Source organism: Psammomys obesus, unplaced genomic scaffold, assembly GCF_907164565.1.
Source record: "Psammomys obesus unplaced genomic scaffold, mPsaObe1.curated_primary_1811, whole genome shotgun sequence".
NCBI classification, from domain to species: Eukaryota; Metazoa; Chordata; class Mammalia; order Rodentia; family Muridae; genus Psammomys; species Psammomys obesus.
The window spans coordinates 10,175,811-10,247,899 of record NW_026587759.1 but is presented as its reverse complement, the minus strand read 5'-3'; the positions used below and the strand labels follow the sequence as shown (position 1 = coordinate 10,247,899).

The 72,089-nt window shown below is 37.5% G+C and overlaps 1 non-coding gene and 1 pseudogene across 1 annotated transcript; both read left to right on the top strand.

Moving 5' to 3' along the window:
• The first annotated feature begins 37,725 nt into the window (after positions 1-37,725).
• LOC129674167 (40S ribosomal protein S9-like) lies at positions 37,726-38,192 on the top strand (annotated as a pseudogene).
• A 26,686-nt stretch (positions 38,193-64,878) lies between these two features.
• Positions 64,879-64,986, top strand: LOC129674188 (U6 spliceosomal RNA). The gene has a single exon (XR_008719783.1). It is a non-coding gene; the product is annotated as a U6 spliceosomal RNA (small nuclear RNA).
• Positions 64,987-72,089: the final 7,103 nt, after the last annotated feature.

Sequence of the window (72,089 nt, the reverse complement as noted above, 5' to 3'; positions counted from 1 at the left end):
CAGTGCTAAAAGGTAAGTTCATAGCACTAAGTGCCTTCAAGAAGAAATTCGAGACAGCTCATTCAAGCAACTTAATGGCTCACTTAAAAACCCTAGAAAAAGAAGAAGCACACAAACCAAAGATGAGTAGACGGCTGGAAATAATCAAACTCAGGGCTGAAATCAATCAATTAGAAACAAATAAAACAATTCAAAGAATCAATGAAACCAAGAGCTGGTTCTTTGAGAAATCAACAAGGTCGACAAACACTTAGCCAGGCTAACTAAAAGGCAGAGAGACACCACCCAAATCAACAAAATCAGAAATGAAAAGGGGGACATAACTACAGACACTGAGTACATCCAAACAATCATCAGGACTTACTTCAAAAGTCTATATGCCACAAAATTTGAATATCTAAATGAAATTGACAATTTTCTTGATCGATTCCACTTACCAAAGCGGAATCAGGACCAGATAAATCAATTAAATAGTCATATATCCCCCAAGGAAATAGAAGCAGTCATCAAAAGTCTCCCATCCAAAAAAAGTCCAGCACCAGATGGCTTTAGCGCAGAATTCTACCAGACCTTCAAAGAGGAGCTATCTCCAATTCTCTTCAATCTATTCCACAAAATAGAAACAGAAGGAATATTACCAAACTCATTCTATAAAGCCACAGTCACCTTGGTACCTAAACCTCACAAAGACTCAACAAAGAAAGAGAATTTCAGGCCAATCTCCCTTATGAATATTGATGCAAAAATACTTAACAAAATTCTTGCAAACCAAATACAAGAACACATCAAAGATATTATTCACTATAACCAAGTAGGCTTCATCCCAGGTATGCAGGCATGGTTCAATATATGGAAATCCATCAATGTGATCCACCATATTAACAAACTGAAACAAAAAAACCACATGATAATCTCCCTAGATGCTGAAAAAGCATTTGACAAAATCCAACATCCATTCATCTTTAAAGTATTGGAGAGATCAGGGATACAAGGCACATATTAAACATTGTAAAGGTGATATACAACAAACCTATAGCCAACATCAAACTGAACAGAGAGAAACTTAAAGCAATCCCACTGAAATCAGGGACAAGGCAATGGTGCCCACTCTTTTCATATCTCTTCAACATAGTTCTGGAAGTCCTTGCTAGAGCAATAAGACAGTCGAAGGAGATCAAGGGGATACAGATGGGAAAGGAAGAAGTCAAATTATTACTATTTGCAGATGATATGATAGTATACATGAGTGACCCAAGACCTGGAGAGGACAGGAGAGCCACAAGTACCAAATATAGCTAGGCAAAATTCTATTTTTATTTTGACAAATCTCTTAAGCTAAAACCAGGCATAATGGCTCATGCCTGTACTCATGCATTCAGAAAGCTGAGACAGGAGAATTGTCAGGCTTTCTTGAGCTTCACTTTGAGTTCTAGGACAGCAGGCTATAAAATGAGACCATATCTCAAACAAACAAACAAACAAAAGCCTTTTATTATAGAAAGAAATGGGAGCTGGGAATAAGTCAAAATTCTACTTGTATAGAATTTTTCCTGTAATTTCTTATTATTAATGACACCCTAAATCTGATTTGGGCTGCAGATGTGTCCATGGGTATGCGGCCAATCCCTGGGGCATGAACAAGTTCCCAAAGAAGAAAGAAAAATAAGAAGACAGCATGAAGTTAGGAGAGAGGTAGAATGGAGTCATTAGAGGGATCTGGGGGTAAGGTAGTGTTGGATGGATATCAAAGTAAAACATTTAAAGAATAAAAAATATTACAAAAGGACTCCATAACAGTAAAAAGGAAAATTCTAATTAATGACACCATATAATGACTTCAAATACCCACTAATAAACATAAAGAAATAAAAACTCTATTTAATGAAAGCTCTAAGAAATTATCATGAAAAGTTATTCATTAATGGGATCTGGAGAGATGGTTCTGCCATTATGCGTGTTTACCTGTCTTACAAAGAAGCAAGTTTCAGTCACTTCTGGCTGCAAATAAATACCTGTAAGTTGAGCTCTAAGCAATCTCATTTCCTCCTTTGACCTCCATGGATGCTGATATGCCCAGGTACATTCTAACATTCACACAAATGTTCATTAATAAAAATGAAAAATAAATCTTGAAAATATTTTTAAAAAAATTAATCCTAAGCAAATGGATTATTCCAAGTTTTAGAAAAATTTACAATAAAGATGTCGGTTTTTCTACAAATTGTCCAGTAGGTACATTGTAGACCTAACACCATTTTGAGAAGTTTTTGTAGGAGCTATTTTAAAATTGCCTGGGCAGTCTGAATTAAGGTTTAAAGTGATGTGGGTGTGATGGCGCATGCCTTTGATCTCAGCGCTAAGAGGGGCAAGTGGATCTCAGTGAGTTCAAGGCCAGCCTGGTGTAGAAACTGAGTGCAGGACAGCCAAGGCTACACAAGGAAAGGGAGAAAACAGGGAACAGGACAGGAGCGTACCACAGAGGGCCTCTGAAAGACTGTCAAAGGATGTCAAAGCAAAGGCTGAGACTCATAGCCAAACTTTGGGCTGAGTGCAGAGAATCTTATGAATGAAGGGGAAGATAAAAACACCTGGAGGGGACAGGAGCACCACAAGGAAAGAAAAAAAAATCTTGGCACAGGGGTCTTTTCTGAGACTGATACTCCAACCAAGGACCATGCATGGAGATAACCTAGAACCCCTGCACAGATGTAGCCCATGGCAGCTCAGTGTCCAAGTGGGTTCCCTAGTAATGGGAATAGGGACTGTCTCTAACATGAACTCAGTGGCCTGCTCTCTGATCACCTCTGAGGTGGTGCAGCATTACCAGGCCACAGAGGAAGACAATACAACCACTCCTGATGAGACCTGACAGACTAGGATCAGATGTAAGGGGACAAGGACTTCCCATGTCAGTAGACTGAGGAAGGGGCATGGTGTAGAAGAGGCAGGGAGGGTGGGAATGGGAGGGGAAGAGGAAGGGAGCTACAGGTGGAATACAAAGTGAATAAACTGTAATTAATAAAAATAATAATGATAAATAAAAACAAAGAAAGAAAAAGTATAAAATGTGATTATTTAGTATATATACATATATAATATATATGTGCATAAAATATGTGTGTTATTTAGTATATATACATATATACCTATTGTGAAATTAAAATAAGTACAGCAACAGTTGAAGCAAACCAGTGAAAATTTGGAGACTTAGACTTAAAAGGACAGCTCTGCAAGCAGTATGCAAAACGTGGCTTTGTTAGCAGATGCACTTAATGGTGGTGTGACTGGAGGACCATGGAGGAAACAACTGAATAGTGGGCCATTACAGAGCACCAACATGAAGGAATTTTATCTATTTTAGAGTCAGTGAATCTCACGAGCATAATGTTGGGTTTAGGACAACAGACACAAAATAGTATATATCTTTAGATAACCATAACAATTTTAAACACCTGTAGTACCAAAATGTGGCAGTTGGAGCCCACATTAGTTTTCTAATGTGAATACAACAAAGAATCCCATATTTAGTGGCAACTAAATTTATTTTCAACAACTCAAAATTATTTTCTTATAATACAATATGTAGGAAGTATAATAGAGATCTCAGACTGAGGTCAAGGTTTCCACAAGAACACAGTCCATTCTGGGGCTCTTTGGGGGATTCATCAGTTTGTCTGTTTTCTGGTTCATAGTTGCTCTCCTTTCCTCCTGGCCCTTGATCTTTCCTCTGTGAATTCTAAGTATAACAGTCTCTGTGCATTTTGTATAGTTCCCCATCCCCATGTTTATCTTCTTCTCTTACTTTAATGTTCTTTGATTACTTTGGCCCACTCAGATGATACAAGACAATATTTCTATTTCTATTTCAGTATCAGTTTACTAGCAATCTCAGTTCCCCTAGAATATGGTCAATATCCTTGGGTGACTATATTTTGCCCTCCTTCACTTTGCACCTTTGAGGGCATTGTAAGAGAATTGTTACAATGCTAATTTTAAATTGTTAGTTTAATTAATTGCTATTACTTAATTACTGATTGTTAAATTTGCTATTTTTAGTTTTCTTCCTGGCTAGTACTTACATATATAGAAATGTGATTGATTTTTTCATGCTGACTTTGGATCCTCTGATCTTGCAAAGCTTAGTACCAAGGCTGCTTTATTTCTTTCTAGGTTGTTTAAAACAGTAAATAACCATATTATGAGTGAGAAGGAACAATTTCATTTCTTTATGGTTTATGTGCATTTTATTTGTTATTTTCTTGGTTGTATTGGATGATACCTGAAATGTAATATCAATTAAAAGTAACAAGAGCAAACGTCTTTGCTTTGTTTCAGTATTAAAGGAAAACTTGTCAGTCTCTCACACCTAAATTTGCTAATAACTATGACTTTATGTGGAAATGCCTTTTGCCACTTTAATGAAACTACCTTCTATTCACAATTGGTTCTGTACTGCCAAGAATACATGTCAATATTTTGTCAAATTCATTTTCTGTACCAATTTCATATTAACATGCATTTTTTGTTCTTAATTTGCTAATATAATGGACACAACTGTATGAATCTAAAATATATAACTATCCTTGCATTCTTAGGTAGTTGCATTTAGTTATTGTATATCTTATTTTTCATATATTACTACATTGTGTTATTTTGAGAATTATAGTACCTATGCTTGAGAGGATTATCAATACATTAATATCACTTCTATAATTATAGCTTTTATTTGGTTTGTACACTGTACTGGTCTCTTTTAACGAATTAGGAGTTTCTCTCTAGTTTCTGCAGCAAATATGTACCATTCGTATTATTTTACTGTATTTATTTGGCTCCAGGTGTGCTATTTTTACTCGTATTTCTCCAGTGACTATGGATAAAATAATCTGGTGTTTTATGTGTGAATGTTTATATTTTGTGACATTTAATGAATTTGTTTAAGACATTTAAGTTGTCAAATTTGTTTGTATAAAACAGCTTATATGATTCCTTTATAGTATGTCTGGGGTCTGAAGTGATAGTGTATTGATAATTCATCCTTCTCTCTCTTCCTTCACTGTTGCTCCTTCTTTCCTTCCTATCCTACCTCTTTAATTCCATGCTCTCCCCTGTTTTCTCTTTGTGTTAATATCTCTCTCCCTCTTTCTGCTTTTGTTAGTTTGGCATAACTAATAAATTTATAAGTTTTATAGATTTTTTCAGTAAGTTTTTAATTATTTTCCTTCTTTATTATTAATTTTTGTCTTTCAATCTATTGATCCTTGTTCGGACTGACATTTACTTTTGTACTTTCAGTCTTCAGTATGTTTTTCAGTTTGTTTTACTCTTCTTTGCACTTCTTCAGTTGAAAACTTAGAGGGGCGCAAGATCACTTCTTTCTTTTTTGAGTACTTACTGTTTGCACACATCCTTTTGATCATTGCTTTGGCTGTTTCTCACAAATTTTGATGCTTTGTGTTTTTACATTTATGTATTGCAGAATATTTACTTAAATTTTCTCTTTGTGCTTAATAATTTTTTAAGTGTATTTTAATTATGTTTCCATTGAATGTCATATTTTAACCATCTCTCCATACAGGTCCACTTTTCTTATGAGTGATATGGAAGCCTCAAGATAAATAATATTATCATGTGGAAATTACATATAAAATATGTGCCATATATGAAAGTGTTATTTCTTTTTTATTTTACTTACTGTTTAATTATCTAAGTATATAAATAAGGTATGGAAATAGCACTCTTTTTAATTTAAAATTCCACCAGCAATTGTCTGAGCTTACTAAAAGGCCAATGTGACTAAGTCTGGCTTGGTGGATGATTTTGAAAAGAAGTATAATGGCCTTACTATTCCTGTGCCAGAGGATAAATACACAGCCCTGGTGAACAATGAAGAAAAGGAGGACATGAAGAGCTGTGCTGGGTTCCTGTCTGGATCCCAGGTCAGGATCTAGGAATATGAGAAGCAGCTGGAGAAAGTGAAGAACATGATTCCCTTTGACCAGATGACGAGTGATGACTTAAATGGTCTTCCCAGAAGCCAAGCTAGACAAGAAGGACCAGTAGTGGCCCCACCATCCCATCAGAACCTGTGCAGCAGGCCAGGAGGGAGCCTTAGCCCACATTGAAATAAAACATTAACACAGTGAAAAAGAATTCCTGGTAGATTTTCAAATCCAAACACCGCCAAGCACCATGACTGACAGTCAACTTTGAGCCTATCTTTGTGATCTTGGAAACATAATTTGCATCCTATAGAAATGAAGATGACTTTCTCCTATGACAAGGCTGAGTCTGACACTGGTTAGTTAGTGTGCAGATCAAATCATAGGAAAGGTGCCCATTTTTCCTCCTGGTATACAAATCTCACATTCATATTCAGTACATATTGCAAAGTACAATTGTGCACAAGCCATCTGACAGTAATCAGGTCTTCACTTTTGAAAGTTATAATAAAGAGCCAGAAAACAATTATGAACTTCAAAGTACAGTGTGCTCAAACAATTGGACAAGCTTCACTGAGAAAAGATGAGGCAGAATTTATTACACTATATTTGCGATTTAATTCTTAATTCTTTTTTTTTTATTTATTTTATTTTATTTTTCTTTATTAATTACACTTTACTCACTTTGTATTCCCCCCGTGGTTCCCTCCCTACTCCTGTCCCAATCCCTCCCTTCCTCCACCTTCTGCATGCATGTCCCTCCCCAAGTCCACTGATAGGGGAGGATTTCTTTTCCTTCCTTCTGATCCTAGTCAATTAGGTCTCATCAGGAGTGGCTGCCTTGTCCTCTTCTGTGGCCTGGTAATGCTGCTTCCCCCTCAGGGGGAGGTAATTAAAGAGCTGGCCAGTCAGTTCATGTCAGAGACAGTCCCTGTTCCTATTACAATGGAACCCACTTGGATACTGTACTGCCATGGGCTACATCTGTGCAGGGGTCTTCTGGAGAGGACAGAAACTCCATAAGGAGAGCAACAGAACCAAAAATTCTGAGCACAGGGGTCTTTCCTGAGACTGCTATTCCAACCAAGGACTATGCATGGAGATATCCTAAGACCCCTGCACAGGTGTTTAATAATGTAAATAAAGAATTACGTTTATGTATTTCCATTAACAACTATTTTCTATTATTACATTTTATAATTTTATCTTTTTTTAATTTTCCTCCATATGATGTTATTATTTCACCCTTTTCCTACATGAAAGTTTCACTGATATACAGTTTATCATTTATATTTATCTTTCAATACTTTAATCGTTGCTGTCACTTTCTGGTTTTCATGGACTATCATGAGAAACTGGTTAAATTTATTAATATATCAGTTTTGCATTGTTCCTTTCCAGACTCTTCCTGTTTCATTTATAGAAATTTTCTTTACTATGTCTTGTAATATGAACATTTTGTTTGTTATTGTGTTTTTAGAAAGGATCTCTTTATGTAGTCAAGGGTCACCTTGAAATTACAGTGAAACTCTGGCCACACACTGGAACTATACTTGTGAGCCACTACTCATGGTTATTAGTTGTATCATTTAAAATTATCATCAAGAATTTTGAAACTCTAAGTTCACACTTTTTTTTTCAAAAATTTGAAGCTTTACTCCTGATATATTAAAAATTCATTTTTATATGTATTTCTTCTGATTGCTTCAAGATATGTTTAACATAAAACTAAACATTGTGCAGCTGTCCCACAAGTCCCTGGGTCTCTGATTTATGAAAATATTCTTTCGTTCTGTTTGGATAATTTCTACCAATCTCTATTCAGGTATATAGGACTTTCCCTGTCACCTGTCATTTGAATTCTCGGCTTCTCTCCTGTGTATTCCACATGTCTGTTATTTGTGGTCTGTAGCCTTCTCTCTCTCTTTCTCTCTGTATGTGTGTGTGGTCTCTTCCTGTTGCTTGTTTGTGTTGCCTATCCCTAACAAAGAGCTTTGTTCTGTATTTATTAAACAGCACAGAAAACATGGTATGGGAACAGAATGAGAAATACCTTTTTATGGACATCTTTTTTTCATGAAATCATTATTTTTTATATTAATTACAATTTATTCACTTTGTATCCCAGGTGTAGCCTCCTCTTTCATTCCCTCCCAATCCCAACTTCCTCCCTCAACTCCTCCCATTCCCCTCTCCAAGTCCACTGATAGAGGAAGTCCTCATCCCTTCCAGCTGACCCTAGCCTACTAGGTCTCATCAGGACTAGCTGCATTGTTCTCCTTTGTGGCATCTTTAACAGAGTTTTACAAAGGGGGACGTTATTTCTGGAACTCAGAAGAGCCCTCAAAACCACAATATAATGTTACTGATTGTAGACCAATATTCATGAGTCTTCCAACATTTATAAGATATTTGTTGTTTAAGGATTCTTTCAACCTATTGGCTACCTTCAGCAAATAATTACCATAACACACACACACACACACACACACACACACACACACACACACACACATGTTATTCTTGGTTGAGGCATGAAAGAACACATAATTTAGGATTAGGGTGAAACATTTAGCTTAGTTTGTGTTTTTACATGGGCAATCAAAAGTGTAGTAAGATGTTTACAGTTTCTTCTTAAAGGCAGGTTAAACTTAAGCTGATTTCACAGTAGGATAGCAGATGGGCTACATGGTCATAAATGATCCCATGGCATATTATTAATTGGTTTCAAGACTGAAAGGGTTCAGTGTCTTCAAAAGTAAGGAGGTATTTTAAGAAAAATATATCTGGGCACAGGGGTCTTTTCTGAGACTGATTCTCCAAAAAAAGACCATTCATAGGTATAACCTAGATCCCCTGCTCAGATGTACCCCATGGCAGCTCAGTATCCAAGTGGGTACCCTAGTAAAGGGAACAGGGACTGTCTCTGACATGAACTCAGTGGCTGGCTCTTTGACCTCCCCCCACCTAAAGGGAGGAGCAGCCTTGCTAGGCCACAGAGGAGGACATTGCAGCCAGACCTGATGAGGCCTGATAAGCTAGGGTTAGAAGGAAGGGGAGGAGGACCTCCCCCTAGCAGTGGATTTAGAGAGGTGCAGGGAAGAGATGATGGAGAGAGGGTGAGATTGGGAGGAAATGAGGGAGGGGCTACAGTTGGGATACAAAGTAAATAAACTGTAATTAATATAAAAATTTAAATTTAATTAAAAAAGAATTCAGCTTGAACAATTAAAAATAAACATTTAACCACCATTCTAATCTTTATAATTACTCAAATAGTTACTGTTTCATTATTTAGATTTTATCTTCTTATATTCAAGAGTTCTTCGTTGCTTCTTAGAACTTGATTATTATGGTTCGTAAAGAATGTTTATAATTCCAATATCAGAATTTTCTTGGTGAAGTTACTTATCCTGGATCATTTCCTTATGAGATGATTCTGGTTCTTTTCTTGCTGAGTAATTTAACCTCTGAACTGTCCTATGAAACTAGAGTATCCTATCACCTAATTACCATGTTATTTTGATTGTGATTCTGTTTTTATGGTTGTTGTTTTGGTAGGAATTTAACTCTGATAGGTACTGTGTATTTGTTTCTCTCTTGAGTTTATGATTTCAATGTAAGTTCTGGCTCTAAATCATTTGCTATGGTATTTCCACATGTGAATCACATACTAGTGATTGATATGAACCTGGGCCATGGTCACAAGTTCAGTTCTGTTCTCAAAACTATTGCTATGCTATTGGGGGATGGGGGTCATATTCAACATGCGTAGCTCTGGAATGAGCCCCGTGTTGGTGACAAAATTTACAAGGGTGCTTTTTTAAGATCCCTCTTGTCTTCAGTCTTTCCCATCACCACACCCCCCACACACATCATTCGGAGCAAAAGATGGAGCTTTGGTTTCATGAGTCTACCATGCATTTCTTTCGTCTAGGGAGAGAAGGGAGGAATGGAGAATAGGAGAGAGGGAGGAAGAAAGACAGAGGAAGGGGAGAGGGAGGAGGAAGAGAGGGAGGGAAGGAAAGAGAGAGAAAGAGAATTAGAAAGAGAGAGAGCCAGAATGCACACCATGGATATATTTCCTATGTTTTTAGTGTCATAGGTTCTCTTAATCAAAGAAGTGTTCTTTTTGTTAGTACCAAAGAGAACTTCCAGGATGTCACTGCTGTCTCCACTATTGCCATTGTGAGTAAGAGAGAAGATTTTTAAAAATGCACACAAAATAAAAGTATGGATTGCCCTCCCTCTTTTTGTTCTTGAGATTTTCATTTTTATTTTATTTGCTTGGTGTTTTTTTTCCTGAGTGCATGTTTGTGCACCCTGTCCATACAGCACCCAAGGAGGCAACACAAGGCTATCAGACCCTCTAGAACTGGTAACAGATGGTTGTGAGTTGCTATGTGGGTGCTGGAACCAAGCCCAGGTCTTCAGGACTGGGCTGAAGATAAAAATACAACCAGTATTTTTATCTACTTCCTCTGCAGCCCCATGTTTTTGATAAAAGTGTTCATTTTTCAACGTTTATAACAAAACGAAGGAATTTATTTAGGATGTTGCACGTTCTGTCTACCTAGAACACAGGAATGGATATCAGGCTGTGTTTGCCATCAGGCCAGTAAAGAGAGGGGTAAAAGTCTGCTAACACATCTTGTTTGGTGGTTGTTTTGTTTATTTTTCTTTGTAATTTTATATTCATTTATTTATTTATTTATTTTTGTGTGTGCATAGACATGTGAATATTCATATTGTGGTGGACTTATGGAAGTCCACCTGAAGGAATCTGACCTCTCCCTCCCAGGTATTGTAGTCAGATTCTCAGGTGTGGTACCTTATGCCCTTGCACCCTAATCATCTGTCCATCCATTTTCTGTGTCCTTTAAGTAACCCTTGCTGAATCTTTGTAGCCTGTATTCAGTAGCTTTCAGCATGTTGGTTGCTCAGAACTTACTGCACCTAGTCTGAATTTAATCTGCTTGTGAACAAAGTATATTTGCAGTGAATTTACTTATCTATTATATTTTGTCTAATATTTTTATTTTTAACAATAAAGTTTACAATACACATGTCAATATATCAATAGCTTTACATGCCAGTCATCCCTAAAAGTACATACATTTGCTTTGTAAGTATAAGGGTCTGAGTTCAATCTTCAGTGCTGAAAATAAAAACGAAAGCACTGATGTTACGTCAATATGCACAAGTTATACATGTGAATATATCAATTAAGTGATGAAGTAAAACAAATTCCTGATTTCGTTTGCTACCAAGAACAGAGCTTATCAGCACCTTCATAAAAAGAGCTGTGCTGTTAAAGTAACCAAAGGCAATTCTTTACAACTGTCATCTTTCAGAACCTTTGTGGTTTTAGAAAGAAGTCCCTGTAACCATCACAGCTTCATGTGGAAGAAAACGCATATTGCAAACAGCAGTGCACTGAAATCCACAGCACGACCTGTTTGCTTGATCAAGGAGTGAAATGGGGGTGTATTTATCAAACTGCCCTAACTTTGAACAAACTTAAAAAGCCTGGCAGCATCCTACTACCACCCCCATGACCCACCCCCTCACCCAACAGTGTGCTGGTGGATTCAGAAAACAATTCCACTACTTGAACCATGGTTTGTTTACCTCTCTGTTAGCCATAGCAAGTGCTCATCATTATTTTAGAAGCTAGAGAGTGGGAGGGGGGAGGAAAATATCTGCTTCAAGCATTTTTTTTCCAAAAATAAAAAAGAGAAAAGAAGGAAAGACACAAAAAATAATGTTGTACTGGATTCTGCACTCTGAAGTTCAACGCTTCACAATTGCCTAATTGTTCATCAGCCTCACAAAGAAATGCCTTTTATTTTCTCCAGGCACCTAGAGATGACTAAGTGTCACTTAGTCAATTGTCAGAACAAAGAAGTCAATTTATGGATCACATTCTCTCTGTTTCGTTATTCTTAAAAATAATTCACTTTCTTGATTTACTGTTCTGGAAAGGTAAGGGACTGACAGACCCAGAGTACAGAAATATCATCCCAAAGATTCAGGTGGCACACATACATTTCTGATTAAAACAAGAGGTGAAAAGGTAACTCCTACCATTCTCTCTGGGTTGAGCACGACTGTAAAACTGGAGCAATACTATGAAATCCTGACATTTTCCAGGCAAATTGCTCTCACTTAAGGTCACATGTCCATATTTTCTTTCCACATTAGTCATGTGGACCAATTAAGATGTGGTCCAATCATAACTCTGTAAGCAGGAATTTAGCATTACAACATAAAAAAATCTTAAAGAAAGAAACATGTTTATAGTTTTTTTAATAAAAATGACATTACCAATAAAGTTAAAAATATATGCAAATAAGGTAAAACTTAAGTTACCTATAATTTCATAGAAAAATATAATGCCTTTCCTTTGATCTTATCATGCTTTTCGTGTACATGTCTATATTTATATTATATATATTATGTATTATAATATATATTATATACATTAACAAATTCTATCCCTATTAACATTGTATAGCATTATTTGCATATGAGCAGTTACACAGCTCAACAAAGAGTTTTCTAAAATGATTTGTCCATTTTAAAATTATTCTCCACACATGGGTACACCCTTGTTTATAAAACATTCAATCCTATTAGTCAATTAAATTATTTACAATGGTATGGTTATTGCAATCGCCCTGGAATGAGTCATCCTGGGTATATGCTTTCATATGCATCTCTGGTTATTTTCTAGGAAAAACTTCTTGTGAAGAGTTTATTTTACTTAAAGTATGAAGGCAAATCACTGTATCCAACTTTCTTAATCCACTATCTTAATAGGAAGGCTTATCTGTTTTGTATTAATTATTGAATTTGTTTTTTTTTATCTTTTATTTTCTGATTTTTTTAGACACCATCTTGTATAGCCTTTGGAGGCTTGAAATTTATTATATAGAATTTTGATGAATATTATATGTTAATTTTTATAATTTCACCTGTTCCTTATATATCCTTTATATGATAGCAAATTTATTAAGTAGCATTGTTACGCCAAACACCCTAACGTACGCACATTATTTAAAAGAGTGAATTCACATAGCCACACATTTCCTTCTCTGCAAAAGCCAACTCAAAGAGTATGCAGTGATGCTCATTTTCAAAGCAAACATGAAGCATACCTTTGAACACTGAAAACCCTGAGGGATCTGTTAGAATGTGGAGAACTTTGGAGAGAACAGGCACTGCCCTTCTGTTCTCTTTTAAAAGCTTATCTAGAGTGATGCAAAACTAAAACTGCTGCTGAGTACAATCTCTGGTCACAAGCAGAATTATCTCATTGCATTCAATCTATTCTTTATTTTTAATGTGGAAGGTTTTTCTGTATGCAGAGTGAGCACAGCCACAAACTGTGATTAGAAAAGCTGCTTGTTTAGCAGTTTCAAAGAGAACTAACATGGCAATCAAACATGGAAAGAACAGATGGAAAACTTATTTTAGGACACACAGCCATAATAGAGAGATGTGGGAGCAATTAAAACAGGAAAAATTCAGTTTGGCTAAAATTGAATCCAAAGTTATTTCAGTTCAGTACTTAATTACATTTCTTCATAAACCAGTGTTTGAAATTGGAACAATAAAAAGTGAATGTTCTCTCAGCAAGAAAGACATACCCAGAATGCTCAAAAACATTCTAAACAATTATTCAATATCAGCACTTAATTTTAGATGATCAAATTGCTGACAGCTATACTTAGATTATCAGTAGAGATCAGCAGCAACTGAATTAAGCTTGTGTTTATCCTTGAATTTTAAAAATTAGCTACTTTTAAAAGTCAAGTATGCTTACTTTTTCAGTTTAAGTATCCATGTGTATGAGTGTCTCAGACATCTTTTACTTTCTATTTTAGGACAAACTTAGGTGGTCTTGGGAAGCAAGGTCTCTGTGAATCATTACTTTAGGGTTTGACTGGAAGATGAGAAGACAGAGGGGTCAATAAGGCAAGCAAAATATCTGCACAGGAATATATAAATGTATTTACATATTTATAAATACATGTTTGTATATATATATATATATATATATATATATATATATATATGGTTATTAAACTCATTTACAAGCTGTGGGCCAACTAATCTAACAATGGCAATCAATGAATGAAAAATCCAAGAACACAAAATTTACTTGTTCTACAAGCTGGATTTCTCAACTGGTCTTGAGTAGATATTGTAATCTGGAAGAAGTAGGCTCTAATGCAGGGAAGGATTGGACTTGCTAGCAGAGTGAGAGCAAGCAGGGAAGGAATAAAAGCTTCCTTTTTCCATGTCCTTATATAGGCTTCCAGCAGAAGATGTGGCCCAGATTAAAAGTGTGTCTTAGCACTTGAAGATCTGAATTAGAAATATGAGTCTTCCTACCTCAAGATCTGGAACAATGGTGTGTGCCTTCGTATCTTAAAGGTCTAGACTAGATGAGGACTCACCCACTTCAGTTCAAGCAAAAAAAAAAAAATATCTCACAGGTGTGCCATCCATTTCTAGATTATAGCTCATTCTAGATATACTGAAATTAGCAAGCAAAGGTAGCCATCACAAGAGAGAGCATTCAGAAATTTTATGAATGATTAATCTAAATTAATGTAGTGTAAAATATTACCAAAAAGAAAACTAAGTGCAGGATGTGTGATAAGTCTCAACACATATTTTTTGTATAGCTAAGCATTATTTATGACTTTTTAAACTTTATTTAATTATAATTTTTATTTTTTATATTAATTACAGGTTATTCACTTTGTATTCCAGTTGTAGGCCCCTCATTCATTCCCTCCCAATCCCACCCTCTCTCTCATCTATTCCCATGCCCCTCTCCAAATCCACTGATGAGAGAAGTTCTCCTCCACTTCCTTCTGATCTTAGACTATCAGATCTCATCAGGACTGGCTGCATTGAGCTCATCTGTGGCCTGTTAAGGCTGCTCCCCATTAGGGGGAGGTGATCAAAGAGCCAGCCACTGAGTTCATGTCAGAGACAGTCCCTGTTCCCCTTACTAGGGTACCCACTTGGAGACTGAGCTGCCATGGGCTACATCTGAGCAGGGGTTTCTAAGTTATCACCACGCATGGTCCTTGGTTGGAATATCAGGCTCAGAAAAGATCCCTGTGCCAAGATTTCTTGATTTTGTTGCTCTCCTTGTGGAGTTCCTGTCCCCAACAGGACCTTTTATCACCCCCTTCTTTCAGAATATTCCCTGCACTGTGCCCAAAATTTGGCTATGAGTTTCAGCATCTGCTTTGCTACACTTCGGGGTAAAGTCTTTCAGAGGCCCTCTGTGGTAGATTGCTGTCCTGTTCCCTGTTTTCTCCCTCTTCTGATGTCCTTCCTCTTTATCTTTCTGAGTGAGGATTGATGATCTTACTCAGGGTCCTCCTTCTTGATTACCTTCTTTAGGTGTACAGATTTTAGTATGTTTATCCTATATTGTATGTTTAATATCCACTTATATTGAAGACTTCTAGGATACCTCATTCAGGATGATCTTTTCTAGATCATTCCCACCATTTGCCTGCAAATTTCATGATTTCCTTGTTTTTCATTGCTGAGTAGTATTCTATTGTGTAAATGTTCTACAATTTCTGCATCCATTACTCTGTTGAGGAGCATCTGGGTTGTTTCCAGGTTATGACTTTTACAAATAAAGCTGCTACAAACATGGAGAGCAAATATTCTTGTTGTGAACTTGAGCATATTTTGGATATATACCCAGGAGTGGTATAGCTGGATCTTGAGATAACACTATTCCTAATTGTCTGAGAAAGCGCCAGATTGATTTCTAAATTGGTTGTACAAGTTTACATTCCTACCAGAAATGGAGGAGAGTTCCCCGTTCTCAACATCCTCTCCAGCATGAATTGTTACTTGAGGTTTTGATTTTAGCCATTCTGAGGGGTATAAGGTGAAATCTCAGGGTCATTTTGATTTGCATTTCGCTAAGGATTATGGATGTTGAGCATTTCTTTAAATGTTTCTCTGCCATTCTATATTCCTCTACAGAGAATTCTCTGTTTAGCTCTGTAGCTCATTTTTTAAATGGATTGCTTAGTTTGTTGTTTTTTAAATTCTTTAGTTCCTTTAAGATCCTTTCCCAGTCTGTAGGCTGTCATTTTGTTTTGATGACAGTGTCCTTTGCTTTACAGAAGATTTTCAGTTTCGAACATTCCATTTATTAGATTGTAGATCCTAGAGCCTCTGCTGTTGCTGTTCTGCTGAGGAAGTTGTCTCCTGTGCCAATGAGTTCAAGGCTCTTTCTTCTAACCAATTTAGTGTGTCTGGTTTTATGTTGAGGTCTTTGATCTACTTGGACTTTAGTTCTGTGCAGGGTGATAAATATGGATATATTTGTATTTTACAACATGCAGACAGCACCATTTGTTGAAGATGCTGCCTTTTTTCCATTGAATGGTTTTGGTTTCTTTGTAAAAAATCAAGTATCCATAGGTGTGTGGACTTATTTCTGGATCTTCTATTCAGTTCCATTGATCCACCATTCTGTTTCTATGCTAATACCATGCAGTTTTTATTGCTATTGCTCTGTAGTTCAGCTTGAGACCAGGAATGGAGATACCTCCAGACGATCTGTTGTTGTACAGAATCAATTTGTCCATTCTGGGTTTTTTGATATTCCATATGAAGTTGAGAATTGTTCTTTCAAGGTCTATAAAGAATTGTGTTTGTATTTTGATGGGAATTGCATTGAATCTGTAGATTACTTTTGGCAGGGTGGCCATTTTTCACTATGTTAATCCTGATCTGTGAATATTTTTCCATCTTTTAATAGCATCTTCACTTTCTTTCTTCAGAGACTTAAATATTTTTCAAACGGGTCTTTCACTTGCTTCATTAGAGTCACACCAAGGTACTTCATGTTACTTGTGGCTATTGTGAAGGGTGTAGTTTCCCTAATTTATTTCTCAGTGCTTTTGTCTTTCATATACAAGAGGACTACTAATTTTTTTTGAGTTAATTTTGTATCCAGCCCCATTCCTGAAGGTGTTTATCAGATGAAGAAGTTCTCTGGCTGAATTTTTGAGGTCACTCATGTATACTATCATATCATCTTCAAATGATGTTACTTTGACATCTTCCTTTCTGATTTGTATCCCCTTGATCTTCTTTAATTGTCTTATTGCTCTAGCTAGGACTTCAAGTACTATGTTGAAGAGATACAAAGAGAGTGGGTAGCCTTACCTTATCCCTGATTTCAGTAGGATTTATTTAAGTTTCTCTCTATTTTGTTTGATGTTGGCTGTAGGCTTGCTGTATATTGTCTTTACTATGTTTAAGTATGTGCCATGTATCCCTGATCTCTCTAAGACTTTAAACTTGAATGGGTTTTGCATTTTGTCAAATACTTTTTGGCATCTAATCAGATGATCCTGTGGTTTTTCTTCTTCAGTTTGTTTATATGGTGTATTACATTGATGGATTTCTGTATATGGAACCACCTCTGCATGCTTGGGTTAAAGCCTACTTGGTCATAATGGATGATATCTTTGTTTTGTCTTGGATTCAGTTTGCAAGTATTTTATTGAGTATTTTTGCATCAACGTTCATAAGAGAGATAGGTCTGAAGTTCTCTTTTTGGGGGGTCTTTGTGTGATTCAGGTATCAAGGGGACTGTGGTTTCGTAGAATGAGTTTGGTAATGTTCCTTCTGTTTCTATTTTGTGGAATAATTTGGAGAGAATTGGAGTTAGTTCTTCTTTGAAGGTCTGGTAGAATTCTGCACTTAAAGCCCATCTGGCACTGGGCTTTTTTTTTTTCTTTTGGAAGGGAGACTTTTGATGACTGCTTCTATTTCCTTGGGGGATATGGGACTATTCAATTTATTTACCTGACCTTGATTTTATTTTGTTAAAAGGAATATGTCAATAAAATTGTCTATTTTATTTGGATTTTCAAATTTGTGGCATATGGGCATTTGTAGTAAGACCTAATGATTGTTTGGATTTCCTCTGTGTCTGTTGTTATGTCTCCCTTTTCATTTTTGATTTTGCTGATTCCGATAGTTTCTGTCTGCCTTTTAGTTAGTTTGACTAAGGGTTTCTCTATCTTGTTGATTTTCTCAACGAACCAGCTCTTGGTCCCATTAATTGTTTGTATTGTTTTCTTTCTTTCTAAATCATTGATGTCAGCTCTGAGTTTGATTATTTTGAATGGTCTACTCCTCTTGGCTGTGTCTGCCTCTTTTTTTTCTAGAGCTTTTAGGTGTGCTATTAAGTTGCTTGTATGGGATGTTTCCAACTACTTTCTGGAGGCACTTAGTGCTATGAACTCTCTTCTTAGCACTACTTTTATTGTGTTCCATGAGTTTGGGTAAGGAATGCCTTCATTTTCATTGAATTTTAGAAAGTCTCTAATTTCTTTTTCTTTTTTCATTTCTTCCTTGACCAAGCTATCATTGAAGAGGGAGTTGTTTAGTTTTTATGTGTATGTAGGCTTTTTGTAATTTCTGTTGTTGTTGAGGTCTAGTTTTAGGCCACTGTGGTTGGATAGGATACAAGCTATTATTTTGATCTTCTTGTATCTCTTGGGGCTTGCTTTGTGACTGACTATATGGACATTTTTTGAGAAGGTTCCATAAGGAGCTGAAAAGAAGGTACACTCTTTTGAGTTTGGGTGAAAACTTCTATAAATATCTATTAGGTCCTTTTGACTTAGGACCTCTGTAAGTGCCATTATTTCCCTATTTAGCTTCTTTCTAGGTGATATTTGCCTTTGTGAGAGCGGAGTGTTGACGTCTCCCACTATTATGATGTTGGGATTGATGTGTGATTTAAGCTTTAATAATGTTACATTTACAAATGTCAGTGCTCTTGTGATGTCCTCCTGACAGACTTTTCCTTTGATGAGAATGAAGTGTTCCTCCTCATCTTTTTTGATTAATTTTGGTTGAAATTCTATTTTATTATATATTAGGATAGCTACCCCAGCTTGTTTTCTGGGTCCATTTTTTTTTTTCCAAAAAGCATTTTTCCAATCCTTTACTCTGAGATAGTGTTTATCATTGTTGCAGATGTGTGATTCTTCGATGAAGCAGAAGGTTGGTTGTTCCTGTTTCTGCAATCATTGATGTAGTCAGTTGAGTCCATTGATGTAGATAGATGACAGTGACAAATGAATGTTAGTTCTTTTTATTGTGGAGTTGGTGGTGTTACTGTGTTTCATTGCTTATTTTCTTTTAATTTTTTGGCGTGAAGTTATCTACTTGCTGCTTTTAATATTTTTTCTTTGTTCTGTGGATTAAGTGCTTTGACTATTATGTGATGTGAGGAGTTTTTTTTTTTCTGGTCTAGTCTATTTGGTGTTCTGTAGGCCTCTTGTATGTTTATGGATGTCTCTTTCTTTAAGTTGGGAAAATTTTCTTCTATAATATTTTTGAAAACATTTTCTGGATCTTGGAGTCTGGAATCTTCTTTTTTGTCTATTCCTATTATTCATAGATTTCGTTTTTTCATAGAGTCCTTGGTTTCTTGGATGCTTTGTGTTTGAAACTCTTCTGATTTTACTTTTTCCTTGAGAGACGTATCAATTTCTGCAATTGTATCTTCATTACCTGCAATTCTCTCTTTCATGTCTAGTATTCTATTGCCATCCTTAACTTTATGGTTCCTGATCTTTTCTCCAGCTTCAGGGTTTTCTCTGTTTGTGTTTTATTTATTGTTTCTACTTCTATTTCCATGTCTTATACCATTTCCTTCATCTGTTTGAATGTGGTTTCCTGTCTTTCTATGACGGCCTCTAATTTTTGTTGTTGTTGTTGTTCGTTTCCTCTCTGTATGCCACTAATTATACCTCTATTTCGTTTGGCTGTATTTCTTTGAGAGCTTTTTTTGTTTCATCTTTATGTGCCTCTAATATCTGGATAAGCCTAGAACTGAGATAATTTTTCTGTTTCTGATGAATTAACGTGTCCATTGATTTTGGGGGTTGCTGGTGAAGCTATCATATCCTGACTTTTTTGGATGTGTTGTTATGCTGACTTCTAGCCATCTTGCTATCTGTAACCTTCACTGTTTGTTCCTGGTTTCTGTACTTCTGACTTGTTCTGTCTTTCTCTGGTGTCTGGAGTGTTCTGCAAAAAGATGAGAGAGGTCCACTGGTTTGAGAGTGGATGTTGGTGTTTCAGCTGTAGCTAAGGGAGGAAGATCGCAGGAGCAGATCCGAGCAAGTGTGTGTGTGGTTGTGGAAGTATGCCTTAAAGGACAGGGTGCTAGAGCATGTACATGTTTAGAATTTGGGGCTTAAGCACAGGAGAGGGTGCAGGTGCTGGTGCTGTTCACAGGCGCAATGAATACACTCTGGTGCCCTGAATACCTCAGTGGCCTACAAGCCTGTTTTACTGTCCTCCTGGTATTCAGATCTGTCTGGGCTCCAGAAATTTTTTTATTGGACTCCACTGTTAGACCAACAGAACAGGGTCTTCAATGTTGAGAATGCTGTCCCAAGAATTCCTATGTTGCCCACAGTATATGGTTGTAGGGGAGGGATCCGAAGTCTGGCTGCTAGTGTAGAGGGACCCTGGATCTGGGGTTCTGCAAGCAATCACCTGAAGAAGCACTTACTCGCTAGCAGGCCTAATCAGAAAGCACAGGAGTTTCCCCTGTTCTCTACTCTCAGGTATGGGCCTGCAAGGGCAAATAAGAGTGTGGGAGATCTGTCAGCTCAGTGGTGTCCACTGTTTGTCCTTTGGGCAGGGAGACCCTTATTTGGAGTAGCCACTTCTATTGTCTCAGTCAGGGAGCCTAGAGGCTCATGTTAGAACTAGCTGCCACACTGCCACCACCACAGACCTGGGAGGCTGGTACAGCCCCACACTGGGAGGCCCGTACCATTGCTTGCTGCTGCAGTACACCTGGGAGGCTGCTATGGTCTCCTGCTGGGAGAACCTGGGAAGCCTGTACAGTGGCCTACTAACCTGGGAAGCCCTGGGAAACCTGCACAACTGCCAGCAGGCCTGGGAGGCCTGCACAGCTGCCTAACATAGCCGCAGAACTGGGAGACCAGTACAGACACCCACAGACCTTGGAGGCTAGTACAGCCACCTGCTGGGCGGCCCTGGAAAACCTGTACAGCTGCCCACAAACTTGGGAGGCCCCAATAGCTGCCTACAGCAGCAGAACTGAGAGGCCTGCCTTTGCTGTTTCTGTTACGGAGCAAGGACGTTGGTGCTTGGAGCAGCAAACATTGTGGGCTACCTCTGCCAAGGAAGGAGGTCCATCAAGAGGAAGTGCAGGGGGTTGAATATTCACTAGTCTGAGTTCTCTGAGAAATCCGTGATGACCTGGTTTCAAATGGTCTCAGCTCAGGAGTTGTCCCCTATCGCCCAGGATGCCTCAGTGTCAATATTCTGGCTTCAGCTGCCCCTCCACTCACCAACTTCTGAGTTTCGGATATGTTATGCTTGTTGTCACCATCTTGGATCCTCCCCCTTTTTAACTTTTATTCATGTTACTGTGTGTGTCTGAATGTGAGCATGGGCACATGTAAGTACAGTGCCCAGAGTCCAAAAAGAGGCGATTGGACTAGGGTTGGTTGTGAGCCACCTGACATGAGTGTTCAAAATGAAACTCCAAGAGTAATATATACTCTTAATTGCTAAGTCAACTCTCCATCCATAAATGCAAATGTTTAAAATAGAATAAATTTTATTTTAAAACAGAGCTAACTGCCACCTAAAATATCCAAAGGACAAATGCAAAAACCCATATTGGTGTTGTTTGCCTCAGCCTCTCAGGAAAAAAAATAATAACATTGCAGCACAACAGAGTTTTATTAACCCCCTCATATACCTCAATCCATGGTGGACTGCTTTCATCACCTTGATTTACAAAAGATATCAATATACTAGAATTTCTCAATGTGTATACCTTCAATTCAAAAAAAAAAGTTCTCTGAACTTCAGAAGTAATTAGTAGGTCATTATCCTTTAAGAGGCCAATGAGGCATTTGTAGACAGTCTGGTTTAATCACACCACAGCTTCCTTGAAGGTGCAGCCCCACACTGGGTTGAAAGAATAAAAGTGAGGGACATCTGGGTTGTTTCCAGTTTCTGGCTCTTACGAATAAAGCTCCTACAAACATGGTTGAAAAAATGTCCTTGTTGTGTACTTGAACATATTTTGAATATATGCCTAGGAGTGGTATAGCCGGATCTTGAGGAATCACTATTCTTAGTTGGCTGAGAAAGAGCCAGATTGATTTCCAAAGTGGTTGTACAAGTTTGCATTCCCACCAGCAGTGGAGAAGGGTTCCCCTTTCTCCACAACCTCTCTAGCATGTGTTGTCACTTGAGTTTTTTATCTTAGCCATTCTGAAGGGTGTCAGGTGAAATTTCAGGGTCATGTTGATTTGCATCTCTCTGATGGCTAAGGACTTTGAGCATTTCTTTAAGTGTTTCTCTGCCATTCTTTATTCCTCTATAGAGAATTCTCTGTTTAGCTTTGTACCCCATTTTTTAATCAGATTTTTTGATTTGCTACTTTTTAACTTATACTACTCAGCAATAAAAATGAGGAAATCATGAAATTTGCAGGCAAATGGTGCGACCTAGAAATGATCATCCTGAGTGAGGTATCCCAAAAGCAGAAAGACACACATGGTATATACTCACTTATATAGACCTATAAGGTAGAATAAATATACAGAAATCTGTACACCTAAAGAAGATAAGCAAGAAAGAGGACCCAGGGTAAGATGATCAATCCTCACTTAGAAAGAAAAATGGAATGGGCATTGGATGTAGGAAAAAACAAGTAACAGGACATGAGCCTACCACAGAGGGTCTCTGTAAGACTCTACCTAGCAGTGTATCAAAACAGATACTGAGATTCATAACCAAACCTTTGGCTGAGTGCAGGGAATCATAAGAAAGAAGGGAGAGTTAATAAGACCTGGAGAGGACAGGAGCTTCACAAGGACCAAATATATCTGGGCACAGGGGTCTTTTATGAGACTCTTTCTCCAACCAAGGACAATGTATGGATATAACCTAGAACCTCTGCTTGGATGTAGCCTATGGTAGCTCAGTATCCAAGTGGGTACCCTAATAAGGGGAACAGGGACTGTTTTCTGACATGAATTCAATGGCTGGCTCTTTGACAGCCCCCCTCCTGAGGGAGGAGCAGCCCTGCTAGGCCACAGTAGACTTTGCAGCCAGTCCTGAAAATAATACCTGATAAGCTAGGGTCAGATGAAAGGGGAGGAGGTCCTCCCCTATCAGTGGACATGGAAAGGGGTAGGGAGGAGATGAGGGAGGGAGGGTGAGATTGGGAGAGAAAGATTTAATGGGATACAGCAGGGGTACAAAGTTAACAAACTGTAACTAATATTAAAAAAATAAATTAAAAAGTGATGAAAAAATAGAGTAAAAGTGATTCTCCAGAATTCCCTTCTGATGTAAATGAAGCCACTCTTCCAGGGGTTTATGATTAAACTTTTGCCTGTTTAGCTTTCATGTCTATTCTATCTTCTTTTTAGTTTTGGTTTTGCCTGGGACAACTTCTTGATGAATTCCTTGCCTATGAGTCTTGGGCTAAGCATTTGATTCTGGGAACTCCAACTGAGACCCTAGTATTAGCCCTGGCAAATCATCATCTTCCACTGGCCCTCTCTCCTCAGGGCACATTGGCAGCCTTTTGCGCTAAACTTTAGCAGTGCCAGTGGTGCAAGGATTCTAGATACCTCTACCTGTTCCAATGCCTTATTCACAGTTACAATAGTTAGAACTATTAGAGCACTATATATATATTCATTCCATAAGTTCTGCTATTCTCATATTTGGATGCTAGCTTCAAGTCTTTAATTCCATATGTTTAACTTAGAATACTCGTAGAAACCAGAAGAAAATAAAAAATCATTGAAGGGTAAGGAATGTCTAGTAGAACACTGGTAGCATAAAGTAGGGAGGGAAAATACTGAGGGTAGAAAAGTTTAAGCAAGAATAAGATTGGGAAAGTATTACAATTGTCTTAATTACTTGTCTAATTGCTGTGATGAAATTGCTTTTTTTTTTCCAGAGCTGAGGACCAAACCCAGGGCCTTGCACTTGCTAGGCAAGTGCTCTACCAATTGGATGTCTACATTTAGAAAACTGCAAATAGATCCATATTTATCACTCTGCATGAAACTAAAGTCTAAGTGGATCAAAGACCTCAACATAAAACCATATACACTAAATCAGTTAGAAGAAAAAGTGGGGAAGAGCCTAGAACTCATTGGCACAGAAGACTACTTCCTGAACAGAACACCAACAGCACAGGCTCTAAGAGCAACAATCAATAAATGGGACCTCATGAAACTGAAAAGCTTCTGTAAAGCAAAAGACACTGTCGTCACAACAAAACGACAGCCTACAGATTGGGAAAGAATCTTCACCAAACCTTTATCTGACAGAGGGCTAATATCCAGTATTTATAAAGAACTAAAGAAGCTGAAAAGCAACAAAGCAAGTAATCCACTTAAAAAATGGGTAACAGAGCTAAAGAGAGAATTCTCTGTAGAGGAATATCGAATGGTAGAGAAGCACTTAAAGACATGCTCAACCTCATTAGCCATTAGGGAAATGCAAATCAAAACGACCCTGAGATTTCACCTTACACCCATCAGAATGGCAAAGATCAAAAACTCAAGTGACAATACGTGCTGGAAAGGATGTTGAGAAAGGGGAACCTTCCTCCATTGCTAGTTGGAATGTAAACTTGTACAACCACTTTGGAAATCAATCTGGTGCTTTCTCAGACAATTAGGAATAGTGCTTCATTGAGATCCAACAATACATAGATCCAAAATATGCTCAACTACAAAACCTTTGCTCAATCATGTTTGTAGCAGCTTTATTCGTGATAGCCAAAACCTGGAAACAACCTAGATGCTCCTCAACAGAGGAATGGATACAGAAATTGTGGTACATCTACACAATGGAATACTAATCAGCAATGAAAAACAAGGAAGTCATGAAATTTGCAGGCAGATGGTGCGATCTAGAAAAGATCACCCTGAGTGAATTATCCCAGAAAGCAGAAATACGCACATGGTATATACTCACTTGTAAGTGGATACAAGACCTATAATATAGAATAAACCTACAAAAATCTGTATATCAAAGAAGCTGAGCTAGAAGGAGGACCTGGGTAAGATGATCAATCCTCACTCAGAAAGGCAAACAGAATGGACATTGGAAGTAGGAGAAAACATGAAACAGGACAAAAGCTTACCACAGAGGGCCTCTGCAAGACTCTACCCAGAAGTGTATCAAAGCACATGCTAAGACTCAAACAAACTTTGGGCAGAATGCAGGGAATCTTAGGAAGGAAGGAAGAGATAGTAAGACCTGGAGAGGACAGGAGCTCTGCAAGAAGAGCAACAAAACCAAGAAATCTGGGTACAGGGGTCTTTTCTGAGACTGATCATCAACCAAGCATCATTCATAGATATAACCTAGAACCCCTGCTCAGATGTAGCCCATGGTTTCCCTAGTAAGTGGAAAAGGGATTGTCTCTGACATGAACTCAGTGGCTAGCTCTTTGACTGCCTCCCCCTGATAGGGGAGAAGCCTTGCCAGGCCACGGAGGAGTACAATGCAGCCAGTTCAGATAAGACCTGATAAGCTATGCTCAGATAGATGGAAGGGGAGGAGGACCTCCCCTATCCTTGGACTTGAAGAGGTGAGAGAGGGAGGATGGGATGGGGAGGAAATGAGGAAGGGGCCAATAGCTGGAATACAAAGTAAACAAACTGTAATTAATATAAAAATAAAAATTTAATTAAAAAAAGAAAATTAAGAATAGGAGTGGGAATACCAAGAAGAAGAGAATGGGTTAAGGAGACAGTGGGGTTGAGTATATTAATCAATGTAAAAAATCTAGGAGAAAACCATGCATAAACCAAATACTTTGTAATTACTTTATAATTAGAAATAAAAATTAAAAATTAGCTGGACTGCAAATATCATACATCACTGGATAATGCTATTCCCTGAAACAGTAGTTTCACTGAAGAGTAGTTCACCAGATGAAAATTTCAAAGGTCACCCTTAATGACATACTTCATTCAGCAAGGCCACAATACTTTAATCTTCCTAAACAGTACTACTAATTAGACTGAACAGTTAAATGAGAACATTTCTTTCAAAGCATCATAGATATCTTCTATGAGTTGTTCAGAGAAACCTCAGAAGCTTCTTATCTTTGCTCTTGATTGCCCATCAAAACTAGATGGTAAGACCCTAGTTCTAAAGATACTACATACCTTGGTCATAAGCTATAAGGAAGGGAATCTGACAAGTTTCCCTTTTTTGGCTAACTTCATGGTACCAGAAGGCAACATGAAGGCTACTATGCCATATATGGTATAAATACTGTTACTCAGCTCTGAGTACACACAAACTTCAGCCATCATACCAGTGTTGGCATGACCATTATTTGAGTAACTAACTAATCTTGAAATGGATTAAACATTCATTGCTAGAAGGAATATAGTCTTAACACTAGAAACCCAGTCAAAAAGCCCCTAGGAATTCATACCCCATAGATGGGATTCATTGCTTTTGTTTAGTTGAATTGACAGAACACCAAACTTTCCTATTAATGGCTATCTATACCTATTGAAAATAATATCTTACAATTAATTATAGAAGCTTCTTTTTGCAGTGAATGGCAGTGAATACCCATGGCTGCTCAAGTTGGTGAGAATGAGTGATGGGTTAGGGAAGAAACCTAAGTGTTCAGGGAACACACATTAGGGAGAAGAAAGCATGTGGAATCTAGGAGAAAGGGATAGAGATGGGAAGCACTATTGGCATGGTATGACACAATTGCAAACATATTTCACAACATCTTTAGTTGCCTGCAGTGAGTCTTCATAAGATGACTGGGGACCTACCTTAGACTCTTGCTAAATTATTGACAATTGATGGATTCTTAGGGAGGTACAGTCATTGCCTTCACTATGCTGGACAGTGAGTCTACCAGGCTTCACAGGATAGTTACAAACCTGAGACCACACAAATGATATCGGTTTAAGTCAGTGTTCATAGAAGAAAACAAAAGACATGATCTGGGAAAGAGACCTATACAAAAAAAAAAAAAAAATAGGGGAGGGCAGTTAATAGGAGTGGTTGTGAAGTAAAAGAAGCAGGGTGAGAGGAAAGAGAATAAATTCTAAGAATTATGAAACTGTCAAAATTAATCAATAGAAATCTGAATTAAAGAATTATAAAAGGTTAAGTTTGACATTAATGTATATGGGGAATTTTTGAGAATTTAAGCATTGCAGAAATTACCTGTAGGGTGAGTCTAAGACAAGAGGGTGTAGGACAAAACTTTAAGAAAATCTAATATACAATGAGTAGATAGAAAAGAAGGGGATAAAAACTTACTAGAGGGAAAATGGTTAGAAATGTTGAAGAAAAAGAAATAACAGTGTTAAATAAGCAAATGTAAGAGTTTTGATGTATGAAGAGAAGTCAAGGTTCTCAAACAGTATGGAGTGATCATGTAATAGATGTATACAGTGAAATTAAAACAGAAAGACCATTCTGCACAGCAATAAGCAGAAAACTCACCAATAGGTGACATATTTTGTATTTTATTTTATTTTTTTTCATATTTTGTATTTTAAAGGAAGGTACTTTTTGAATATTAATGAAGAAGTAAACTATTTTCTAAAACTTCCTTATTATAGTTTTCAATGAAGTATAAGACAAAATCACATTCATTTTATTTGTTTATTTATTTAGTGCATGTATGTATTTGTGGTGTGGTGCATGTACCACAAACAGGAATGAAGGTCAAAGGAAGTCAATTCTCGTTTTCTGCCATGTGGCTCTTGGAGTTGAACTTAGGCATGAAGATAGCTGCTGAGCCATCTAACTAGGCCCAAATTGCTTATAAAAGGATTGTAGGGGAGAGAGGCTAAGATGATAGTGCCAGGAGAACACTGCGTCTGAGGAGCAGGACAACATTTTCCGACTGAACTCTGGGCCCTAAAACAACAGCGATCTTGTTTTCCAGGTGAGAGGAAACCCCCACGGTGTGGGAATCAGTCGGGTCCACACTCAGGTGACCAAGTTAGAACACGAAAGAGATCCTGGTCCCGCAGGCACTAGATCACCAGACCAGAGCCACATGCCTGCGTGTCCCGATCAACTTCCCAGGCTGAACGGTGGGCACAAAAACACCAGAGACTGGAAGTCCCAGTCGCAAGAAAAACCCACTGGGAAGGAAAGTAGTGGGACTGGCTGTGGGTCACCCAGTCATTCCCTGGAAAAAGTCTCGCAGACCAGTGGGTACGAGTTGCCATCACTGAACTGGGCTCCTTCCACCAGCACTGAGAGGGCTTGCACATCCAGCTCACAGGCACAGAAGGAGCTGTGCGCTCTAGTGCAATAGAAACTGGGAGTCACTGTTGGGAGAGGGCCCCACAGGGAAGGAAGGAAACAGTGCTGACTTGGGCCACCCAGGCTTTGAATGGAGAAGGTGTCGCAGACCTGCAGGTTTGAGCCTCCATCACTGATCTGGACACAATCCAGGAGCACAGAGAGTTGTTGGACACCCAGCTCCTGCAAAACTCAAAGTCCTCATAGATGGAGAAAACAAGATATTCAATGACAAAAACAAATTTCAACAGTACCTTCACACAAATCCAGCATTACAGAAAACATTAGAAGGGAAAATACAACCCAAGAAAACTAGCTACTTTCAAGAAAACACCAGAAATAATTAACCTCACTGGAGTAAAATAAAAAGCAACCAGGCACACAACCTTATGACTGCAGCCAACATCAAAATTGAAGGCTCTAACAGCCACTGGTCATTAATCTCTCTCAACATCAATGGACTCAACTCTACAATGAAAAGACACAGACTAACAGAATGGATGCATAAACAAAACCCAGCAATCTGTTGCATACAAGAAACACACCTAAGTCACAAAGATAGATATTGCCTGAGGGTAAAGGGTTGGAAGATGGCTTTCCAAACAAATGGACCCAAGAAGCAAGCAGGAGTAGCCATTCTAACATCTGATGAAATAGACTTTCAACCAAAATTAATTAAAAGAGATGGGGAAGGACACTTCATACTCATCAAGGGAAAATTCCATCAGGAAGACATCATAATCTTGAACATCTATGCCCCAAATACAAGGGCACCCACATTTGTAAAAGAAACATTGATAAAATTTAAAGCACATATAGATCTCCACACATTATTAGTGGGAGACTTCAACACCTCACTCTCAACAAAAGACAAGTCAAAAAAACAGAAATTAAACAAAGAAACAATGTCTCTGACAGAGGTCATGAATCAAATGGACCTAACAGATATTTACAGAACCTTACACACAAACACAAAAGAATTTACCTTCTCAGCACCTCATGGAACCTTCTCCAAAATAGACTACATAGTTGGTCACAAAGTCAGCCTCAACAGATACAAGAAGATTGAAATAATCCCTTGTATCCTGTCTGATCACCATGGAATAAAGCTGGACCTCAACAATAACAGAAATAGCAAAACGCCTACACACACATGGAAACTGAACAACTTGCTACTAAATGAAAGCTCAGTCAGGGAGGAAATAAAAAAAGAAATGAAAGTCTTCTAGAAAACAATGAAAATGAAGACATAACATACCCAAACTTGTGGGACACAATGAAGGCAGTGCTAAGAGGAAACTTCATAGCACTAAGTGCCTTCAAGAAGAAATCCAAGACAGCACATTCAAGCAACTTAATGGCTCAGTTAAGAATCCTAGGAAAAGAAGAATCAGACACACCAAAGAGGAGTAGATGGCTGGAAATAATCAAACTCAGGGCTGAAATCAATCAATTAGAAACAAATAAAACAATTCAAAGAATCAATGAAGCTAAGAGCTGGTTCTTTGAGAAAATCAACAAGGAAGACAAACCCTTAGCCAAGCTACTTAAAGGCATAGAAAAACCATCCAAATCAACAAAATCAGAAATGAAACGGGGGACATAACTACAGACACTGAGGAAATCCAAACAATCATGAGCACTTACTTCAAAAGTCTATATGCCACAAAATTTGAAAATCTAAATGAAATGGACAATTTTCTTGATCGATTCGACTTACCAAAGCTGAATCAGGATCAGGTAAATCAATTAAATAGTCCTATATCCCCCAAAGAAATAGAATCAGTCATTGAAAGTCTCCCATCCAAAAAAAAAGCCCAGGACCAGATGGTTTCAACGCAGAATTCTACCAGCCTTTCAAAGAAGAGCTAATTCCAATTCTCTTCAAAATATTCCACAAAATAGAAACGGAAGGAACATTACCAAACTCATTCTATGAAGCCACAGTCACCTTGGTACCTAAACCTCACAAAGACTCAACAAAAAAGAGAATTTCAGACCAATCTCTCTTATGAACATTGATGCAAAAATATTCAACAAAATAATTGCAAACCGAATCCAAGAACACATCAAAGATATTATCCCCTATGACCAAGTAGGCTTCATCCCAGGTATGCAGGCGTGGTTCAATATATGGAAATCCATCAATGTGATCCACCATATTAACAAACTGAAACAAAAAAACCACATGATAATCTCCCTAGATGCTGAAAAAGCATTTGACAAAATCCAATATCCATTCATGTTTAAAGTATTGGAGAGATCAGGGATACAAGGCACATATTAAACATTGTAAAGGTGATATACAACAAACCTATAGCCAACATCAAACTGAACAGAGAGAAACTTAAAGCAATCCCACTGAAATCCGGAACAAGGCAATGGTGCCCACTCTTTTCATATCTCTTCAACATAGTTCTGGAAGTCCTTGCTAGAGCAATAAGACAGTTGAAGGAGATCAAGGGGATAAAGATGGGAAAGGAAGAAGTCAAATTATCACTATTTGCAGCTGATATGATAGTATATGTGAGTGACCCCAAAAACTCTACCAGGGAACTCCTACAGCTGATAAACACTTTCAGCAATGTGGCCAGATACAAAATTAACTCAAAAAAATCAGTAGCCCTCCTGTATACAAAAGACAAAAGGGATGAGAAAGAAATTAGGGAAACAACACCCTTCACAATAGCCACAAATGACATAAAGTACCTTGGTGTAGCCCTAACCAAGCAAGTCAAAGACTTGTACAAAAAAAATTTCAAGTCTCTGAAGAAAGAATTAGAAGAAGACATGAGAAGATGGAAAGATCTCCCATGCTCATGGCTTGGCAGGATTAACATAGTAAAAATGGCCATTTTACCAAAAGCCATCTACAGATTCAATGCAATTCCCTTCAAATAACCAACACAATTCTTTACAGACCTGGAAAGAAAAATTTTCAACTTCATCTGGAATAACAAGAAACCCAGAATTGCTAAAACCATCCTCTACAATAAAAGATCTTCTGGAGGTATCTCCATCCCTGATCTTAAGCTGTACTATAGAGCAACAGTTATAAAAACTGCATGGTACTGGCATAGAAACAAAATGGTGGATCAGTGGAACTGAACAGAGGACCCAGAAATAAACCCACACACCTGATCTTTGAGAAAAATGCCAAAACCTTAAAATGGAGAAAAGGTAGCATCTTCAACAAATGGTGCTGGTCTAACTGGATGTGTACATGTAGAAAAAGGAGAATAGATTCTTACTTACCACCCTGCACAAAACTAAAGTCCAAGTGGATCAAAGACCTCAACATAAAACCAGGCACATTAAATCAGAAAAAAAAGTGGGAAATACCCTTGAACTCATTGGCACAGGAGACAACTTCCTGAACAGAACACCAACAGCACAGGCTCTAAGAGCAACAATCAATATTGGGACCTTATGAAACTGAAAATCTGTAAATCAAAGGACACCATCATCAAAACAAAACGACTGCCTACAGACTGGTAAAGAATCTTCACCAATCCTTCATCTGACAGAGGGCTAATATCTAATATATATAAAGAACTAAAGAAGCTGAAAAGCAGCAAACCAAGTAGTCCAATTTAAAATGGGGAACAGAGCTAAACAGAGAACTCTCTGTAGAGGAATATTGAATGGCAGAGAAACACTTAAAGAAATGCTCAACCTCATTAGCCATTGGGAAATGCAAATCAAAAGGACCTTGAGATTTCACCTTATACCCATCACAATGGTCAAGATGAAAAACTCAAGTGACAACACATGCTGGAGGGTTGTTGAGAAAGGGGAACCCTCTTCCACTGCTGGTGGGAATGTAAACTGGTACAACCACTCTGGAAATCAATCTGGTGCTTTTTCAGACAACTAGGAATAGTGCTTCCTCCAGATCCAGCCATACCACTCCTAGGCATATATCCAAAAGAGGCTCAAGTACACAATAAGGACATTTGCTCAACCATGTTTGTAGCAGCTTTATTTGTAATAGCCAGAAGCTGGAAACAGCCCAGATGCCCCTCAACTGAAGAATGGATGCAGAAATTGTGGTGCATCCATACAATGGAGTATTACTCTGCAATGAAAAATAAGGAAATCATGAAATTTGCAGGTAAATGTTGGGACCTGGAAAGGATCATCCTGAGTGAGCTGTCCCAGAAGCAGAAAGACACACACGGTATATACTCACTCATATAGACATATAACATAGCATATACCTACTAAAATTTGTACATCTAATGAAACTAATAGAAATAGAACCCTGAGTAAAACGCTCAATCCCCATCCTGAAAGGCAAAGAGGATGGACATGAGAAGAAGAAGAAAACAGGAAACAACCTAGGAACCTGCCACAGAGGGCCTCTGAAGGGCTCTGCCCTGCACACTATCAAAGCAGATGCTGAGACTTATGGCCAACTAATGGGCAGAGTGCATGGAATCTTATGTAAGAAGTGGGAAATAGTAAGAGCTGAGATGGGAAACCCACAAGGAGAGCAACAGAACCAGAAAATTTGAACACAGGGGTCTTCCCAGAGACTCATACTCCAACTGAGGACTATTCATGGAGATAACCTAGTACCCCTGCACAGATGTAGCCCATGGCAGGTCAGTGTCCAAGTGGGTTCCATAGTAATGGGAAGAGGGACTGCCTCTGACATAATCTGATTGGCCTGCTCTTTGATCACCTCCCCCTGAGTGGGGAGCAGCCCAACCAGGCCACAGAAGATGACAATGCAGCCACTCCTTGATGTGATCTGATAGACTAAGATCGGAAGGAGGGAGAAAAGGACCTTCCCTATCAGTGGACTTGGAGAGGGGCATGAGTGAAGATTAGGGAGGGAGGATGGGGTTGAGAGGAGAGGAGGGAGGGGCTTATGGGGGGGATACAAAGTGAATAAAGACTAATTAATAAAAATAAAAAAGGATTGTAGGCTTCCTAATTTCACATTTCTTGTTGTTGAACCCTGTCCTACTATGTGTTCCGGGACAGATAAAGATACAGAACTCTATTAAATAGTCACTGCTGATTATATCCAAGTAAATTCTTGAAAGCATATGATCCCATCAAGGTTTTCCAAGTGTCCTGGTTGGTTTCATGTCAGTTTGGCACAAGTTAGAGTCATCTTAGAAGAGAACCTCTCAAATGAGAAAATGTCTTCATAAGCTTGGCCTAAAGGCAACTCTGTAGTGTGTTTTCTAAACTAGTGCTTGGTTTGGAAGAGCCTAGTCCACTGTTGGTGGAGCCATCCCTGGATTGTTGGAACTGGGTACTTTAAGAATACAGGCTGAGCAAGCCATGAGGAGCAAGCCACTAAGAAGCACTCTTCAAAGGCCTCTTTATCAGTTCTTATCTCTAGGTTCCTGCCTTGAGTTCCTGTACGGACTTCCCTGGATGATGAAGAAGAAATAAAACTTTTCATTTTATTGTGCTTTAACATAGCAATAGAAACACTAAGACAACCAGTTCTCAATTAGGACTATAGTGAAGCAGAAGGAATTTCTCTATGGAATTTTAATAGTAAGTATAAAGACCACTTTCCATCAAATAGTGTTTGTAATAGTTTAGAAGTCATGTAGGGTACAAGAAACAATCTGTTCTGGCTGTTCTCTCTTTTGTTTATCCTCTCCCTCAATGTGCCCTTCACTATTTCAGTTCCCAGAACTTTTGTAAATTTTACATGTGCATTTTGCCCATAAAATATCTAGCTACCGTGTTTGTCTTTTCTAGATCCACCATTTGCCTGCAAATTTCATGATTTCCTCGTTTTTGATTGCTGAGTAGTATTCCATTGCATAAAAATACCACAATTTCTGTATCCATTTCTCCGTTGATGTAGCCCGTGGTAGCTCAGTAACCAACTGGTTTCTCATAGTAAGGGGAACAAGGACTATTTCTAACAGGAACTCAATGGCTGGCTCTTTGTCCTTCCCACTCCTCAAGGGAGGAGCAGTCCTGTTAGGCCACAGAGGAGGACTTTGCAGCCAGTCCTAAAGATATCTGATAAAACAGGGTCAGATGAATCGGGAGGAGGTCCCCCCATCAGTGGACTTGGAAAGGGGCAGGGTGGAGATGAGGGAGGGTGGGATTGGGAGGGAATGAGGGAACAGGATACAGCTGGGAAACAGAGTTAATAAAATGTAACTGATAAGAAAAAATAAAATTAAAAAAAGAATATCTAGCTACTATTTGAAATTTTTTGTTTTGATTTTCATAATTCCAGTTCTTAGCTAATATTTACAGATCATGCTTTTGATACCAAGTACACAGTAAACACACTTTTTTTAGAGCTTGTGCCCAGGAATTTCTTCAACCTCTGTTGTCATAATTGTCTGTGTTATATTCTCTTCTTTTCTTTGACTGTGTTCAGGATATTGCATCTTAAAATTATCTGCATAAATAATATAAAGTTTGTTTTGTTTGTCTGCCTTCAGGGGTAATTTTTTTTTTTTTTTTTTTTTTTTTTTTTTTTTTTTTTTTTTTTTTTTGTTTTTTTTTTTTTTTTTTTTTTTTTTTTTTTTTTTTTTTTTTTTTTTTGCTCTTGCCCAGCATTTTTGGGCATAGGCAAAACATGTTTCCTTAAGTAAGTTTCAAACTCTGGGATTTCCCATAACCCAACTGACTTACAGCTTGACCACTGAAGTTCTTACAAACATTGGGTTACTTTCTGTCCAGCCCCAGAATGTACACTGCTAAGGTCTGAGGCACTGTACATTACAACTCCACCATGACAAGCTCTAGATTCCAGTGTGGTTGCTCTGGATCAAAGGAACTTTTCAGGTACTCCATAATCTTTCTAGAGTTGAAAATCTCTTCAGGAATGGAACTGGCCTCAAGGACTGTAGTACCTGTGGCTGCAAGTCCTCCTTGATCTTCTTATAATACTGCTTCACCGTCACGTTGAGCACACTCATTGTTTTTAGGTGGGTGACATGTTTTGTGAACTTCAAAGCTTTACAGCTTTTAAACTACTAAAGTAGATAATTGGGCCATAGGGTCAGACTGCAAAGAGAAAGCTAAACTCAGTTTGATTAGCTTCATGGGAAAGCCTCTTCAGATTGGCTTCACTCACTTCTTTGGCTGAGTAAGTACCTACTGTATTTGTTGCTGTTGTTTGTTGTTTGTTTTACCAAAAGTGGAACACCATAATTCATCTTCTAAAACATATAGATTGCTCACTATGCAGCAAAACTAACATAGACTAGATTTTCCTATTTGCATGCATCTGCTCTTTGAACAGAACATAAGACAAAATCAACCATATGATTTCCATAGTTATTTATAGCTCACTCTTTTCATATAAATAAGAATCATTGATTCTGAAGAATTTAAATTTGTATTTCTGCAGCTCCATTATTCTTTGATTTTTCTTTTGAGGGCTTCTACTAATGCCTATTAATTGTTCACATTAATAGATTTCACAGTGCCATTTCCATACATGCACATATTGTTGCTTTGCTCATATTCACTCTCCCTGTGATTCTCTCTTATTCTCTTCTCTCCAGTGTCCTTACTTTACGCTGGTTGTTTATCTATTATATTTAGCCTGGACTTTTTATTTCTATTTCTAGACTCCATATAGGAGAGAAAACAAGTGATATTTCTTTTTTCCGTGTCTGGGTTTTTTCACTCCGGGCTGATCATTTTGAGATCACGAGTAATTTTTAAATCTTTTAAAAATTCCGGGTGAGCAGATGCTTGAAACATCTTTTTATGCCAGCTGTTAGGTTTATTGCCATTTTACTAAAGTATAATCTGTATAACCAGATTTTTTTTGTCACTGTTAGGAATGTTGAGATTATATTGAAAGAAAATGGCTAATTTTTAAAATATTTTGCATGTGATTGGAACTCATTTTGCAAAGTGGTTGTTCAAGTTTACATTCCCACCAGCAATGGAGGAAGGTTCTCCTTTCTCCACATCCTCTCCAGCATGTGCTGTCACTTGAGTTTTTTATCTTAGCCATTCTGATGGGTGTAAGGTGGAATCTCAGGGTCTTTTTGATTTGCATTTCCCTGATGACTAAGGACATTGACTATTTCCCTTTGCCATTCAATATTCCTCCGTTGAAATTTTTTTGTTTAGCTCTGTATCCCTTTTTTAATTGGATTACTTGGCTTGTTGGTGTTTAACTTCTTGAGCCAATGTGGCAGTTTCTCAGAAAATTGGAAGCAGTACTACCTCCGCATTTAGCTATACCACTCCTGGGCATATATCCCGAAGATGTTCAGCCATACTAGGACATTTGTTCAACTATGTTCATAGCAGCTTTATTTATAATAGCCAGAATCTGGAAACAAGCTAGATGTCCCTCAACAGAGAAATGGATACAGAAATTATAGTACATTTACACAATGAAATACTACTCAGCAATTAAAAACAAGAAAATCATGAAATTTGCAGGCAAATGGATGGAACTAGAAAAAAAATCATACTGAGTGAGGTATCCCAGAAGCAGAAAGACACACATGGTATATACTCACTTATAAGTGGATATTAGCCATATAATATAGGATAAACATACTAAAATCTACAGTCCTAAAGAAGCTAAACAACAAGGAGGACCCTAGGGAAGATGCTTAATCCTCATTCAGAAAGGCTAACAGGATAGACATCGGAAGTGGGAGAAGACAGGAAACAGAACAGGATCCTAACCCAGAGGGCCTCTGAAATACTCTACCTAGCAGGGTATAGAAGCAGATGCTGAGACTCATAGCCAAACTTTGGGCAGAGTGCAGGGAATCTTATGAAAAAATAAAGGGGAGATAGAAAAACCTGGGCGGTACAGGAGTTTCACAAGGAGACCAACAGACGAAAAATTCTGGGCCCAGGGAGGCCTGCAGAGACTGATGAATCAGCCAACGGCCATGTATAGAGAGGACTCAGACACACTGCTCAGATGTAGTCCATGGTCAGCTCAGTCTCCATGGGGGTTCTATAGTAAGGGGAGAAGGGGCAGTCTCTGGCATGAACTCAGTTGCTGCTTTTGATCCCCTCACCCTGATGGGGTGTCCTTACTAGGCCACAGAGAAAGAGGATCTAGACAGACCTGGTGAGACCTGATAGGCTAGGGTCAGATAGTGGGAGAGAAATACTCCCTTGTCAGTGGAGTAGGGGAGGAGCATAGGAGTGGAAGAGGGACAAAGAGTAGGACCAGGAGGAAATAATATAGGGCTCTAGAGCTTGGACACAAAGTGAATAAATTTGAAATAATCATAATAATAAAGAAATAATAATAATGATAATAAATTTTTAAAAAGTCTTATTTTATGTTGTTAGTTGAAAGATCTCTATAAAACAAAGATTAAAACTACTAGCTTTCAGTTTGTCAGGGGCATGAGTTCATAGGCACAGCTGGCCTAGAGAAGTCAGCATGCCAGTTGTCAGAAGTTGGGTTTGTCCCCAAACCTATGTGACCACACAGAGACCATTCGAGAAATCACATCTTGACACTGGAGGAAAGGAACTCGTGGAGTCTTCTTGAAGGCAATACTCATTGTTTGCATTGGGGTGCTGGATGAGGGAAAAATGAAGCTCAATTACATCCTGGGCCTGAAGATTGAGGATTTCCTTGAGAGGCGGCTGCATACCCAGTTCTTTAAGCTGGACTTGGCCAAATCTATTCACCATGCCTGTGTGCTTATACACCAGTGTCATACCAGGGTCTGCAAGCAGTTGGTTGAATATTCCATCCTTCATTGTCCATCTGGTCTCCAGAAACACATTGCTTTCTCCCTCCATTGTCTTTATGGTGGTGGCTACCCAGGCCAAGTGAAGAGAAAGAATGCCAAGAAAGGGCAGGGTGGTGCTGGAGCTGGTGATGATGAGGAAGAAGATTAGAAAAATACCTTCCTGAACTGGAGGATTACATAGTTTTCCAGTTTACTAATAAAAAAGAATTGACAGTTGGTTTAAAAAAATAGTAGCTTTCAAAGAAAATCATAAGGAGGATGGTGTTTGTAGTGGCTAAAAGTGTGGAATTTACAGATAATAATGCCTAATTTGGAAAGCACAGTTCCTGAGCTGACTTCTGTGAACACCTGGTTATTTGTTTATAAAGTAAAGACAGTCACTTTGCCTACCATGTGTGACTATGGAGGTTACCTGACACTTTCAGACATTGAACACAAAGAGTATATCATTACAATATGCTAAATATATTTGAGGGCAAGGGGGACTCAAAGAGATATTAAAGGATAATGACTAAAAAGTACAAATTGTTAGTAACACCTTTCAAAATGCAATCACTGTAAGAACAAACACTGGAGACACATAAAGCTAAATCCAACACATAATTCATATGGGAGATTTGCAAGAAACTGATAACCCTCCCCAGATACACTGAACTCCATCTTTTATAAACATTAAGTGTATTTTATTTCCTCCCTTAATTCATGTTTTCTTTAAAAATGTATCTAATATATTCAAAAGCCAACCTATAGGTGTTTGTGACATCATAGGATGGATACTTGCCACATTAAAAGTAGGCTTTGAAAAGCGGGGTTTTACAGCAAGGGGCCTCTTCATAACTTTTAGGACTTTCTAACAACATGTCAATGGCAGATTTACCTTCCACATGTTCACAGAGAGCACACAGTTCATATTTGCTAAATACCATGGTACTGGCTGTGTGTGACAGAGAGGCATCCTGTACCAGGATAAATGGAATCCTCTGTATTTCATCCCAATGAGTATCAGGAGAAATAACAAAGAAATGGAGTAGCACATTCCAGCTGGAGGACCTGTGTTCTTTAATGAAGACATGTAGAGTGTCTGCTGGAAAGCAGGGCTAGAGCACTGGAGACTGAATGGAGAATATTCAACCCCCTTGCACTTCCCCTTTCTCCAAGCACAGGTATCCCTACTTGGCAAGGTGACCAGCAGCAGCCTCTGTCCCAAACACTGACACTGCTTGGCTGAGACTTCAGTCATTGCCCCAAGCACAAGCCTCTGCACTCATTGACAGAAAAGGCACAGGTGGGCCTCCTGGAGGGGGATGGGGTTTAAAACTGCTACAGGGCAGCAGCTAGTCCAAGTACAAACTTCCATATACTCAGTGACTGAAACAGCATAGGCAGGCCTCCCAGAGCTGCCAACAGGTAGGTTAGAGGCTGGTACACACAGTCCCAGTGCTCTGTGACTGAGACTACAGAGCCATACCTGGCCGGTGGCCAAACAGTGAACCCATTGAGCTAATGGATCTCTTGCACTCTCATTAGCTCCTGTGGGTGCAAATCTGAGAGTAAAGAACAGGAGGGTCTCCTGTGCTTTCTTATTAGGGCTGCAAGCCAGTGAGTGAGCCTTTAAGTGAGTGTTTTCAGAGCCTAAGAACCAGGGTTCCTCTAAGCTAGCAGCCAGATATCTGATCATTCCCACCCACACCCCTACTGTGGGCAACATACAAATACTTGGGACAGCAATCTCAACATTGAAGCCACTGCTCTGTGGGTTTCCCAATGGAGTCCAGGCAAACAATTCCTGGATTCCAGACAGATCTGAATACCAGGAGGACAGTACAACAGGTGTGTAAGCCACTGAGGTATTCAGGGCACCAGCACATGTGCATTGTACCCTCACATTTTCCCCTCTGCCCCAACCCTGATGCTTAAACACCACCTGTAGGCATCTGCAATCTCTAGCACACACTCCGTCAAGGCACACTGCTACTCACACTCCAACACTTGGGCATATGCTCCTGGGACCTTTCTCCCTTAGCTACAGCTGATATACCAAAATCCATTCTCAAACCAATGGACCTCTCTAATCTTCCTGAAGAACACTCCAGACACCAGAGCCAGACAGACCCATTCTGAAGTACAGACTCTAAAAATAAACAGCAAAGGTTACAGATAAGCAGATGGCTAGAACACATAAGCGGTGGACATAAGAACACATCCAAAAGAAATCAGGACATTATGGCTTCAACAGCAACCCCCAAACAAACAGTTATTTTAATTCATCAGAAACACAGGAAAATGCATTTAAAGCTCTACTTATCCAGTTATTAGAGGCACATAAAGAGGAAAAGAACAAAACTCTTAAAGAAACACAAGCAAATAGAGCCAAACAGAGACACAGAGGCAAAATTAGTGGCATAGAGAGAATAAATGAACAAAAATAAATAAATAAATAAAGGCCATGATGGAAAGACAGGAATCCACATTCAAACAGATGAAGGAAGTGGTGCAAGACATGAAAACACAATTAGAATCAATAAAGAAAACATAAACAGAAAAAACCTGGAGCTAGAGAACTTAGAGAAAAGACCCAGGAACCACAAAGGTAGACATCACCAATAGAATAGAAGAGGTGGAAAGGAGACTCTCAGGTGCTGAAGATACAATTGCAGAAATGGATACATATATCAAAGAAAAAAAATAAAATCATAAAATTTCCAAACAGAAAACATCCAAGAATTCAAGAACCCCATGAAAAGATGAGATCTAATAATAATAGGAATAGACAAAAAAAGAAGATTCCAGGTTTCAAGGTCCAGAAAATATTTTCAAGAATATCATAGAAGAAAAATTTCCCAACTTAAAGGAAGAGATGTCCATAAACATAAAAGAGGCCTACAAAACACCAAATAAACTAGACCAGAGAAGAAAATCCTCACATAACATCATAGTTAAAACACTAAATCTAGAGAACAAAGAAAAAATATTAAAAGCAGCAAGGGAAAAAGGCCAAGTAACATATAAAGGTTGACCTATCAGAATCACACCAGACTTCTCAACAGAAACTATGAAAGCCTGAAGGGCCTGGGAAGATGTCATGCAGACTCTAAGGGATAACAAATGCCAACCCAGACTACTATACACAGCAAAGCTTTCAATCAACAAAGCTGGAGAAAACAAAATAGTCCATGAGTAACTAAATTTAAACAAGATCTATACATCAACCCAGCCCTACAGAAGGTACTAGAAAGAAAACTCAAATCCAATGAAAACAACTACATCCAAGAAAACACAGGATATAGATAACTTCACAACAAAGAATTAAAGCAAAACTGGCATTGAAACACATTAACACCACCAACTCCACAATAAAAGGAATTAATATTCATTGGTCACTATTATCTATCAACATCAATAAACTAATATCTCCAATTAAAAGACACAGACTAACAAAATGTTTGCAGAAACAGGATCCAACATTCTGCTTCATCGAAGAATCACACCTCTGTAACAAAGATAAATACTACCTCAGAGTAAAGGGTTGGAAAAAAGTTTTTCAAAAAAAAAATGTACCAAAAAATAAGCTGGGGTAGTTATCCTTATATTGAATAAAAGAGACTTTCAACCAAAATTAATCAAAAAAGATGAAGAGGAACATTTCATTCTTATCAAAGGAAAAATCCACCAGGAGAACATCACAATCCTGAACATCTATGCCCCATGTATTAGAGCACTTACATTTGTAAATAGAACATTATTAAAGCTTAAATCACGTATTGATCCCAACACATTAATAGTGGGAGACTTCAACACTCCACTCTCACAAAGGCACGGATCATCTAGACAGAAGCTAAATACGGAAATAATGACAATTACAGAGGTTCTAAGTCAAATGGACCTAGTAAATGTCTACAGAACATTTCACCCAAAATACATTCTTTTCAGCTCCTCATGGAACCTTCTCAAAAATTGACCATATAGTCGTTCACAGAGCAAGCCTCAACAGATACAAGTAAATCGAAATAATCCCTTGTATCCTCTCAGACTACCATGTCCAAAACCTAGACCTCAATAACAAATAACAAAATGCCTATATACACATGGAAACTAAACAACTCTCTACTCAATGTCAGCTTGGTCAGAGAAGAAATGAAAAAAGAAAGTTGAGGCTTTCTAAAATTCAATGAAAATGAAAACAAAACAAAACAAAACTTATCCAAACCTATAGGATACAATGAAAGCAGTGTTAAGAGGAAAGCTCATAGTACTAAGTGCCTCCAGAAAGAAGTTCCAGACATCTCATACAAGAAACTTAATGGCACACTTAAAAACCTTTGAAAAAAAGAAGAAGAAGCAAACACACCCAAGAGGAATAGATGATTGGAAATAATCAAGCTCAGAGCCAAAAACAATGAATTAGAAACAAAGAAAACAATTCAAAGATCAATAAGACCAAGAGCAGGTTCTTTGAAAAAATAAAAAAGATAGACAACCCTTAGTCAAACTAACTAAAAGGCAGAGAAAAACTATTCAAATCAGCAAAATCAGAAACAAAAAGGGGCCATAACAAAAGACACTGTGGAAATCCAAATAATCATTAGGTCTTACTACAAAAGCCTATATTCTACATAATTTGAAAATCCAAATGAAATGTACAATTTTCTTGATAGATTCCATCTATGAAAATAAAATCAAGATCTGATAAATAGATTCAGTAGTCCTATATTCCCTAAGGAAATAGAAGCAGTAATCAAAATCTCCCTTCTAAAAAAGCACAGGGCAAGACAGTTTCAGCGCAGAATTCTACCAGACCTTTAAAGAAGAGCTAACTCCAATTCTCTTCAAACTCTTCTACAAAAGAGAAATAGAAGGAACATTACCAAACTCATTCTATGAAGCCACAGTCACTTTGATAGCTAAACCACACAAAAACCCAACAAAAAAGAGAACTTCAGACCTATCTCTCTTATGAATATTGATGGAAAGACACGCAATAAAATATTTGCAAAACAAATCCAAGAACACATCAAAGATATCATCCATCATGTCCAAGTAAGTTTCATCTGAGGCATGCAAGGGTGGTACAAGATAGGGAACTTTATCAATGTAATCCACCATATAAACAAACTGAAGGATAAAAACCACATGATCATCTCCGATGCTGAAAAAACATTTGACAAAATCCAACACCCACTCATGTTTAAAATCTTGGAAAGATCAGAGATACAAGGCACATACCTAAACATAGTAAGGACAATATACAGCAAGCCTATAGCCAACATCAAACTAAATGGAGAGTAAACTTAAATCAATCTCACTGAAATCAGGGACAAGGCAACATAGTACTCTTCAACATAGTACTTGAAGTCCTAGCTAAAACAATAAGAAAATTAAAGGAGATCAAGGGGATGCAAATCGGAAAAGAAAAAGTCAAAGTATCACTATTGGCAGATGATATGATAGCATACATGAATGATTCCAAATATTCAACCACAGAACTCCTTCAGCTGATAAGTACCCTCAGCAAAGTGGCTGGACACAAAATTATCTTCTAAAAAATCAGTAGCTTTCTTGTATACAAAAAACAAAAGGGCTGAGAAAGAAATTAGGGAAACTGCACCCTTCACAATAGCCAAAAATAACAAGAAATACCTTGGTGTGACTCTAACCAAGCAAGTGAAAGTCCTATTTCAAAAAAAAACTTCAAGTCTCTGAAGAAAGAAATTGAAGAAGATATCAGAAGATGGGAAGATTTCCCATGCTCATGGATCCGTAGTATAATTAACATAGTGAAAATGGCCATCCTACCAAAAGCAGTCTACAGACTCAATGCAATTCCCATCAAAATACCAACACAATTCTTTACAGACCTTGAAAGAACAATTCTCAACTTCATATAGAATATCCAAAAAGCCAGAATTTTCAAAACAATCCTGTACAGCAACAGATTGTAATGCCAGGTTCATGGGACCCTCAGAGACTACAGGAGACAACTCAATGCAATAGCAAGAGAGCTTTATTATGAGAGCGATCAAACTCGGGACCCAAGTCTGACTGACACAGCAGTAAAGAAGTGGGACCTTGAGCCCTCAGGGCAAGATTTTTACAGGGAAAGTCTGTGATCAGGGGGTTTCCATGACAGCAAACAAGGGGGCACATGTTTCTATGACAGCAAACAAGGTCATATGCCTTGATGTTACAGGATTAGGTAAAAGTTAGAGGGGCGAGGTGACCTTCTCAGAATCACAATTACCTAAGGCATATGCCTCTCTGAGGCACAATTGCCTGAGACATATGATCACAATGGCTATTCTTTTAAAATATATCTGAAACATTGGGGAGAATTTTCCTACCCGATTCTCAACCGATTCTCACTGAAGACTGCCAGGGAGATTGTCTCTATTTTCGATGAAGCACTTATTCTGTGATGTTTCCTGGAGGCTCTTGCTAGAAGAGTTAACTTTGTTTTCTGCCACGTGCACATTTTGTGATATTTCCTGGTACCTGAATTCAGCTCCCAGTCAAGATGGCTCTTTATTTCAAAATAGAGTTATACTCAAGCTAACTATACCCAGGCTAACTTAAACTCTTCAAGATCACCTAAAGGTATCTGCATCCCTGATCTCAAGTTGTAGTACAGAGCAATTTCAATAAAAACTGCATGGTACTGGCATAGAAATAGAATAGTAGAAGACCCAGAAATAAACCCACACACCTACAGATACTTGATTTTTGACAAAGAAGCCAAAACAAATCAGTGAGAAAAAAACAGCATTTTCAACAAACAGTGCTGGTCTAACTGGATGTCTACATGTAGAAAAAGGAAAATAAATCCATTATTTATCACCCTGCACTAAACTAAAGTACAAGTGGATCAAAGACCTCAACATAAAACCAGACATACTAAATCTGTTAAAAGAAAGAATGGGGAAGAGCTTTGAACTCATTGGCACAGGAGACAACTTCCTGAACAGAACATCAACAGCACAGGCCCTAAGATCACCAATCAATAAATGGGACCTCATAAAACTAAAAGTCTTCTGTAAAGCAAAGGACACTGTTGTCAGAACAAAATGACAGCTTACAGACTTGGAAAGGATCTTCATCAAACCTATACTGACAGAGGACTAATACCCAGAATATATCAAGTACTCAAGAAGTTAAACAGCAACAAATCAAGTAAACCAATTTAAAAATGGGGTACAGAGCTAAGCAGAGAATTCTCTGTAGAGGAATATAGAATGGCAAAGAAACACTTAAAGAAATGTTCAACGTTCTTAGTTATCAGGGAAATGCAAATCAAAATGACCCTGAGATTTCACCTGATTTCCATCAGAGTGGCCAAAATCAAAAACTCAAGTGACAATACACATTGGAGAGGAAGTGGAGAAAGGGGAACTATCCTCCATTGCTTGTAGAAATGTAAACTTGTACAAACACTTTGGAAATCAATCCGGTGTTTTCTCAATTAGGAATAGTGCTACCTCAAAATACAGCTTTACCACTCTTGAGCATATATCCAAATTATGCTCAAGTTCACAACAGGGACATTTGCTCAACCATGTTTGAAGCAGCTTCATTCATATTCATAATAGCCAAAACCTGTAAACAACCCAGATGCCCCTCAATTGAGGAATGGATACAGAAATTGTGGTACATTTACACAATGAAATGCTTCTCAGCAATTAAAACCAAAGAAATCATGAAATCCGCAGGCAAATGGTGGGATCTAAAAAAGATCATCCTGAGTAAGGTTTCCCAGAAGTAGAAAAATGCACATGGTATATACTCACATATAAGTGGATATTAGACACATAACATAGGATAAACCTACAAAAATCTGTACACCTAAAAAAAAACTAAGCAAGTAGGAGGACATTGGTTAAGATGAGCAATCCTCATTCAGAAAGGCAAATGGGATGGACATCGGAAGAGGGAGAAAACAGGGAACAGGACAGGAGCCTACCACAGAGGACCTCTAAACATCTCTACCAAGCAGGGTATCAAAGCTCAAAGCAGATGCTGACACTCATAGCCAAACTTTGGGCAAGGTGCAGGGCATCTTATGAAAGAAGGAGGAAATAGAAGGACCTGGAGGGGACAGGAGCTCCACAAGGAGAGCAACAGAACCAAGAAATCTGGGCCAAAGGTCTTTTCTGAGACTGATACACCAACCAAGGACCATGCATAGAGATATTGTAGAATCCCTGTACAGATATAGCCCATGGCAGCTCAGTATCCAAGTGAGTACCTTAGTAAGGGGAACAGGGACTGTCTCTGACATGAACTCAGTTGCTGGCTATTTGATCACCTCCCCCTAATGGGGGAGCAGCCTTAACAGGCCACAGAGGAAGACAATGCAGCCAATCCTTATGAGACCTGATAGGCTAGAGTCAGGTAGAGGGGGAGGAGGGCCTGCCCTATCAGTGAATTTAGAGAGGGGCATGGGAAGAGATGAGAGAGGGAGGGTGGGATTGTGAGTAAATGAGGATGTGGGCTACAGGTGGAATAGATAGAGAATAAACTGTAATCAATATAAAAAATTGCCACTGGCCTGCAGCAACACTTGAACACCACCTAAGTGGTGGGGAAAAAAAAGGGCAGGGCTGCGCAAGGAGGACACCAAGTCAATAATCTGATCAAAATGCTGTTTATTGAGCCTTTAAACAGAGCTTATATAACAAAAGATTACAAGAAATTACCTCACGGTAATGGCATCACTTAGCAAAGAGTCCAGGGATTTACTCAAGGTTACACAAGATCTTGTTCCTTGATGTAATCCACTTGTTGCACCAGTCTCCCTGGCAGCCATTGAGCAGTGTCTTCAACCTGTGAAAAAACACAAACATATCCTCATCCCCAAATGAAAACCGGGTCAGGTCCATGCCATGTATTATTCAAGGGGTCCCTCCATTTAGCCATGGCATAATGGCGTGCCATTTCAGGGTGCCAAAAACGTTCAGCCACAGCTTTGCCATATTTGTCGAAGGTTAAAAAATTCAAAATAAAAAGTACATGATTTAATTGAGCTCTGATGAACGAGGAGGGCATAATTCCCCTTTTTTTGTCTTTTTGTAAATACATCTTAATGGTGGCATAGGCACATTCAACCATGTCTTGGCCCTTTGCATTACAAGGGATACCTGTTACATATTTAATATTTAATTTTTTACAAAAAAATTTTGAAAGAGCTTGCTGGTATAAGCTGGCCCATTGTCAGTCTTAATTTGGTGTGACATTCCAAGAATGGCGAAGGCAACCAAACAGTGATCTATAACGTGGAGTGTAGCTTCTCCAGAATGCAAGGTAGCAAAGACAAATCCTGTACAGGTATTAATAATTACATGAATAAATTTTAATTTTCCAAATTCCATAAAATAGGTCACATCCATCTGCCATAGCTGACCCGGGGTCAGCCCTTGGGGGTTAACCACAAGATGAGATACTGGTGGAAGACATCACAATTGTTAGATTTTTTTTTAACAATCTCTCTGGCTTGTTCTTTGGTAAGGCCATAAGTTAAACGTAAGGAATGACTATTAAGATGATGCAATTCATGAGCCAATTGAGTTTTTGTATGGGTGTTTCTTGAGCCAAGGCTACTAAGGCTTCATCAATAGTCTGGTTGCCTAGAGCAGGAGGTCCAGGGAGGCTAAAATGGGCTCTAACATGAATAATAGCAAAAGGATTATAGCGGGCCTGAATAAGTCCTTAAATCTGAGCAAACATTTGACTAGCCCAAGTGGTAGAAAGAATCTGACCTGCTGTTTCAAGCTTAGGAATAGCTTGAGCAATAAAAACACTATCAGTAAACAAATTAAAATACTCAGTAAAATGTTGTAAAACTGTATGAATGGCCACCAATTCTGCAAGTTGAACAGATAACCCTGGAACTTGAAAAGTTTTTGTCCATTAACAGTATAACTGCCTTTTCTTTTAGCATTACCATCAGAAAAAATCAAGCAAGTTTTTTTTTAAAGTTTATTTTAAACTCTGGTAGGAAAAATAACACCATGCAAAATAAAAATAAATAAATAATCTTATTGGAAGGGTAATGATTATCTAGTTGTCCTGTAAATCCAGCCAAGAAAGCAACCATTCATCCAAATTAGTGTAAAGCCAATCAGTCTGGGCTTACTATATGGCATAATAATCTTGGAAGCCCCAATTCCAAAGTAAGCCCTTGTCTGGGTGTGTCCCGACACAATGACTTGGGCAATGGCCTCATCATAAGGCAAATTTACTTTATTGGGACTAGCTGGCAAGTGGATCAACAATAGAGGATTAGACTGCCATAATAACCCTGTTGTAGCTAACTGTGATTGCAATATAAGTAACAGGAGAGGAGTATCTGGATCCCAATATGTTACAAATTGATTTTCCAAAGCTTTTCCACTATTAATAATGCAGCTCGAGCCTCTGGAGTCAATTTTTGAGGGGAAGTTGGAGCTACATCCCCTTTAAGAATATTAAACAATGGTATAAGTTGTCCAATGGTTAATTTTAGATATGGCCTAAGCCAATTTATATCTTCCAATAATTTCTGAAAGTCATTAAGGGTCTTTAAATTATCTTTTCTAATTTGTACTTTTTGATGTTTAATAGCCAGAGGAAATAAATTAAAATCTAATAACTATAAGGATCTCTAGTTTGTACCTTCTCTGGAGTAATTTTTAATCCTGCTTGGGGCAGACCCTCAGATAGATCTGTATAGCAAGCCATAACATCTTGAGCTACAGGAGAGGCTAGTAAAATGTCATCTATATAGTGAATGATATAAATAGAAGGCCATTTTTTCCATACTGGACTAATTGCATTAGCTACAAATTGTTGACATAAAGTTGGATTATTTGCCATGCCCTGTGGCAATACTCTCCATTGGTAACATTTCATGGGTTTCCTAAAATTAATGGAAGGGATACTAAAAGCAAATCTATGGCAATCCTTAGGATGCAAAGGAATGGTAAAACAAGCAATCTTTTAAGTCTAAAATAATCTTGTAAGGGTTTTGAGGAATCCCACTAGGTGATGGGAGTCCTGCTTGCAATGCTCCCATAATCATCATAGTCTCATTTACCTCTCTTAAATCTTGTAATAATCTAAATTTGCTAGATTTTTTAAATTACAAAAATGGGCTAGTTCCACGGTCAGTTAGAAAGAACTATATGCCCTACCTGGAGCTGTTCTTTAATGAAATCATGTGCAGCCTTCAATTTTTCACAAGTAAGGGGCCACTGAACAACCCATACAGGATCATTAGAGATCTATTTGATCTTTTCCCCATAAGCAGCAGGCTCTACAGTGGCCCTTACTAAAAAGTCCCTAGGCTTCTTCTTCCATTATTTTCCTTAACAGCAATGGGCAAAGGAGAACCTTGAGTTTTTTTCCCATTCCTCATCCAGGGAGATGTCCTTGCTTAAGCATTTGTAGTGTGACAGCCTCACTAGGTGAACACACCATAACTCCCATCTGTGATAATATATCTCTACCCCATAAATTAACAGCGATGCCACGAATGATGAAAGGCCTAATATATCCGGAATTGCCTTCTGCATCACACCAAAAAAGTAGCTCTGTACTTTGTTCTGTATTTTGGGAATGCCCTATCCCCTGCAGATGAGTCAGTGTAAGTTCTTTTGGCCAAGAAGCAGGCCATGCCTCCTGAGCTATGATGGATACATCTGCCCCAGTATCTAATAACCCATTAAATATCTTTTCCTTAATCCATAAATCTAATTTTGGTTTATCCTTAGAAATTTTCTGGACCAGTAAGCTCCAGTAGATCCAAAACCCTTAGAACCTCTCTCAGGCTTAGCAACAGCAGTCTTCAGGAGCAATGCAGGAATAAACAATAGCTGAGCAATTCTCATATGTGCAGGAATGACTAAAATTCCATTAGGAGAATTAGCCATAATCCTAATTTCTCCTTGATAATCAGAATCTATAGCTCCTGGTAAATTTGTAGCCCTTTAACAGCAGTACTGCTTCGTCCTAATGAATTTTCTGGTAGGGGTCCACATATTCCAGTAGGAAGAGTCTGGACTCCCATTTTAGGTGTTAATACTGTATAGGTAATGGAACTGAGGTCCAATCCTGCACTTCCTGGGGTTGCTCTGATAAGGGAAGAAAGGGCTTTGAGGTGGTCTGAGGTACAAATTTTATTGCCCCGTACACCTGATACTGGGAGTTGGAGGCCCAGGACTGGCCTCATTTCCCGTTTCCCTGGTTTTGTCCCTAGCCTGGGATGAGTTGTCCATCCTTGTCAAATTTCAATTTACATTCATTGGCCCAATGTTTTCCTCGCTTGCATTTAAGACATAGTCCCGGAGATCAAGGTTGAGTTTGCATAGGACAATTTTGTTTAATATGTCCAGGCTGTCCACAATTAAAACAACCTTCTCTTTGCTTGCCTTTTTGCATAAACATTTCCTGAACTGTCAGATATTTTAAAGCAGCAGCCATAGCAATCCTTGTTAGTAAGCAGGACCAATGTTAGCACATAGGTGAATATACCCAGGTCAGCTTTGGCTCTATTGGGCCAAATGGCAGCTTTACAAGCTGAGCTGGCATTTTCAAAAGCCAGTTGTTGCAAAAATTGGATTACCCCTTCGGGGTCCCCTAAAATTCTACCTGCAGCTTTTAACAATCTGTCTACAAACTCCTGAAAAGACTCATCGGATCCCTGTTTAACAATGGCTAATGGTGAACTCATTTCTCCTTTGGAGGGTAATTTTTGCCAGGCAGGATAGGTTGCAGTTGTAATTTGAGCATAGACAGCAGGAGGGTAATTAATTTGATTATGCTTTCCTTCATATTGCCTTTCTCCTAATAACATGTCTTGATTCCAAGCAGAATTTCCAGATTGAACATTAAGTGTAGCAGTCCTGTGAGAAAATTGCCTAAAATCTGCTGACCACAGTGAATAGTCTCCTCTGGACAGAACTGCACGTGTAACAGTCTTCCAGTCTAAGGGAGTCAAGTTATTATCTGCTATGGTTTCAAAAAGGGTCACAGTAAAGGGAGTAGGTCTGTACTGTGAAACTGTTGTCTTTAGTTCTTTAAGCTGTTTAAATACTAACATGTTGTTTAATTCTATTACCTTGTGGACCCATAACCTCCACCACTGGGTATGCCATTGAAAGCTCAGAAAGTTCTTCCTCTCTTCTTTTTGCCCTATCCATAACCTGTTCTATAGGTGACATAAAATCATATCTCTTTTTAGTTTGTTTAAATGGAACCAACTCTTTATAGGAGGGTGGGCCCTTGGTTCTAAGAGGAGGCCAATCAGGATTATGATATTTAGCAGCCTCTTCCTCTAAGTTAGCCTCATCCTCTGTATCCAAATCTTCTTCTTCATTAGTATCATCCTCCTGAATTTTTTGTAATGCTCTCTGGGCTGACCCATACAAATGTTTTCTTTTTTCTCATTTGAGGCTCCTCTTCCTCTTTAGTCTCAGCCAGATCCACCCAATCATTTGAATCAGAAGATCCCTGAGGTGCTTTTTCCGTCTTCTTCTTCTTGGGACATTTTTTCATCCCTAATTCTTGCAAGTGAGCTCTGGCGGAGTCCATAGACTCCTTATTACTTTCATCTGATTTTTCTGCCTTAAGAACCTCATTTATCAAAGCCCATAATGCAAAAGTTGTAGCTCCAGCTTCTTTTTCTTTTAACTTTGCCTCAACTCAGTGCCACATAGCTAAATTTAAACTTCCACTTTCTGGAAATCAGGGGCAATAATAGTCTACCTGGTCCAAAAAGTCTTGCAAAGTTTTTACTTTAAAATGTACACCTTGTGTCTTAAGAACCTGTTTTAGGGATCTGATGAATCCCATCCTACCAGTTCCCTGCCCCATAACAGCCACCCCACTCTACCTTAGTCAGTTGCTTCCCACATGCTCTTGTGGTCCTTATTCATTGGCCTCAGCATGTACTCGGTCTCAGGTTTCGGTTTCGGCACCGTCTGTCACTGGCCTGCAGTGACACTTGAATACCACCTAAGTGAGGGCTGGGGGAAAAAGAGCAGGGCAAAACAAGGAGGACCCCAAGTCAAGATTCTGATCAAGGTGCCATTTATTGAGCCTTTAAACAGTGCTTATATAGCAAAATATTACAAGAAATTACCTCATGGTAACAGCATCATTTAGCAAAGTGTCCAGGGATTTACTCAAGGTTACACAGATTTTACTATCTGGTTTCCATGGTTGCATGAAACTTATTATCTAGTTATCAGGGACAAAACTCCTTGCTATAAGGAATGTCAAGGTCAGTGTCTGAGAAACTGAGCTTTAGATAAGACCCATGTTTGCCAAGGCCAGGAGATAAAACTTTAATTACCAGAGGCCACTGTTCAAACTCAGCACCAAACAGCAATACACACTACTTTTTGGCTACCAACTTCTTTTGGCTGCCACACAACAACAACAAAAATAACCCAAACCAAAACAAAAAACAACAAAGAAATCATGAAATATGTGGGCAATTGGTGGGATCTAGAAAAGATCATCCCGAGTAAGGTATCCCAGAAGCAGAAAGACACACATGGTATATACTCACTTATAAGTGGATATTAGACATATGATATAGGATAAACATAGTAAAATCTGCACACCTAAGAAAGCTAAGCAAGGAGGAGGACCCTGGGTAAGATCCTCATGCGGAAAGGCAAAGGGGATGGACATCAGAACAGGGAGGAACCTGGCAACAGTAGCTTACCACATAGGGCCATTGAAATACTTTACCCAGAAAGGTATTGAAGCAGATGCCAAACTTTGGGCAGAGTACAGGAAATCCTATGAAAAAAGGGGGAGATTGTAAGACCTGGAGGGGACAGGAGCTCCACAAGGAGAGCAACAATCAAAAAATTCTTGGCACAGGGGTCTTTTCTGAGACTGATATTTCAACCAAGGATCATCCATGGAAATAACCTAGAACCCCTAGAACCCCTGCACAGATGTAGCCCACAGCAGCTCAGTCTCCTAGTGGGCTCCCTAGTGATGGGAACAGGAACTGTCCCTGACATGAACTCAGCAGCTGGCTCTTTGATCACCTCCCCCTGATGGGGGAGCAGCTTTGCCAGGCCACTGAGGATGACAATGCTGCCAGTCCTGATGGAATCTGATAGGCTTGTGTCAGAAGGAAGGGGAGGAAGACCTCCCCTATCAGTGGACTTGAGGAGGAACATGGAAGGAGATGAGGGAGGGAGGGTAGGATTAATCCGGGAGGGGATGAGGGAGGGTGCTACGGCAGGGATACAAAGTGAATAAAATGTAATTTATAAAAATATAAATAACATTTTTAAAAGTGGGAAAAAATGACCAGAGGTTCTGTGAAACAAAATAGGAACATTGCATGTCATAAAAAGTGAGAATATTTAGTTTAAATTGGTTTTTACTACTACAGAAGGTTTCATGAAACCATTTTCATGTAAGTATATAATGCATTTTGAGCATAGTCCCTCCAATTCTGTACTCCCTTCATAGACCTCTCCACCCAGTCCCATTTGTTCCTCAGTTTGTTATCTGCTTTCTTGTCACCAGTAGATATATTTTTATGTATCCGTGAAATTGACCACTCACTAATGAAAGAAAACATGCAATAGCTATCCTTTCAATACTGAGTTAATTTACTTTAATTGATATATGCAATTATAGTCATTTTATTGCAAATGACATAACTTGATTCTCCTTTCTGTTTTTTTTTTTAATCCATTAGTACATAAATCACATTTTCTTTGTCCTCTGATCTGTTATGGGACACATATGTTGATGTCATAATATAGCTATTTTGCGTAGTACTACAATAAGGATGAATGTATTGGAAGCAATTAAGCCAGAGTTGATTTTAAATGTTTTGTTCTGGTGAAGATAGAGAATTAAAAATATCAACCAGTTTACTGAAGAATGGAACGATCTAACCTTAAATGTCTTTGCTTGTTCTTATGGACAAAGCTTGATCCAGATTCAATGAAGAAATGATATTACTTGAGGTAAATTGAAACCCAAAGGAATAGCTCATTAGTTATTGCAGTTGTGTTTTCCAGAGTACTCTTTTTTCTATAACTCTCTTCTGATTGGACAGGAAAATCATGAGGCTCTTGGTAGAAGTTTCTATGGATTCCTGTGGGTGTGAATTTTTTTTGAACTCTGTCCACAGGAAAGAAAGAGGAGGGTGGATGTCAAAAGTGTATCACAAGCATATTTTTTCTGCTTCTACCTAGGAGGAGCACTAAAGGGCTGTGCTCTCTAATTTAAAAAGCACAAGGAAATTTAAGTGTTTGAAAGTAAAACAAGAAATAAATAAAAAATAAAATCCAGGGACCACCTACTAGGCCCTCTTAATAAAATAGGTATTAGTAACAGTTAATATAGTACCTATCTAGGTGTGTATATGTGCATGTGTGTTATGTATTTAAATTTTCTATAAGTAAATAATCTGTAAAATACTAGTGAATTATTTATTTAATTTTTCCACTCAAGATATTGATACAATTTTGATTTAAAACATATTATAAAAATGTTTGTCATGAGCAGAATTATCAAAAGGTCCATTTTAAAACAGCCTGAAACACATGGTATTCTACCTTCTGTGCTGAATATTTATTATAGATTATTAGAGCAATGTATTCATAAACATGAACTCATCAGAAATAATGTACAGGACTTCAGGTCAAATATTCTACATATTTGTGTTTGTATATATGTGTGTATTTGAGTGTGCATGTGTGTGTGTGTGTGTGTGTGTGTAAGATGAAACTAGAAAGTGATTATAAGAGAAGAGAAAGATAGTTAAAGGCAGGGAGGAGAAGATGCAGAAGGTGATGAATACATGATCCATGAAAGCAAAAGAGGGGACTACTTGGAGAGAATGAGGACAGTGAAAGGGATCCAAGGGGACTCGAGAGGGAATTGGGAGAAGAGGTAAAGGCAAACAATGTACATTGATGTACATCTGTTAATGTGCCACGATGAAACTCTTACATTATGTGAAAACTTAAAATTGAATTAAAAATAGGAGTCAGATATTCTGTGGATTGTAAAGAGTTTCAATATTTCAACTACTCTTTTTCAAATATGGACATATCAGACAGACAGAACAAAAGAAAATGATGTTCTGCTGAGGCTTCTGGCAGAAGGAGGGCCCGGAACACACTGTGAAGGACATTCTTTACATGGTTCTAAGTGGCTTGTTACTCTGTAACTATCAATACAGAATATGTGACACATTTTGTAATTTTCCAAGAAAAACAGAAAATAGTATATATACATGTATACATATATACATACATGTACACATATACATATATATACATATATGCATTTTGTATATATGTATATATACATGTATATATGTACATATATGAATATATACATATAATGTACGTGTGTATATAATCTGAAATTATATATTAGTAATTAATGTCAATTAAAAACCTTTACAGAAAAATAAGTTTTTTAATTAAATTTTTATTTTTTTTACATTAATTACATTTCATTCACTTTCCATCCCAGCTGTAGCCCCCCTCTCTCATTCCCTCCCAATCCAACCTTCCTCCATCACCTCCTGCCATGCCCCTCTCAAAGTCCTCTGATAGGGGAGGTCCACCTCCTCCTCCATTTGACCTAGCTTATCAGATTTCATCAGAACTGTCTGCAGTGCCCTCCTCTGTGTCCTGGCAAGGCTGCTCTTCCCTCAGGGGAAGGAGGTGGTCAAAGAGCCAGCCAGTGAGTTCATTTCAGAGACAGTCCCTGTTCCCCTTACTAGGGTATCTACTTGTTTGCTGAGCTGCCATGGGCTATTTCTGAGCAGGGGTTACAGGTTATATACATGCATGGCCCTTGGTTGAAGATACAGTCTCATAAAAGACCCCTGTGCCCAGATATATTTGGTCCTTGTGGAGCTCCTGTCCTCTCCAGGTCATACTAACTCCCCTCTTCTTTCATAAGATTCTCTGCACTCTGCCCAAGGTTTGGTTATGAGTCTCAGCATCTGCTTTGATACACTGCTAAGTAGAGTCTTTCAGAGACCCTCTATGGTAGGCTCCTGCCCCGTTTCTTGTTTTCTCCTATTTCCCATGTCCATCCCATTTGTCTTTCTAAGTGAGGATTGATCATTCTACCCCAGGACCTCCTTCTTGTTTAGCTTCTTTAGGTATTTAGATTTTAATATGTTTATCCTATCCTGTAGGTCTAGTATCCACTTATAAGTGAATACACTTATAAGTGTCTTTCTGCTTCTGGGATACCTCACTCAGGATGATTCTCTCCTAGATCCCACCATTTGGCTACAAATTTCATGATTTCCTTGTTTTTAATTGCTGAGTAATATTCAATTGTGTAGATGTACCACAGTTTCTGTATCTATTCCTCAGAGGGACATATGAGTTGTTTCCAGGTTCTCCCTATTACAAATAAAGCTGCTACAAATATGGTTGAACAAATGTCCTTGTTGTGTACTTGAGCATATTTTGGATATATGCCTAGGAGTGGTATAGCTGGATCTTGAGGAAGCACTATACCAAATAGTCTGAGAAAGAGCCAGATTGATTTCCAAAGTGACTGAACAAGTTTACATTCCCACCAGCAAAGAGGGTGGGTTCCCCTTTCTCCACAACCTCTCTAGCATGTATTGTCCCTTGAGTTTTTTATCTTAGCCATTTTGATGGGTGTAAGGTGAACTCTCAGGGTCATTTGATTTGCATCTCCTTGATGGCTAAGGACTTTGAGCAGTTCTTTAAGTCTTTCTCTGTCATTCTATATTTCTTTACAAGGAATTCTCTGTTTAGCTCCTTACTCAATTCTTTAATGAGATTGCTTGATTTGTTGCTGTTTAACTTCTTTAGTTCTTTATATATTCTGGATATTAGCCCTCTGTCAGATATAGGGTTGGTGAAGATACTTTCCCAGTCTGCAGACTGTTGTTTTGTTCTGACGACAGTGTCCTTTGCTGTACAGAAGATTTTTAGTTTCATGAGGTCCCATTTATTGATTGTTGATCTTAGAGCGTGGGCTGTTGGTGCTCTGTTCAGGAAGTTATCTCCTGTACCAATGAATTCTAGGCTCTTCCCCACTTTTTATTCTAACCAATTTAGTGTGTCTGGTTTTATGTTGAGGTCTTTGATCCACTTATACTTTAGTTTTGTCCAGGGTGATAAATATGGATCTATTTACACTTTTATTTAAGAAAATAGACTCAAATTTCACTTAACCAATTGATTTATGGATGTTTGGTTGTCTCTAATTATTCATTTACCTTTTTATTGATTATATAAAGGCACAATGAGTTGGCTTCAAAGTTTCTCAGACTTCTAATATAAATGGAAATTGTGCTCAACTTTATCTATTTATTGAACCCTAATAAGAACGTATTAATATTTTTTTAGATTTTGTGTGGATCACACAATAAAAGAAACTGAATAGATTTTGAATGTAGAAATTATGAATCCATAATTCGGGCAGTTAACACAGTTTCAGAAAGCATTTGTTTACTTCATCTGGACTAGGGTATTTTGATATTTTTACAGAACTAATGCCACTGACTAAGCTGGTCTTGCTTTGCACAGATGTAAGTTAAGAGATCTGAGAGAGTCATAGCCTAGGACAGTTTGGATTTGGCTTATAAATATTTTTAAATTGTCAGAAATACTCTAGAGTTGTACAAGGGCCAGAGTTTAAGAGATGCAACCCAAGAAAAGGAAAGGAAATCCTACTAATGATATCAGGAATTGGACAAAGGATAACATTAATGATGTCCCTTTACATTTCCCTCAGGCAGTTCATTGAGGAAAGTGTGTGTGTGTGTGTGTGTGTGTGTGTGTGTGTGTGTGTGTTAGGTATATTTTATTTGAATATTGAAATGGCTTTCTCAAGGAAGCCTTAGCTTTGCTGCGATCGAATCTTAGGCAAGCTTAATTAGGCAATGAATAGACTTAATAGAAATGTGTATCTATTGTAGTTTGAATGCTGGAAATTTTTTGATGTTCAAAAATTGATCCTTTTCAAAGGAACAATTTTGTAGAGATAATGAAGCTTAATAAATGTCAAGTGTTTGCATATTAACTTACCTTTGTTTCCTAGACATTTTCAATTTAAGATTCTTTAATTAAAACCTTTAAGGAATGACCAATCTATCTTCTGTATTATATATTAAACCAATTAAAAAAGAATTGTGTGATAAGGAAAGAAGATTTACTACTTGTAATCCATAAATTTTACTGTGCATTCTATAATGGATATATGTGGATACAATAATTAACAAAGAAATAACCAGTGAGCAATAATAAAAATACAGTTTCTAAAATTTTACCAAGTTCATTGTTAGCTCCAGATGTGACATTTTCATTGTTTCAAGTCAGTTCTGGAGCATAGCAAAAGACAGTCTTAAGAGATCATACAACTTCCAATATACAAATATCTTTTACAGAACTTGTGTCTATGAACATATTCTTAAACCATGAGGATTATTCTCATGAAAATCCAATGAGCAACTTTAAGACAAAAGTAATGTGCAGCTATAAAAGCTGTAATTGGTCAAAATTAAGGTCCATAGAGAAGTCTTTTCAAAAAGTCTTATAGGTAAACAGTATCCAGGTAGGGAGTAGTCCTTGTAATGTTTAGAAGTAGAACAATGTTAAGTACAGGAATTGCTTTACATAGTTTTATCTTAAAACTGTCTAGGAAATCATTACATCACTGGGGGAAGAACAAAGTTAGAGTGACATGAGCATTTGAGAATTTCTAATAAAATGACAAACACCTTTCAGGAAGTGGGAACTGCTGTGAAAAGCATCACCCTTTTTCAGCTTAAGTTTTGAAACTATGTACTAGAAAATGGACAAATAAGTTTGTATTCCACTATTTTTAGCTAGTTCTACTTCAACTCAATGCATAGATGGTGAAGATCCTTGATATTGTACATTTTTTTCCAAACTTTAATTGTTTAATTTCAATATTAAGAATTTTTAAATATTTACTTAATTATGTATATTTATATGTGCCTTGTATTGCAGGTAGATATGTGGCTACAGTAGCATATGGGTGACAGTCGAGGGCGTCAGATCTTTTGGAGCTAGAGTTCATTGTAGGTGGATGTGAGCACCCTATTGTTTGTATTGGGAGTCAACCTTAATCTCTCCAAGAGCAATAAGTATTCTTAAGTGCTGAGCAAATATCTCAGTAGCCATGCATGTAATTTATATATAATGGATCATCTCAATGAATGTAATCAGCTCTCAAATAGCCATGAAGACTCTCATTTTAAAACTGTTTTATTAGCATATATTTCTTGTGTAAACAAATTTAATGGGTTTCATTATATTTTTATTCAGACAGATCATGTACTTTAGTCATATTCATTCCCTATTAACCTTTACCCTCTTATCTATTCCTGCCTCCTCTTGCAATTCCCTTTTTTCTTCCCAAAAGTCTCACTTCCATTTTTCATATCACATATACACATATACACTTATATATACATACACACATATGAACATACATACACATATATACATACACATACATAAACATGATTTTATGTGAACACATATGATTTGCTTTTTTGTTATTGGAAGACTGAATGTTTTTAACATGTATTTCAGAGAATATTGTTGTATTGGGGTACCAAAGTAAAAATCATTGGAATTTAAGCCTACTGCTCCAGAAACTTTTTTAGCCAAAAGTTGCACATTATTTCATTGAACACACGATAGTCTATCCCAAATGTTACAGATACCTGTAAACATTAAGGCATAGAAACTTAACATTATGCTGCATGTCTTAGTTCCTAGTACTGACTTTTAGCACTGAATGATCAAACATAAAAGGAACAAACATAGGGAGACAGTGGTCTTCTGTTTAGTTATTATCTAGAATTATATTTTTATTATAATTGTTTGCTTTTCACTCTCCTGTGCTTTACAATGTGTTCAGACAAATGGTTGTAGGATAAACAGAGCTGACAAACACAAATGATGCTATTTTTTTACATTAAGGTAATTATAGAGCATTATATAGTAGAAATAGCCAGTAGTTCTAAAGTAATAGGATTAAATAAAACATTTTAAAACTGTAATTCACCTAGCCTTAATATTTTACTATTCTTTTCTTAGTCACTTCAAAGCTACGACTTCAAGATTTATTTGCAACGGTTCTCTGTATTTTTTGCTGTACACAGTATTTGTGGGCTATGGCAACCAATCCCCTTGGGCTTTCTTTTACTTTAATTTGCATAAACACGGACAGCATATGAATATTCAGTGAGTGGCTTTGCATTAAGTAAGTGCCCTTAATCAGCTTTTTAGTTCAGTTTTATTGGTTGCATGCACAGTCAGTTATTTCATCCAGAAAATCTGAAAAACCTACAAACGAACCAGGTAAGGATTGTAATTCCTTGATACATTTAATTAAAGAACATTATCGTTTGATTACATAGGTTCTGGAGAATGCTAAAAGCATGGTGGTTCCCCTCCCCCCATGTGTGTGTGTTATTTCCCTGCTCTTGGTGGTCAGGTGGATGCATTATTCTCTAATTTGCATAAACATCAGTTCTATGAATAATTCATTGGAGTTATTTTAAACACTAGGTTTCTACTTTGGATGGCACTAGAATACTCCATTTGATTGGCTGGATGCTGTTTTCATCACTAGCAGAATTCCTATAACATTTAAGCACCTAAAACTGCTGAATTAAATATACAGTATTTGTTTTTTGAAATATACCCGTTATCTTTTCAAAGCAAATTGTACTGTTCCCCCCTTCTCTTCCATTACAGCTTCCAGCTTTTCATAATAAATATATTACAAGCTCAAATGTGGCTGTTTATAGACTTGACCGGTGTCTGTGATTTCTGGAGAATGGGGTAGCAGCTGTAGTCTTCTGAACATGCATAAACGTGAGCGACATGTAAATAAGAAACTGTCACATGCATGCATATGGAGACCCGAACAGCTCCATTGCTACGATCCATTTTCTTTATCAAAATCTCCTCTTTGAATGATAACTTTGAGACTGTTCAATCTATTTAAAAATGTCACAAGCAATTTTGGTAAAATATATACATATAATGAGCATATATGACCTGACAAATTATTTCTTGTTGAATATGTTATTTATAGTTTGCTCTAAACCCACCTGCAGATTTTTAAAATTGCTAGTTTTTTTTTTCAATACAATAGTGACATGAGAAGTGTTAATCAAGAATGACCAGGATAATTTAGATATTAAGATGTAATTCACTCCTATAATTTATTAAAAATAAGCCATGCTTGTGGAGATGGGAAATATGTGTACATGCAATTCTTTGTCAGTCACTTGAACATTTTGCTGTTTGCTTTTCTGATCTCAGCCCTCACTTGCCAAGATTCTCTCTGTAAACATTTGTGATTCTGAGACATTACATATCTCACAGTATTGCAGAAAATTGCTTGTTGAATTTAATTTTAGCATATTTCATTTTTATTTTTGTACTCTACAGTGTGATATAATTCAAATTAATATCTTGAGTAGTATATTAAGAATATGAGTGACCATTGTGGGTAATCAACTATGAAATAGTCAATAGTTACCGTATTTGCTACACATTGCAGGCACAAAAGTAAGCAAAGGCATCTTTAGGAATGAATAAAGAAAGCTGAAATTCTATCAGCATTTATATTTTTCATATGAAATTTTTATGTTTCTTTGAAATAAATATTGGATTTTAATGTTCTTCATGGTGTTCTAATTAATAATTTGTAAATATGTGAGTTACATATGGTTGTGATTATAAAGATGAATTGGATTCCTGTGTATCTAATGACACAACTGGGATACTTCCTATTTTCTTCTGTTTGGACTATTTTGTAGTTAAGTGGACGACTCTTCTTATTTTCTTTTTTCCCTTCCCTTAATTTTTGAAATCAGTGTTTATAATACACACAGATTACATAATATTCCCTCATTCACAATAAATATCTGAACATAGTTGACACTTTATTTTGTTATCTCTTGTTGAAATGACTAACAAAAACTAAATAGGTGTGGAATTCAAAGACAAGTTGTTTAAAGTGAGAAAAAATAAAAAATTCTTTAAGAATTTCATGATTATATCAGCAGTTGTGTTTTACATGCAATTATAAGTGGTAATTTAAATCTCACATCTGCAATGTGCTGTAATTAAATTTTGTAGGCATCATTAAGAATGGTGTTTAATTATCAACGATAAAATGTTTACAGTAGTATTAAACATCACACAATCTTTACCATACTATATGAAGACTGTAGATATAAAAACATTTAACTGAAGAAAATTATTTAAATGATGCTCATTTATTTAATACTTTTCGTATAACATTCAATAAATGTATACATAAGCAACATTTATTCTTTTCATTTGGTTTAAAATAGTCCAAATTATTTTCCAAAGCAAAAATGAATGCCTAAATTATAATTCACAAGACAGTTGTAGCTGTCTGTACATCTATAACCTCATTTCTAATTCTATTTTGACACACAAAATTTTTTAAATGTTTTTTTATCCAACTATTTTTGATTGGACAGTTGTGTAATATATAATGTAATGTGATGCACTGATTTCTTTTATGTTATTTCTGTTCATAGTAATTATTGAAAACCACTGAAACTTAAAAAAAATATGTCAAATAAAGTCAAAAAGTAAAGATCTAGTGAATTGCCCTAGAATTTACCTTATGTTTTGGTAATGGGAATAGGAATATCTTGCCAACCTCAATTTTATTTAACAACATTTGTTTAATTGTTGGGTAGAAATCAGCATACAAGTAGAATTTAAATCACAGTGCATTGCACTTCTAAAGGAGAAAATAATTTACATCTTTCTCATTTCATGTATTCTTTTACATTTCAAAATATTTTAAACACTAAGGTAGTATATGTATTTTATTTTATCAAAATAAATTTGATGAATACAATTTAATATGTATTATAATCTGTAATATTTTAAACTAATCCTTGACTACTTGACAATTTAAGGCTGTGCACTTCACATTGAAAATCTACTGATAACTGAAGAATATTGCAACTAGCATGAAGCCTTATATTCTAGGATCACATGTTCATAGCACATGGTTCTCTCAGCAAATCCATGTGTCTGTAGAAAACATTAATCTTCTCAATGACAATAGACTACCTACACAAGATTTGAATCTGGCTGTGTTGTAAGTGATTGACTTGAACACTTCCATACACATATGTCCTCCCAGTGCCCAGTGTCACCTATCACATAAGAACCCAACTCATCACATGAAAAATTTACTTGAAACATTGTTTTAATTTTCTTGAATGGCATGTAAATTGAGATGAACAAGTTGTCTGGCTGGACAACCTTATGAATGGATTGGATAGTTATGTTCATTACCATAGAGAAGCACTAGGAAGGAGAGGAAAGAAGGGGCATATTTTGAGCTCTCTTCTTCTGACTGAAGTTCTTCTTTATTGATCAACTCTGCTGGTTAGATTTATCTACTCATTTTTTAATGGAATGAGGTTCTGTTTATTATGTATTTATATTTTTATAATTTATATTTTTCTAGGAAATTATTCTTTTTATGTATATTTTCAAGTAGCATAAATGAAGTCCTAATTTTCTTATAATTAAAAATAATATATTTCTGGGTAGAGTCTTTCAGAGGCCCTCTGTAGTAGTCTTCTGTTCTGTTTCCTGTTTTCTTCTTCTTCCAATGTCTATCCCATTTGTCTTTCTCAATAAAGATTGACTCTACCCAGCAGTGTATCAAAGCAGATGCTGAGATTCATAAACAAACTTTGGGCAGGGTGCAGGGAATCTTATGAAAGAAGGGTAGATAGTAAGACCTGGAGGGGACAGGAACTCCACAAGGAGAGCAACAGAACCAAAAAAGTCTGGGCACGGGGGTCTTTTCTAAGACTGATACTCCAACTAAGGACCATTCATTGAAATAACCTAGAACCTCTGCTCAGATATAGCCCATGGCAGCTCAGTCTCCAAGTGAGTATCCTAGTAAGGGGAACAGGGACTGTCTCTGACATGAACACACTGGCTGTCTGTTTGACCACTTCCCCTTGATGGGGGAGCAGCCTTGCCAAGCCACAGAGGAGTAAAATGCAGCCAGTCCTGATGACAGCTGATAGCTTAGGGTCAGATGGAAGGGGAGGAAGACCTTCCTTACCAGTGGACTTGAAGAGGGGCATGGGAGATGAGAGAGGGAGGGTAGGATTGGGAGGGAATGAAAGAGGGGGCCACGGCTGGGATACAAGTGAATAAACTGAAATTAATATAAACATATTTTTTAAAAAATAATAATATACTTGATACATGTCTTTGTCATGTACTCTATTAGTAGTAGTAGTAGTATTGCCTTGAATATTTTAGAAAAAGTTTTGTGTTGTCAGTCTTTTCAAAGGATCAGTTTGGAGTTTTGTATAGTAGCCAGACTGTTTATTCCCCACTTTTGAAATTTTTGTTGCTGAAACTTTTTTGCATTCAACATCTTTGAACTACTCTGGCACTAAACTTCTATTATTCTATAAGAAGTGATTTTATTGCAAACATCAAGTAAACACCTACAAAACAAATGAAGTAGAAAGTTCACCACTAAACATTGATTTCATTCATGTAGAAATTGTCCTTTGTCATAAGGATTCAAAACTCTCACATTTCCAATTACTATAAGTAGATTGCTAACTTTGGAGACAGTTTACCTCTAAATACCTAATAGCAAAGCGATTTTTCAAAGAAAATTCATTTATTTTGATAGAACTCCAATAAATTGCACAGTATTCCCAGAAACAAGTTGTCCATAGAATTAGATGTGGATGGCTTAGAAATGAACTTATTTTATTCTCATAAAAGAAATCTGGTGTGCTCGCTTCGGCAGCACATATACTAAAATTGGTACTATACATAGAAGATTAGGATGGCCTCTGCACAAGGATGACACACAAATTCGTTGAAGCATTCCATATTTTTTACATCATGACTTCACCAGCAAACCCCAAAATCGATGGATACTCCAATTCATCAGAAGCACAGGAAAATGACCTTAAAGCCATGCTTACCTAATTATTTGAGGCTCATAAGGAGGAAATGAACAAATCTTTCAAAGAGTTGGCCAGTCAATTGGAGATAAAGAAAGAAGAAATAGACAAAATCCTTAAAGAAACACAGGCAAACATAGCCATACAAATGGAGACACAAGTAGAGATAAAATTAGTGGCATATAAAAAGGAAATGAACAAAGAAATAGAGTCCATCGTAGAGAGACAGGAATCCAAATTCAAACAGATGAAAGAAACGGTGCAAGGCATAAAAACAGAATTAGAATCAATAAAGAAAACACAAACTGAGAAAAACCCTTGACCTGGAGAACTTTGAGAAAAGATCAGGGACCACAAAAGTAAGCATCACCAACAGAATACAGGAGATGGAAGAGAGAATCTCTGGAGCTGAAGACACACTTGCAGAAATTGATACTTCTCTCAAAGAAAAAGTAAAATCCGAAAAGTTCCAATCACAAAATATCCAAGAAATCAAGGACGTCTTTTGGAAAAGACAAAATCTAAGAATAATAGGAATTGATGAAAAAGAAGACTCCAGGCTCCAAGGTCCAGGAAATATTTTCAAGAAAATCATATAAGAAAATTTTCCCAACTTAAAGAAAGAGATGTCCATAAATATACAAGAGGCCTACAGAACACCAAATAGACTAGACCAGAAAAGAAACACATCACATCACATCATAGTCAAAACACTAAATCTACAGAACAAAGAAAAGCTATTAAAAGCAGCAAGGGAAAAAGGCCAAGTAACATATGAAGGTAGACCTATCAGAATCACACCGGACTTCTCATCAGAAACTATGAAAGCCAGAAGGGCCTGGGCAAGTATCATGGAGACTCTAAGAGATCACAAATGTCAACCCAGACTATTATACCCTGCAAAGCTTTCAATCAACATAGATAGAGAAAAGAAAATATTCCATGATAAAACTAAATTTACGCATTATCTACACAGCAAACCAACCCTACAGAAGATATTAGAAGGAAAACTCCAATCCAACGAAAACAACTTCACCCAAGAAAACAGGGCATACAGATAATATCCCAACAAAAATGAAAAGAAAACAAACAAAGAAACAGGGTAAGATCACTAACTCCATTACAAAAGGAACTAACATGCATTGGTCACTATTATTTATCAATATCAATAGACTCAACTCGCGAATAAAAGACACAGGCTAAAGAATGGTTGCAGAAACAGGATCCAACATTCTGTTGCATCCAAGAAACACACCTATGCAACAAAGATAAACACTACCTCAAAGTAAAGGGCTGGAAAAATGTTTTTCAAGCAAATGGTTCCAGAAAACAAGCTGGAGTAGCCATCCTAATATCTAATAAAATAGACTTTCATCCAAAGTTAATAAAAAAAGATAAGGATGGCCACTATATTCTCAACAAAGAAAAAATCCACCAAGAAGGCATCACAATCTTGAATATCTATGCTCCAAATACAAGAGCACCTACAATCGTAAATGAAATATTATTAAAGCTTAAATCATACATTAATCCTAATACCTTAATAGTGGGAGACTTCAACACCCCACTCTCATCAAGGGACAGATCAACTAGACAGACACAAAATAGGGAAATAAAAGCACTCACAGAATCCCTAAATCAAATGGACCTAATAGACGTCTATAGATCTTTTCACCCAAACTCAAAAGAGTACACCTTCTTTTCAGCACCATATGGAACCTTCTCCAAAATAGACCATATAGTGGGTCATAAAGCAAGCTGCAACAGATACAAAAGGATTGAAATAATCCTTTGTATACTATCTGACCACCATGGACTAAAGCTGGACATCAACAACAACAGAAATAACAAAAAGCCGACACGCACATGGAAACTGAACAACTTATTACTCAATGACAGCTGGGTTAAGGAAGAAATAAAGAAAGAAATTAAAGACTTCCTAGAATTCAATGAAAATGAAGGCACAACATACCCAAATTTATGGGACACATTAAAAGCAGTGCTCAGAGGAAAATTTATAGCACTAAGTGCCTGCAAGAAGAAATTCGTAAATCATATACAAACAACTTAATGGCCCAACTGAAAACCCTAGAAAAAAAAAGAAGCAGATACACCCAAGAGGAGCAGATGGCTGGAAATAATCAAACTCAGGGCTGAAATCAATCAATTAGAAACAAATAAAACTATTCAAAGAATCGATGAAACAAAAAGCTGGTTCTTTGAGAAAATCAACAAGAGAGACAAACCCTTAGCCAAACTTCCTAAAAAGCAGGGAGAAACTATCCAAATCAGCAAAATCAGAAATGAAAATGGGGACATAACTACAGACACTGAGGAAATCCAAACAATTATTAGGTCATACTATAAAAGCCTATGTGCCACAAAATTTGAAAATCTAAATGAAATGGATAATTTTCTTGACAGATTGCATCTACCAAAATTAAGATCAGGTAGAAAGACTGAATAGCCCTATATCTCCCAAGGAAATTGAAGCAGTAATTCACAGTCTCCCCTCCAAAAAAAAGCACTGGGCCAGATGGCTTCAGCACAGAATTCTACAAAACCTTCAAAGACATGCTAACACCAATTCTCCTCAAACTATTCCACAAAATAGAAACAGAAGAAACACTACCAAACTCATTCTATGAAGCCACAGTCACCTTGATACCTAAACCACACAAAGATCCAACAAAAAAAGAGAATTTCAGACCTATCTCTCTTATGAACATTGATGAAAAAATACTCAATAAAATACTTGCTAACCGAATCCAAGAACACATCAAAGATATCATCCACCATGACCAAGTAGGCTTCATCCCAGGCATGGAGGGTCGTTCAACATAAGGAAATCCATCAATGAAATCCACCACATAAACAAACTGAAGGAGAAAAACCACATGGTCTTCCCCAGAGATGCCTAAAAAGCATTTAACAAAGTCCAACACCCATTCATATTTAAAGTCTTGGAGATATCAGGGATACAAGGCATATACCTAAAGATAGTAAAAGCAATATACAGCAAGCCTATAGTCAACATCAAACTCAATGGTGAGAAACTTAAATCAATCCCACTGAAATCAGGGACAAGACAAGGCTGCCCATTGTCTCCATATCTCTTCAACATAGTACTTGAAATCCTAGCCAGAGCAATAAGAAAACTAAAGGAGTTCAAGGGGATACAAACTGGAAAGGAAGAGGTCAAAGTGTCACTATTTGCAGATGATATGATAGTATACATGAGCGATCCCAAAAATTCAACCAGAGAACTCCTTCAGCTGATCATCACCTTCAGCAAAGTGGCAGGATACAAAATCAACTCAAAAAAATCAGAAGCCCTCTTGTATACCAAAGACAAAAAGGCTGAGAAAGAAATTAGGGAAACAACACCCTTCACAATAGCCACTAATAACAAAGTACCTTGGTGTGACTCTAACCAAGCAACTGAAAGACGTGTTTGAGAAAAACTTCAAGTCTCTGAAGAAAGAAATCGAAGAAGATATCAGAAAATGGAAAGATCTCCAGTGCTCATGGATTGGTAGGATTAACATTGTGAAAATGGCCATCCTGCAAAAAGCAATCTACAGATTTAATGCAATTCCCATCAAAATACCAACTCAATTCTTTACAGACCTTGAAAAAAAGATTCTCAGCTTCATATGGAGAAACAAAAAACCCAGAATCTCCAAAATGATACTGTACAACAACAGATCATCTCAAGATATCCCCATCCCTGATCTCAAGCTATACTACAGGGCAACAGTAATAAAAACTGCATGGTATTGGCATAGAAACAGAAAGGAGGATCAATGGAACCACATAGAAGACCCAGATATAAACCCACACACCTATGAATACTTGATATTTGACAAAGAAGCCAAATCTATTCAATGGAAAAAAGACAGCATCTTCAACAAATGATGCTGGGCCAACTGGATGTCTACATGCAGAAAAATGAAAATAGATCCATATTTAGCACCCTGCACAAAACTAAAGTCCAAATGGATCAAGGACCTCAACATAAAACCAGACACTCTAAATCAGTTGGAAAAAAAAGTGGGAAACAGCCTAGAACTCATTGGCACAGGAGACAACATCCTGAACATAACACCAACAGCACAAGCTCTAAGAGCAACAATCAATAAATGGGACCTCATGAAACTGAAAAGCTTCTGTAAAGCAAAAGACACCATCATCAAAACAAAACGACTGCCTACAGATTGGGAAAGAATCTTCACCAACCCTTTATCTGACAGAGGGCTAATATCCTGTATATATAAAGAACTATAGAAGCAGAAAAACAACAAACCAAGTAATCCAATTAAAAAATGGGGAACAGAGCTAAACAGAGAATTCTCGAAAGAGGAACATCGAATGGCAGAGAAACACTTAAAGAAATGCTCAACCTCATTAGCCATCAGGGAAATGCAAATCAAAACGACCCTGAGATTTCACCTTACACCCATCAGAATGGCCAAGATAAAAAACTCAAGTGACAACACCTGCTGGAGAGGTTGTGGTGAAAGGGGAACCCTCCTCCATTGCTAGTGGGAATGTAAACTGGTACAACCACTTTGGAAATCAATCTGGCGCTTTCTCAGACAATTAGGAGTAGTGCTACCTCAAGACCCAGCTATACCACTTCTAGGTATATACACAAAATTTGCTCAAGTACACAACAAGGACATTTGTTCAACCATGTTTGTAGCAACTTTATTTGTAATAACCAGAACTTGGAAACAACCCAGATGTACATCAACGGAGGAATGGATACAGAAATTGTGGTATTTTTACACAATGGAATACTACTCAGTAATCAAAAAGGAGGAAATCATGAAATTTGCAGGCAAATGGTGGGATCTAGAAAAGATCATTCTGAGTGAATTATCCCAGAAGGAGAAAGACAAACTTGGTATATACTCGCTTATATAGACCTACAAGATATGATAAACATAATGAAATCTACACACCTAAAGAAGATAATCAAGAAAGCAGACACGGGTGAAGATGATCAATTCTCATTTAGAAAGACAAATGGGATGTGCAATGAACATATGACAGGAGTCTACCACAAAAGGCATCTGAAAGCCTCTACCTAGCAGTGTTTCAAAGCAGACACTAAGACTCATAACCAAACCCTCAGCAGAGTGCAGGGAATCATATGAAAGAAGGGGAGTTAGTATGATATGGAAAGGATAGGAGCTCTACAAGGACCAAATATATCTGTGCACAGGGTCTTTTCTGAGACTGACACTCAACCAAGGACCATCTATGGATATAACCTAGAACTTCTGCTCGGATGTGGCCCGTGGTAGCTCAGTAACCAAGTAGTTTTCCAAAGTAAGGGGAACAAGGACTATTTCTAACAGGATCTCAAGGGTAGGCTCTTTGACACCCCCCCCCCAGGGGAGGAGCAGTCCTGTTAGGCCACAGAGGAGTACTTTGCAGCCAGCCCTGAAGATACCTGATAAAACAGGGTCAAATGAAAGGGGAGGAGGTCCTCCCCTATCAGTGGACTTGGGAAGGGGCAAGGAGGAGACCAGGGAGGGATTGTGGGGTTGGGGAGGGAATGAGGGAGTGGGATACAGCTGGGACACAGAGTTAACAAAATTTAACTAAAAAGAAAAATAAAATTAAAAAAAAAAGAAATCTGGTTGGGCAAAGATCTCTCTATCTATATAATATATTATGTATAATAAAGTTTGCTAGATCTATTCATTAAACATAATAAACTATATATATATATATCACTTCTATATATTATATACAATGAAGTTTATTAAATAAATTTACTAAAGTTAATAAACTATACAGATATATATATATGAAGAGACAGGGGGAGAATTAACTCTAACACTGAGGAACAGAATGAGCACCTCCAGCTGGTTGAGACTTTACTCTTTTCTGTCCTTCCTTTCTTTCTTCCTAGCTTTTTTCCTTCCCTTCTTCCTTCCTTTCTTCCTTAATACCTTAAATTTGTGATTGGGCCACTCATGTTAAAACTATTTCAAAATCAGACAAAACTAAAGGAAAAGTGTGATAGAAATCTAGCTAATTATTTGAAAATGGTTTTAGGAAAATGAGATTTTTGATGTATTTTTTTCAGCTCTTAAGATGATATATTTTATTTATTTAGCTTGGAAAGGATAAAATAATATAAATTATTTTTTTGTGTCCTATACAATCTGACCCACTAAAATATACTTACACTAGCTAGTATAAATTTTTAATTATAAGTAAATATAAGCATGCACCTTGAAACCAGGAATAACCCTGAATACTAATTAGTTCATTGAGAGGACTTTATCACTGGCATATAGTGAAAATATATTGAAGGGTTTGTTTCATTATTAGAGGGAACCAGAAAGAGTTTGTGGTAGTTTGAATGAGAATGGCTCCCATTGCTTGATATATATGAGTGCTTAGTCACCAGCTAGTGGAACTTTTGAAAGGATTAGAAGAATTAAGACCTACAGCCCCGTTAGAGGAAGTGAGTCAATAGGGGTGGGCTTTGAGGTGTCAAAAATGCATACAAAGCTCAGTTTCTCTCCCTTGCTTTCTGCCTGTGGATCAGAATGTAGTTCTCAATTACATCTCTATCTCTATCAATTACATCTATACCGTGCCTGCTGGTATTCTCCGCACCATGATGATAATGGACTAAACCACTGAAACAAGCTGATGATAATAGACTAAACCACTATAAGCAAGCTCCAATAAAATGCTTTCTTTTATAAAAATTGTCATGGTCATGGTGTCTTTTCACAACAATTACTAAGACAGATACTAAAATCCTGATGTATTTTAAAATCTAGTTGAGTGGAACTGTTGGTTAGTAAAGGGATGCACACAGTGTCACAGAGTTTCCAGCTGTGTGAGTTTTTGTTTCTTCCTTATTCACTTGCTTGCATTTTCTGAGAACAAATGGCTGTGCACATTAGCATTCACAGTTCTCTTAGCCTGCTAACTTGTATGACCTAACCAAATATGCCACTGGCACTACACAATAGAATTACCAGAGATTAATGCAAATATTCT